The sequence below is a fragment of the Loxodonta africana genome, chromosome 2 (assembly GCF_030014295.1).
Source record: "Loxodonta africana isolate mLoxAfr1 chromosome 2, mLoxAfr1.hap2, whole genome shotgun sequence".
NCBI classification, from domain to species: domain Eukaryota; kingdom Metazoa; phylum Chordata; class Mammalia; order Proboscidea; family Elephantidae; genus Loxodonta; species Loxodonta africana.
The window spans coordinates 207,199,589-207,271,677 of NC_087343.1; the positions used below are offsets into that span (position 1 = coordinate 207,199,589).

At 37.2% G+C, this 72,089-nt stretch overlaps 2 protein-coding genes across 2 annotated transcripts; one reads left to right on the plus strand and one right to left on the minus strand.

The window, feature by feature from the left end:
• Positions 1 to 7,240: 7,240 nt before the first annotated feature.
• On the plus strand, positions 7,241 to 8,963 carry LOC100657038 (olfactory receptor 2M3-like). Its single transcript, XM_003423379.3, has one exon. The coding sequence runs from the start codon at positions 7,784 to 7,786 to the stop codon at positions 8,798 to 8,800; it is 1,017 nt and encodes a 338-aa protein (XP_003423427.3). The 5' UTR covers positions 7,241 to 7,783; the 3' UTR covers positions 8,801 to 8,963.
• A 27,418-nt stretch (positions 8,964 to 36,381) lies between these two features.
• Positions 36,382 to 38,138, minus strand: LOC100657328 (olfactory receptor 14C36-like). The gene has a single exon (XM_003423380.3). It carries the CDS (start codon positions 37,771 to 37,773, stop codon positions 36,793 to 36,795), a length of 981 nt encoding a protein of 326 aa, XP_003423428.3. The 5' UTR covers positions 37,774 to 38,138; the 3' UTR covers positions 36,382 to 36,792.
• Positions 38,139 to 72,089: the final 33,951 nt, after the last annotated feature.

Below are 72,089 nucleotides of genomic sequence, written 5' to 3' on the forward strand. Positions count from 1 at the left end.
TAATATGTTCTAAAACCTGGTAGTATGAGGCCTCCAACTTTGTTCTTTTTTGGTAATGCTTTACTTACCCGGAGCCTCTTAGTTTTCCATATGAAGTTGGTGATTTGTTTCTCCATCTCATTAAAAAATTTCACTGGCATTTGGATCAGGATTGCATAGTATTTATAGATTGCTTTGGGTACAATGGACATGTTTACAATGTTGAGTCTTCATATCCACAAGAAAGGAATATTTTTCCATTTATGTAGGTCTCTTTTGGTTTCTGCGGTACTGTCTTGTAGTTTCTTTGAATGGGTCTTTTATATCTCTGTTAAGATTTATTCCTAAGCGTTTTATCTTCTTGGGGACTATTGTAAATGGTATTGATTTGGTGATTTCCTCTTTGATATTCTCTTTGTTGGTGTAGAGGAATCCAACTGATTTTTGTGTCCTCATACTCTGCTAAACTCTTCTATTAGTTTCAGTAGTTTTCTTGAGGATTCTTAGGGTTTTCTCTGTATAAGATCATGTCATCTGCAAATAGAGATAATTTTTCTTCTTCTTTGCCAATTTGGGTGCCCTTTTATTTCTTTATCTAGTCTAATTGCTCTGCATAGGGCCTCCAGCACAATGTTGAATAAGAGTGGTGATAAACGGCATCCTTGTCTGGTTCCAGTTCTCAAGGGGAATGCTTTCAGACTCTCTCCATTTAGGATGATGTTAGCTGTTGGCTTTGTGTAAGTGCCCTTTATTATGTTGAGGAATTTTCCTTCTGTTCCTATTTTGCTGAGAATTTTTACTATAAATGGGTGTTGGTCTTTGTGAAATGCCTTTTCTGCATCTATTAATGAGATAATGTGGTTCTTGTCTTTTGTTTTATTTATGTGATGGATTACATTGATTGTTTTTCTAGTGTTGAACCATCTCTGCATATCTGATATAAATCCCACTTGGTCATGGTGAATTAATTTTTTGATATATTGTTGAATTCTGCTAGCTGGAATTTTGCTGAGGATTTTTGCATCTAAGTTCATGAGGGATACTTAATTTAGGTAGGTAGTGTGCTTCCAAAAATTTGTCCATTTTCTTTAGGTTTTCAAATTTGTTAGAATACAATTTTTCATAGCATTCTGTTATGATTTTTAATTTCAGATGGGTCTATTGTGATATTGCCCATCTATTTCTTATTTGGGTTTTTTGCTTTGTCTTCTGTTTTTCTTTTATCTGTCTGGCCAATGGTTTATCGAGTTTGTTAATCTTTTCCAAGAATGCAGCTTTTGGTCTTGTTAACTCTTTCAATTGTTTTTCTGTTAACTCTTTCAATTGTTTTTCTGTTCTCTATTTTATTTAATTGTGCTCTAATTTTTATAATTTGCTTTCTTCTTGTACCTGAGGGTTTCTTTTGTTGCTCTGTTTCTATTTGTTCAAGTTGTAGGGATAATTCTTTGATTTTGGCCCTTTCTTCTTTTTGGATGTGTGCATTTATTGCTATAAATTGACCTCTGAGTGGTGGTTTAGCTGTGTCCCAAAGGCTCTGATAGGAAGTGTTTTCATTCTCTTTGGATTCTATTAATTTCTTTATTCCATCCTTAATTTCCTTTTAATCCAATTGTTTTTGAGCAAGGTGTTGTTCAGTTTCCAAGAGTTTGAATTCTTTTTCCTGTTTTTTTTTTTTTTCTGTTATTGATTTCTAGTTTTATGGCTTTATGGTCAAAGCAGATGCTTTGTAATATTTTGATGTTTTAGATTCTTTTAAGGCTTGTTTGTGACCTAATATGTGGTCTATTCTAGAGAATGTTCCATGTGGTTTGGAAAAGAAAGTGTACTTGTCTGCTGTTGGGTGGAGTGCTCTGATATGTCTGTGAGGTCAAGTTGGTTGATTACAGCATTTAGATTTTCCATGTCTTTATTGAGCTTCTTTCTGGATGTCCTATTCTTCACTGAAAATGGTATTTTGAAGTCTCCTACTATTATTGTGGAGCTATCTTTCTCACTTTTCAATGCTGTTAGTTTCTTTTATGTATTTTGAAGCCCTGTCATTGGGTGCATAAGTATTTAATATGGTAACATTCTCCTATTGTCCCTTTAATCATTATATAGTGTCCTTCCTTATCTTTTGTGGTGGGTATTACTTTAAAATCTGTTTTGTGAAAGATTATTGTTGCCCCTCCTGTTCTTTTTTGATTGTTCTTTGCTTAATATATTTTTTTCTATCCCTTGAGTTTTAGTTTGTTTATATGCTTAAGTCTAAGGTGTGTCTCTCGTAGGCAGCATATAGATGGATTTTTTTTTTTTTAATCCACTCTGCAACTCTCTGTCTCTTTATTGGTGCTTTTAGTTCATTTACATTCAGTGTTGTTATGGATAGTTATGAGGTTAGTGCTGTCATTTTGATGTCTCTTTTTGTGTGTTGTTGACAGTTTCTTTTCTTCCACTTAATTATTTGTGCTGAGTAGTTTTTCTTTATAAATTGTTGTTGATTTAGTTTTTGCTAAGTCTTTATGTTTTTCTTGTATTTTATTTTGATGTGTAGGATTGTTGGTCTTGCAAAGGACTCTTAACGAAAGAAATCCCTGGGATGAGGCCAGGGATGTACACTCCCCCCAAAAGCAACAGAACTATACTAAGACCCTTTGTAATTAAATTGACAAGGCTGCATGGGGAGCGTGAAGGCTATTAGAGACATTAGGCAGCCTAGTAACACCTACATTTTTGGCTTTTGGCCATATAAGTTAACAATTTGTTCCTCATTGCTGCAACATAAAGCTTAGCCTTTCAACCATGTATAGACCTCTGAAGTCATCCTTCTGATTCTCAGGAGCAGGCTAGAACAAAAAAGTACAACATCTGAGCCACAGAATACAAAATAACAGGAATTTCGTATAATAAACACGCTTTGATTCAACAATCTACTGAATACTACTCATTACCTCTCTACCTCTGTGGTACTTACATCCTAATTAAGAGAGACAAACAAACAAACAGATAAATTAGTAGAGTTGTTATTACTGTTAGTTGCCATTGAATGAGCTCCAACTCATGGCAACCTTAAATAAGTTGTTGTTAGTTTCCACTGTGTTGATTTTGACTCCTGACAACCGCAAGTGTGTAGAGAACTGCTCCTTTGTGTTTTTCAAATCTGTGACCTTTCAGAAGCAGATGGACAGGCCTGTCTCCTAATGTGCCACTGAGTAGGTTTGAACCTCAACTTTTTGTGCCACTCAGGGTCAAATAATGTTGTCCAGTCTTACACCATCTTCATGATCATTGGTATGTTTAAGTCCTTTGCTGCATCTATTGTGTAGTGACTTCCAACCTATGGGGGTCATCTTCTATCACTATATGGAACAATATTCTTTTGTGATCCATAGGGTTTTCATTGGCTAATTTCAGAAGTAAACCACCAAGCCTTTCTTTCTAGTCTATCCTAGTCTAGGAACTCTGCTGAAATCTGCCCAACATGCATGGGGGTGGGTTAACCAGTAAGTTTGGCATGACCTAGCTTATAGTAAGCAAGGAACTGCTGTAGAAAAGAAATTCCCTCAGTCCTTAAAATAAGGTTAAGAGCATTTATTCAGCAAAATTATTTAAAAAATACATTTGAATGTGGAGGGACAACAGTTCACACAACTGAAAACTAATGATACCAGCAAGAGCTTCTAACAGGAACAAATATAGTTCAAGGAACAAAGGAATTATAATAAAATCAATTGGTTGGCTAGCCTTTGGTTGAGATCACAAGAAGCATTGATTAGAAAGTGGGGAGTGGGCTTGCATTGGAAAATGGGGTATGGGGGAAGTTTACAGTGTTGGGTTTAAGAAGTAATTACTGAGGTCTTCAATCATAGTCACAAAGCTTACATTGCATATTCTTCAGGAGGGGGAATTTAAAAAATCACAGATTGAAGTAAAACAGTCCTAACCAGATGTCTCAAAAATTTATGAAAACCACTTGGTACCAAGGTTTCATTTTCCAGAAACAGTTTGTTAAAACAAAATCATTTTAAATTGTTTGGGAAACTTCAGATAAGACTTAACTTCATGGCCCTTTCAGATCAAATTTTATTACATCCCTGTCATAAAGAAAACATTTTTGGCCCACTTTAAACAAAAAACACCTGTGTAAAGATTCCTTTCCTTATATTATTTTTCTTTAACCTGCTGACTTTATGGGAGAGAGAGGAATGTTTCCTCAGTTACTACCAGTTAGCGGGACAAATGGGAGGCATTCATCAAGAAGTCTGAACTACCTCTATGGAAAAACAGCTAGGCAATTAAAGTGTTCCAGGCAGGAATGTAAAGGATGAGTTTAATCTAGGAAAAACTGAATTTCAAAACTTCATGAGCTTCTCTTATGCATGCAGTATTAATTTTTCCCTGACTTGATCCCAGAGAAAAGGTAAATATATATTTTTCCTTTATTCCCATGGTAGCTAACTCAGGGAGCTAAATGACACATAATTGTGAAAATTCTGAACTAGTGCCATAGACACAGCTGAGTTAAGTAATGGGCCCAAAGACACGTATCTACAAAGAACAACTTTAAACTGATCCTACTAAAAGAAATAGAGAAAAATGATTTCGCTTTTTGACATTTTACTCTGGTCAAAACGTTTACTGGAAATTTCTTTCCTACAGTAAGCATGGACTCAATTGTACTTACTTACTAATCTATAGAGCAGCATTTCTCCTGGGTTTCACCACCTGAAAAAAATCTTTGAGGTGGTGAAACCCAGGAGAAATTGTGTGCTACAGATTAGTATTTATGTGGTGAAACACAGGTGAAATTGTGCACTACAAATTAGTAAGTAAGCACAATTAAGCCCATGCCTACCTGGTTTACTTGACTATATGTGAGACTGGTGGTATCTGAAACACCAGTGGCATAGCTTCCAGTATCACAGCAATGTGCAATCCACTACAGTACAACAAAGTGAGAGATGAGTGGTGAAGTAAGTGTTAGGTGGGAATAAATGCTATAGAGGAAAAATGGGGAAGATTGTAGAGAGGGTGATGTTTGTAGGGAACATTTTTAGAAAGTGATGAAAGCTTCGTGAAGCAGGAAGAATTTTAATAAAAAGCCCAGTGGAGTTGAGGAACTTGCTGTAAGGAATAACTAGAGAAAGATCAGAGGTAACAGCTAGTTCAAATATCCTAGATGACAGTATTCCAAGTGTCTTCCACATTCAAGGAGATCTGTGTGGTCTGAGCTTAGCAGGTGAGATAGTAGGCACTTGGGATGAGGCCAGGGATGTGACGACTTGCATTTCAGTGCACACAAAAGTATGCACACTGTATGATTCATGTGCAGTTCAAAGACAGGCAAAATGTAAGCCTCAGAAACATGTGAGACTAATGATTACCTCTGGGGAAGTGGTGACTGGGTATGAAGGAGAATGAAAGAACTCTGGAAAATTCCATATTTTTGTCTGGGTGACAGTTATATGTGTTTAGATATTTATCAAACTACATTCCATGATGTGCTTAAGATGATTGCCCTCAACACACTTTGCTACATAATTGTTTTATTTCCATGAAAAGCAAAAAAAGAAAAAAAATTACAAAAAGAGAAGGTGAAATATCAGGTGACAATTATATAATTTTGCCAAATTAGACATATGCCTTTCAAATTGAATAAATAAGTGTATTCACCAATTTTTTTAAAGATAGGAAGTAATTAAATATAAAATAATACTTTTTAACCCCATTGATATTTTGTTAATTTCTAAACATATTTATATAATTTCTCCACATGTAAAACTTACACCAGCCACCAAAACTTTTGTTTTAGGTGTTGTGTCAGCCTAAATACTTAATACGCATTCAGAATCACAGAATGGGTCTTAATAAGCTTTATAAAAAATAAAATTCAGCCCATGTTAGAGAATATAATACACAGTGGATGAAATAATATTGCATGTTTAAAAATCACAGATCTTATTTTTACTTTTTCATACCTATTTGCAAGATAATTTTTAAAGCATGTTTATTGTTTAGCTACTTTTAATTCTAATATTGTGAGATGTTTTAAGTAGTATTAAATTAACAATAGCATTTGCTAGAGGTATTAGTACAAAATAGACAAAACAAGGCATAGTAAAATTGTGCTTTAAATCTGAGTTTTTGTCAAAAAAGACATAGAAATTCAGTAAATTAGGCTGAGCCATGTGGAAGTATTCTTTTCCAAAGCCTAGAACCAAATACCAGCTGCATTTCTCTCAGAATTCAGCCTGCGTATAAGGAAAACCCTTGCAAAGAGGGAAGTAGGAGAAAGGAGAAAGATGGAAAACAACACGGAGCATTAAAAAGATTTTACTGTTGACACAAAGAAATCCTCTTAAAGGTGTGTTTTTATAGGAAACAATAGGTTAAATGAACTAGAATAGTCTAGAGATTAATTATGAATAGTCTCTCTTCTGTCCAATAGTTTTCATTTATTTAAAAATACTTATACAATGCTAACTGTATTCTAGGTAATGTTTGAATATGTTGTAAATATTACCTCTTTTAGTCTTCATAACATCCTCTAGATTAAAAAAAAAAAAACTCATTGCAGTCAGGTTGATTTCAACTCATAGTGGCTCTATAGGACAGAATAGAACTGCCCCATAGGGTCTCCAAGGAGCACCTGGTTTATTCACATTGCTGACCTGGCCGTAGCTCTTAACCACTGGGCCTCCAGTGTTCCACAACCCAAACAAAACCAAATCCAATGCAATCGAGTCAATTCCGACTCATAGCGACCCTATAGGACAGAGTAGAACTGCCCCATAGAGTTTCCAAGGAGCACCTGGTGGATTTGAACTGCTGACCTGTTGGTTAGCAGCTGCAGCACTTAACCCCTATGCCACCAGGGTTCCATAGGTATTTTAAATAGCCATATTTACTGGTATTGAAAATAAGACTTAAAAAAGTTAGTAACTTGCCCAAGTTCACAAAGCTAAAATATTCTAGAGCAGGTGTTTAACTATGTTTTGCTCCAGTCTGCTTCTCCAGTAAAATGGTCCTGACTGCTTCATGGACAGACGTCATTTTTAAAGATATAATGAGGGAAAAACCATCTTCCACTGCAATTCATCATTATTAGAAATAAGTATCAATCAGATGGACTTCTGTTGATTTCTCAGTTTCTTCTGCTTACTTAGCATTTGACTCTATGTTAATAAACAACAATGAAATTTTCTCATTGCCACAGATCAGCACTTCAGTGTACACTTTGATAAACAAAATGTGTATGAGTCTTACAGAATGGTACGTTGAGTTACTGGGTGTCACAAATGGTTGAGTGCTCAACTACTAGCTGAAAAGTTGACAGTTGGAACCTACCCATGGGCACATTGGAAGACAGGACTGACAACTTGCTTCCAAAAAGTCAGCCTTGAAAACCCTAAGGTGCAGTTTCACTCTGCACAAATGGGGTTGCCATGAGTCAGGATTGACTTGACAGCAGGCATCTAACAATAATAACAACACACTGAGTTCAGTGGAAGAACGTAATGAAAAATATTTTTGGTTTCCCAGTGATTCATGAATCCTCATATGTCTCTTAGAGCGACTGTTAAGGAATGAGTCACTCAACATGCTTGAGTGGAATTGTCACTTAAACTAGATTACATCTGTCTTGAGAAAACTCCTATGTTCTTACTACGAACTAATAAGTCTGTTAGCTACGACTTTACATTTAAAAATCACATCAAGCTTAAAAATAAGACTCATTTTCCCTAGTCTACAAATGAGAAAATCAATGCCAGGAGAAAAAATTTTTTTCCATACTTAGACAATTTTTAGGTGTTGTGATCTAGGCATGAAGTCCTTTATATTTCCATTATACAATCCTGGCCATTGTTCACATGCTGTATTCTCCACAGTGAATTTATTCATGATGGCATGGGAGAATCAGACCTTCAAGTCTGACTTCATCCTTCTGGGAATCTTCAATCACAGCCCCACCCACACCTTCCTTTTCTCTCTGGTCCTGGGCATTTTCACAGTGGCCTTCATGGGAAATACCGCCATGGTTTTCCTGATCTACTTGGACTCCCATCTCCACACCCCCATGTACTTCCTCCTCAGCCAGCTCTCTCTCATGGACCTCATGGTTATCTGTGCTACAGTACCTAAGATGGCCCTCAACTACTTGTCTGGCAGGAAATCCATCTCTGTGTCAGGTTGTGGAACCCAGATATTTTTCTATGCGTCTCTGCTTGGGGCTGAATGTTTCCTGTTGGCTGTCATGGCCTATGACCGCTATGTTGCCATTTGTCATCCATTAAGATACCCAATTCTCATGAGCCAGAAAATCTGTGGCCTCATGGCTGCCTCTTCCTGGATTCTTGGCTCTTTTGATGGTATAATTGACGTTGCAGTTGTCTTGTCCTTCTCATATTGTGGTGCTCGGAAAATACCCCACTTCTTCTGTGATGTTCCTGCCCTTCTCACTCTTTCATGCACTGACACCTCAACATTTGAAAGGATGATATTTATCTGCTGTGTAATCATGCTTCTCTTCCCTGTAGCAGTCATCATTGCTTCCTATACTCGTGTCCTTCTGGCTGTGATTAGCATGGAATCTGGTGAGGGTCGCCGCAAGGCTTTCACTACATGTTCCTCCCACCTCATGGTGGTGGGGATGTACTATGGAGCAGCCATGTTCATATACATGCGGTCCACTTCTGATCATTCCCCAACTCAGGACAAGATGGTATCAGCCTTCTATACCATTCTCACTCCTATGTTGAACCCCCTCATTTATAGCCTCCGCAACAAAGAAGTGACCAGAGCATTCATGAAGGTATTACGGAAGGGCAAGTCTGGACAGTAAGTTGCTTAATTATTCATGCCTAAATTTATGATTCAACTAATACAATTTAGTACACAATATTTACCTGTCTTTGTAATAAAAGATTTATAGGCAGACACGCAATTTAGAATCTAATAATCGTTTGCATACTAGTTTATTCGTATATTTCATATTTTTATGGCAAATTCAAATTATGAATACAAGTAAATCTTTGTTACAAGAGAAAATGCACAACTGTATACTTTAGTTTGCATACCATTTAACAAGTGAGATGCGTTCGCCCATCATAATATCACAGAATTTGATTGCACTGTTTAAAATTTTATATCTTTTACTGTGGAGTCGCCATGAGTCAGAAAAGACTACACAGCAAAAGGTTTGATTTGGCTTTGTCTTTTGACGTGTAGTAGATTTAATCATGGCTAAACAGAATTCTGAAAGAGCCTTGCTGGTGCATTTGTTAAGAGTTAGCAGTTCAAACTCGTGAAGATGCTCCGCTGGAGAAAAACCTGGCAATCTTCTCCCATAAAGATTAAAGCCTAGAAAACTCTGTGAAGCAGTTCTGCTCATCACATGAGGTCACTATGAGTTGAAACCAACCTACAGCACCCAACAACAACAACAAAAATAATTCTACTAAGTCCTATGCCATACTTTGAACTTATCCCTTTGTTGTAATATCTACAAAATTATAGATGTTCTTGTAAGATCATAATAAAAATCAATGTAACTTAACCAGATGGAGAAAAGGAGAGGTATTAGATTAGAGGAAGGTACAATAAGCATGTCTTATACAAACACTATCTTTTTATAGGATGGAGGATTGGCAAGTCCCCATTTATATTCTTGCGCAGACAGCAGTCACATACGTGGATATCGAAAAGTGAATTTGACTCCTTTCAGTCTTGAATTTCCATCATTAAATATCCTAATCTTTAAATGCATCATGTATTTCAATACTATGGAGATGTCTAGGGTTTCTGAAATCTGAATATTTTCATAAACTACATACGTGTCATCTCGAACATTTTAAAGATGATATTTACATGAATTTTAGTTCAACTCTGGAGATTCTTATATTTTTATGAGGAATACCTCTATATTCTAGTTTGAATATTAACTCTTCCATTAAACTTTGTTGTAACATCCCTACCATATTAGTTGCCTGGTACTACTTTTTAAAAATTACCACAAACATAGCAGCCTAAAGTAGCAATCATTTATTATCTCACAGATTTGGTGTTTCAGACGTCCAGGCAGAGCTTAGCAGGGTCTTCTGCTTAGCTTCTCAAAAGACTATAATTTAGTTGTTAGCTGGGGCTGCAGTTTTATCTGTGGCTTGGTGTCATCTTCCAAACTCATATAGTTGTTGAAAGAATTTCTTTCCTTACAGCTGTAGAACTCATGGCATCTTGCTTCTTCAAGGCTAGAAGGAGAGTTTCTCTAATCTCAGGGTAATTTCCGTTTTGATTGTGAATTAAATAATCAGTAAATCAAATGATCTGTGAGACAAATCTGCAAAATCATTTAACTTTTGCTGTATAACATAACCTAATCATGGGAGTAACACCAGGGGATGGAGATCATAAGGGTCATCTTAGAATTTTGCTGACTGCACTCACCCAGAAAACTTCAAGATGCATATCCATGAAACGCATCAAACACAATCACCTATAACATGGATTCACCTTAAAATTATTATTCTGAGTGAAATAACTCATTCATAAAATACAAATATTTTGTGATCCTGCTTATATAAAATAGGCAAATATATAGAGACCAAAGCATATGCATAGGGGCACTGAGTTTCTGTTAAAGGTGGTGGAAAAATTGGAAGAGGATAGTGACAATAGTTGCACAGCATGATGAACACATTCAGTCACTGAAGTGTACTTAGGGAAATTTGGATTTGGCAAATGTTTTGTTTTATATATATATATTTTACCACAATAAAAAATGCAATTATAATAACTTATCTTGAAGAGTATGTGAGAAACTATTAATAATGTTTAAACTCTTGCCTGATTTATGTCATCTTTTTAAAAAAATTCAATAAATTTTGTGACAGTTCTGTTTAATGGGTCAGCATATAATACATGGAATTTGATTACACTGTTCTAATTTGCCCATGGCTCATCTATTGTGTACACAAATATAACATCCAACATAGTGAAGAGGACAGGTGTATCATGCTGATCCCATAAACAAAAAAAGATGATTGCTTAACCCCATATTCTCCATTTTCAGCTCCACAAGATGACTAAAATAAAACTGACCCTCAGGGATACTTCCCCCAGGCAGAGAACAAATGGCTGAGTTCAATGAAATAATATTCGTAATTTTTTTTGTTACATTTTGTTTTTTACTTTGTTAAAAATGACTCTGCCCTTGAACTGAAATTTCTCCCTCCTATTAATGTTTGAAACTTTTTGTAGAAAGTTGGCTTAATTATAGGCTACACAAGTGATTTTCACACTTGGATCAAAGGAAATAAACATAGCAATAAATTCTATTTTATCTTATCTAGGAGGCCTGGTGGGATTACGGAGGTAAAAGCTCAGATGCTAATCAAAAGTTCAGCATTTCAAATCCACCAGCTGCTCCTTGAAAACTCTATGGGCAGTTCTACCCTCTCCTATAGGGTCACTGTGAGTCAGAATTGACGGCAAAGGTTTGGTTTTTTGGTATTATCTAAATCAATATTAATACCTAGGCTGTTGGTGTTGTTACACGCTGTCAAGTCAGTTCTGACTAATGGCGACCTCATGCGTGCAGCATAGAATTCCTCAGTAAGGTCTTCAAGGCTATGATGTTTCGGAAGCAGATTGTCAGACATCTCTGTGGTGTCTCTGTGTGGGTTCAAAGAGCCGAACTTTTGGCTAGTAGCCTAGAGCTTAACCATTGTATCACTGAGGGACTCTACTAGCTAGGAAGGAGAGAATATTTGTGTGTTTGTATTGAAATGTAATCATAAGAAATGTGATTGACTGATAATCTCACTAAAAATGTGTGGACTGTGAAAATTTTTGTGAAATGGGCACCTGTGAGTCTCCATTGTCTACTTACTTCTTAGAAGTATTAGCATGATTTACCCTTACTAAGTCCTTTCAGTCGTAACAGAAACCAGCTATCAGTTCATGTTGGGAAGTAACAAGGCATTGGTCTTAGCAACCATTTACAGAGACTCTACATATACTCTTACTTCTGGATGTTCAACACAATTTCCTTGATTGCATATGAACTGGGCCCTAGTCTGTAACCATCTAGAGATATTCATCTTACTGAATGTGCTCTTGGGCCACTGGCTAATGTTTAATTTTAAGAATTTAGGGCTGTTTATTGTAGCTTTATGGTTCCTGGTTGCACAGCTTCTTTCCGTTGGGGTAGCTATGTTACTGAAAAATGTAAAGAATCTCAGGTGACCGTATGAAAAATGGGTAATGACTGTGCTTTATGTTGTTGCATAGCATTAGGTACACTATATTTGAAATGTGTGGAGCCATGCCTGCCTCTTGGCATGTCTTTTGTAAAACAGTGATGACTTTAATATTAAGCTAATAATTTTTAAGGTTGAGAAAATCAATCCCTACTTCCAATGAAAGCCCAGAGTGGAATTATTATAATGTTAAAGGTCTATGCTGATGATTAATATTAAGAAGTATATTTCATCTCCATATAAATAAGGGAAACTCTGGTGGAATAGTGGCTAAGAGCTACAGCTCCTAACCAAAATGTCAGTGGTTTGAATGCACCAGATGCTCCTTGGAAACCTTATAGGGAATTTCTACTCTGTCGTATAGGGTCGCTATGAGTTGGAATCAACTCAACAGCAATGGGTTTTATATAAATAAGACCTAGGCTTTCAACACTCTTGAAATAAATAATGAACATTGATAGAGAATTTGTAGTCATAAATTGGTTAAAAACCCTCATTAAATTATGAATAGAGAACTGTATGAAAGATGGAGTTTTCCCTCCCAGAATGTTTCATTTTAAAAGGAGAATTGATACATGCACTTACTCACAATACATCAGAAAGTGTGTTTAATTTTTATAAGAGAATTGTACAAAAATGATGTAGAAATATAAAGAAGGTAAAATGAAATCTCAAATCACCATGAATGAGTTGATTAAAAAAAAAGACTATATATTACCTAGATAGTAAACATGCAGAGAATTAGTATGTTTGTGAAAGAAGGTTAAACGTAATTTCAAAAAATTAAATAATAACGTGATTTTTGGGATTGGGAGGCCAGGTGGTACAGTAATTAAGATTCAGCTACTAACCAAAATGTCCGCAGTTCAAATCCATCAGTCACTCCTTGGAAACTCTAGGGAGAAGTTTGACTCTGTCATATACTTTTGCTCTGAGTCAGAATCAACTAGATGGCAATGGGTTTGTATGTTGGAATTGAAGCTGTAAGATTAGGATATGAGAAAAAATACAGAAAAAAGGCTTTGGAAGCAATTAGGAACTGGTTGTTTAAGGACAGAATGAGAGAAGAAATAAATGGTACACTAAAAAAGTATTGTCTAACGCGAATGGAGGCAGTCAAGGAAGAGCAAAGAAAACATGTTATGACACATATAAAAATTAAAAATCAGAACAGCAGAAGTAAATTCAACCATATCAAGCATTACATTAAATGTGAATGGACTACACACATAAATTAAAATGTAGAGACTGTCAAAATGGAGATAAACACAAAATAACACCTATGCTATCTATAAAAGACAGATTTATATTCAAAGAACCAAATAGATTGAAACAAAGATTATGGGAAAATGCAATCCAAATAAAAAATCCCAGCAAATTATTTTATGAACATAGACAAAGGTATTCTAAAGATTATACAGAAAGTGAAACAACCAGAACTCTAACACAATATCAAACAAGAACGAAGTGGGAGAACTTTGTACTCAAATTAAAGACTTATGATAAATCTATAGTGATTATGACAGTGAGATATTGGTAAAAGAATACAGAAATAGATCAATAGAATTGAAGATACAGCCCAGAAATAGGCTGATAAAAATACAATCAACTGATCTTTGACAAAGGAGAAAAGGCATTTCAATGGTTAAAGAACAGTATTTTCAGGTAACGGTGCTGAAACAACTGGACATGCAAAAAAAATGAGTTAGATACATAGCTTACATATTTCACAAAAACTAACTCAAAATATGTCACATATCTAAATGTTAAACACAAAACTCTGCAAATTCTATTATAGGAGAAAATCTAGGACACCTTGGGTTTGGCAATGAATTTTAGATACAACAGCAGAAGCATGATCCATGAAACAAACAAAAAACAAATTTGTTAAGTTGGAGTTCATTAAAATTAAAAATTGTGCTCCGTGAAATACACTGTCAAGAAAATAAAAAGACAAGCTACAGATTCAAGAAAACACAGATCTGATAGACGACCTGCAACAAATATATACAAAGACCTCTTAACACTCAACAATAAGAAATAAAAAAACTCAATTAAAAAATGGGCAAAAGGTCTCACCAGATATCTCACTGAAGAAGGTATATCACACAATATATGAAAAGATGCTCAACATCAAATGTCATTAAAAAAAAGAAAGTATTGCTGTGAAGTTGTTTATGACTCAAAGTGACTCTATAAGACAAAGTAGAACTGTCCTGTAGAGTTCCAAGAAGTGGCTGGTGGATTCGAACTGCCCACCTTTTGATTAGCAGCTGAGTTCTTAACCACTATACTACCAGAGCTCTGACTGTTCATACAGATATTCATATTTATATTAATACCTCTTGCCATATTTTCTTTCAGTTGTCTGCCTTTTTATTATTCTTTGTCATAATGGTTCTCTCTCTATACTGTATGAATATTTTCTCGCTTATAAATTTGGTAAATATATTATCTTTTTGTTAGATTTACATTTCCACCTATTCAAGGTGTCTTTGTATCAATGGGAACCTTTTTGGCACAGTGGAAATTCTATGCGGCAGTTCTACTCTGTTCTACAGGGGTGCTATGAGTCGAAATTGACTCGATGGCAATGGGTTTGGTTTTTTTATTTTTATCAATAGAAACTAATATAATTTACTCCAAATTTATCAATGTTTTCATTTTTTGTTAATATTTATTTCCCTTTACTCCTTGAGATATTTCCTTCATTACCCTCCAGAATGTTGTCATTTTACCAATGGAACTGATTAATTAAATTTGGTGTGAAAACAAGTCATACCTTATTTTTATCCAATTGGCCCCTCACTCAAACAAAAAATAAACCTGTTGCTGTTGAGTCAATTCTGATTGACCCCACAGTATCAGTTGAAAGGACTTTATTTTCCCCTGTACTGTACAGGGCCAAATTTTCATATATTAATTGTCAATATACACATCAGTTTGTTTCTAATTTTTCCACATCACCATCTCAACTGTTCTTTTTTTTTTTTTTTTCCCTCCCTCCCCCCCTCGTAACCACAAAAGTATGTGTTTTTCTCAGGTTTACTATTTCTCAAGGTCTTATAATAGTGGTCTTATACAATATTTGTCCTTTTGCCTCTGACTAATTTCGCTCAGCATAATGCCTTCCAGGTTCCTCCATGTTATGAAATGTTTCACAGATTCCTCACTGTTATTTATCGATGCATAGTATTCCATTGTGTGAATATACCACAATTTATTTAACCATTCATCCGTTGATGGACACCTTGGTTGCTTCCAGCTTTTTGCTATTGTAAACAGAGCTGCAATAAACATGGGTGTGCATATATCTGTTTGTGTGAAGGCTCTTGTATCTCTAGGGTATATTCCGAGGAGTGGGATTTCTGGGTTGTATGGTAGTTCTATTTCTAACTGTTTAAGATAACGCCAGATAGATTTCCAAAGTGGTTGTACCATTTTACATTCCCACCAGCAGTGTATGAGAGTTCCAATCTCTCCGCAGCCTCTCCAACATTTATTATTTTGTGTTTTTTGGATTAATGCCAGCCTTGCAGGTGTGAGATGGAATCTCATCGTAGTTTTAATTTGCATTTCTCTAATGGCTAATGATCCAGAGCATTTTCTCATGTATCTGTTGGCTGCCTGAATATCTTCTTTAGTGAAATGTGTGTTCATATCCTTTCTCCACTTCTTGATTGGGTTATTTGTCTTTTTGTGGTTGAGTTTTGACAGAATCATGTAGATTTTAGAGATCAGGCGCTGGTCGGAGATGTCATAGCTGAAAATTCTTTCCCAATCTGTAGGTGGTCTTTTTACTTTTTTGGAGAAGTCTTTAGATGAGCATAGGTGTTTGATTTTTAGGAGCTCCCAGTTATCGGGTTTCTCTTCGTCATTTTTGGTAATGTTTTGTATTCTGTTTATACCTTGTATTAGGGCTCCTAGGGTTGTCCCAATTTTTTCTTCCATGATCTTTATCGTTTTAGTCTTTATGTTTAGGTCTTTGATCCACTTGGAGTTAGTTTTTGTGCATGGTGTGAGGTATGGGTCCTGTTTCATTTTTTTGCAAATGGATATCCAGTTATGCCAGCACCATTTGTTAAAAAGGCTATCTTTTCCCCAGTTAATTGACCCTGGTCCTTTGTCAAATATCAGCTGCTCATACGTGGATGGATCTATGTCTGGGTTCTCAATTTTGTTCCATTGGTCTATGTGTCTGTTGTTGTACCAATACCAGGCTGTTTTGACTACTGTGGCTGTATAATAGGTTCTGAAGTCAGGTAAGGTGAGGCCTCCCACTTTCTTCTTCTTTTTCAGTAGTGCTTTGCTTATCCGGGGCTTCTTTCCCTTCCATATGAAATTGGTGATTTGTTTCTCTATCCCCTTAAAATATGACATTGGAATTTGGATCGGAAGTGCGTTAAATGTATAGATGGCTTTTGGTAGAATAGACATTTTTACTATGTTAAGTCTTCCTATCCATGAGCAGGGTATGTTTTTCCACTTAAGCATGTCCTTTTGAATTTCGTGTAGTAGAGCTTTGTAGTTTTCTTTGTATAGGTCTTTTACATCCTTGTAAGATTTATTCCTAAGTATCTTATCTTCTTGGGGGCTACTATGAATGGTATTGATTTGGTTATTTCCTTTTCGGTGTTCTTTTTGTTGATGTAGAGGAATCCAAGTGATTTTTGTATGTTTATCTTATAACCTGAGACTCTTCCAAACTCTTCTACTAGTTTCAGTAGTTTTCTGGAGGATTCCTTAGGGTTTTCTGTGTATATAATCATGTCATCTGCAAATAGTGATAACTTTACTTCTTCCTTGCCAATCCGATACCTTTTATTTCTTTGTCTAGCCTAATTGCCCTGGCTAAGACTTCCAACACGATGTTGAATAAGAGCGGTGATAAAGGGCATCCTTGTCTGGTTCCCGTTCTCAGGGGAAATGCTTTCAGGTTCTCTCCATTTAGAGTGATATTGGCTGTTGGCTTTGCATAGATGCCCTTTATTATGTTGAGGAATTTTCCTTCAATTCTTATTTTGGTAAGAGTTTTTATCATGAATGGGTGTTGGACTTTGTCAAATGCCTTTTCTGCATCTATTGATAAGATCATGTGGTTTTTGTCTTTTGTTTTATTTATGTGATGCATTACATTAATGGTTTTTCTGATATTAAACCAGCCTTGCATACCTGGTATAAATCCCACTTGATCAGGGTGAATTATTTTTTTGATGTGTTGTTGGATTCTATTGGCTAGAATTTTGTTGAGGATTTTTGCATCAATGTTCATGAGGGATATAGGTCTATAATTTTCTTTTTTTGTAATGTCTTTACCTGGTTTTGGTATCAGGGAGATGGTGGCTTCATAGAATGAGTTGGGTAGTATTCCGTCATTTTCTATGCTTTGGAATACCTTTAGTAGTAGTGGTGTTAACTCTTCTCTGAAAGTTTGGTAGAACTCTGCAGTGAAGCCGTCCGGGCCAGGGCTTTTTTTTGTTGGAAGTTTTTTGATTACCGTTTCAATCTCTTTTTTTGTTATGGGTCTATTTAGTTGTTCTACTTCTGAATGTGTTAGTTTAGGTAGGTAGTGTTTTTCCAGGAATTCATCCATTTCTTCTAGGTTTGCAAATTTGTTAGAGTACAATTTTTCATAATAATCTGAAATGATTCTTTTAATTTCATTTGGTTCTGTTGTGATGTGGTCCTTCTCATTTCTTATTTGGGTTATTTGTTTCCTTTCCTGTATTTCTTTAGTCAGTCTAGCCAATGGTTTATCAATTTTGTTAATTTTTTCAAAGAACCAGCTTTTGGCTTTGTTAATTCTTTCAATTGTTTTTCTGTTCTCTAATTCATTTAGTTCAGCTCTAATTTTTATTATTTGTTTTCTTCTGGTGCCTGATGGATTCTTTTGTTGCTCAGTTTCTATTTGTTCAAGTTGTAGGGACAGTTCTCTGATTTTGGCTCTTTCTTCTTTTTGTATGTGTGCATTTATTGATATAAATTGGCCTCTGAGCACTGCTTTTGCTGTGTCCCAGAGGTTTTGATAGGAAGGATTTTCATTCTCGTTGCTTTCTATGAATTTCCTTATTCCCTCCTTGATGTCTTCTATAACCCAGTCTTTTTTCAGGAGGGTATTGTTCATTTTCCAAGTATTTGATTTCTTTTCCCTAGTTTTTCTGTTATTGATCTCTAGTTTTATTGCCTTGTGGTCTGAGAAGATGCTTTGTAATATTTCGATGTTTTGGACTCTGCAAAGGTTTGTTTTGTGACCTAATATGTGGTCTATTCTAGAGAATGTTCCATGTGCGCTAGAAAAAAAAGTATATTTTGCAGCAGTTGGGTGGAGAGTTCTGTAGAAATCAATGAGGTCAAGTTGGTTGATTGTTGTAATTAGATCTTCCGTGTCTCTGTTGAGCTTCTTACTGGATGTCCTGTCCTTCTCCGAAAGTGGTGTGTTGAAGTCTCCTACTATAATTGTGGAGGTATCTATCTCGCTTTTCAATTCTGTTAAAATTTGATTTATGTATCTTGCAGCCCTGTCATTGGGTGCGTAAATATTTAATACGGTTATGTCTTCCTGATCAATTGTCCCTTTTATCATTATATAGTGTCCTTCTTTATCCTTTGTGGTGGATTTAAGTCTAAAGTCTATTTTGTCAGAAATTAATATTGCTACTCCTCTTCTTTTTTGCTTATTGTTTGCTTGATATACTTTTTTCCATCCTTTGAGTTTTAGTTTGTTTGTGTCTCTAAGTCTAAGGTGTGTCTCTTGTAGGCAGCATATAGATGGCTCGTGTTTCTTTATCCAGTCTGTGACTCTCTGTCTCTTTATTGGTGCATTTAGTCCATTTACATTCAGGGTAATTATAGATAAATAAGTTTTTAGTGCTGTCATTTTGATGCCTTTTTACGTGTGTTGTTGACAATTTCATTTTTCCACATACTTTTTTGTGCTGAGGCGTTTTTCTTAGTAAATTGTGAGATCCTCATTTTCATAGTGCTTGACTTTATGTTAGTTGAGTCGTTACGTTTTTCTTGGTTTTTATCTTGAGTTATAGAGTTGTTATACCTTTTTGTGGTTACCTTATTATTTACCCCTATTTTTCTAAGTAAAAACCTAACTTGTATTGTTCTATATTGCCTTGTATCACTCTCCATATGGCAGTTCAATGCCTCCTATATTTAGTCCCTCTTTTTGATTATTGTGATCTTTTACCTATTGACTTCCATGGTTCCCTGTTATGTGTATTTTTTTTTTTTAATTAATCTTAATTTGTTTGTTTTTGTGATTTCCCTATTTGAGTTGATATCAGGACGTTCTGTTTTGTGACCTTGTGTTGTGCTGGTATCTGATATTATTGGTTCTCTGACCAAACAATATCCTTTAGTATTTCTTGTAGCTTTGGTTTGGTTTTTGCAAATTCTCTAAACTTGTGTTTGTCTGTAAATATCTTAATTTTGCCTTCATATTTCAGAGAGAGTTTTGCTGGATATATGATCCTTGGCTGGCAGTTTTTCTCCTTCAGTGTTCTGTATATGTCGTCCCATTCTCTTCTTGCCTGCATGGTTTCTGCTGAGTAGTCAGAACATATTCTTATTGATTCTCCCTTGAAGGAAACCTTTCTTTTCTCCCTGGCTGCTTTTAAAATTTTCTGTTTATCTTTGGTTTTGGTGAGTTTGATGATAATATGTCTTGGTGTTTTTCTTTTTGGATCAGTCTTAAATGGGGTTCGATGAGCATCTTGGATAGATATCCTTTCATCTTTCATGATGTCAGGGAAGTTTTCTGTCAGGAGTTCTTCAACTATTTTCTCTGTGTTTTCTGTCTCCCCTCCCTGTTCTGGGACTCCAATCACTCGCAAGTTATCCTTCTTGATAGAGTCCCACATAATTCTTAGGGTTTCTTCATTTTTTTAAATTCTTTTATCTGATTTTTTGTCAGCTATGTTGGTGTCGATTCCCTGGTCCGCCAGATGTCCCAGTCTGCATTCTAATTGCTCGAGTCTGCTCCTCTGACTTCCTAGTGCGTTGTCTAATTCTGTAATTTTGTTGTTAATCTTTTGGATTTCTACATGTTGTCTCTCTATGGATTCTTGCAACTTATTAATTTTTCCAGTATGTTCTTGAATAATCTTTTTGAGTTCTTCAACAGTTTTATCAGTGTGTTCCTTGGCTTTTTCTGCAGTTATCCTAATTTCATTTGTGATATCATTAAGCATTCTGTAAATTAGTTTTTTATATTCTGTATCTGATAATTCCAAGATTGTATCTTCATTTGGGAAAGATTTTGATTCTTTTGTTTGGGGGGTTGTAGAAGCTGTCATGGTCTGCTTCTTTAAGTGGTTTGATATGGATTGTTGTCTCCGAGCCATCACTGGGAAACTAGTTTTTCCAGAAAATCCGCTAAAAAAAAAAATGCAGTCAGATCCCTATCAGAGTTCTCCCTCTGGCTCAGGCTATTCAGATGTTAATGAAGCTGCCTGGGGAGGGTGGGGGAGGGGACAGAGAGATAGGAGAGTAGCACCTCAGAATATAGCCAGAGTTGCTTGTCTTGCTTGGAATGACTATTATATCTGAGATTCCCGCGGGCGCGTCGCCTATGTGTGCTGGCTGTGTGGAGATTGCCCCCGGGGGGGTCTGGCCCGCTGAAGTCACGGTCAGATTCTCCGCTTCTAGCCCCACGCCCAGCGTCAAGGCTCCCCTACTGGGACGGTGCACTCTTGACTCCAAAATCAGTCGCTGCCTCCCGGGGACTTCTTGTCCCTCCAGCCACGTGGCCGTGCCGCCCCAGAGAACAAATTGGGCCTCCTCCCGGGGTTTGTTCAGATGGGTGGAGCAGCTCCTCGTGCTTGTGCCGTGACCGAGTGTCCCGGCTGGGACGCTGTTCTCCCTGCTCCAATACTAGTCGCTGCCTCCCAGGGACTTCTCCTACCGGCCGCGTCCCACGCCACCCGTGGAACCGGCTGTTCCTCTCCCGGGGTTAGTTCAGGGGGGTGGAGCAGCTCTCTGTGCTTGTGCCGTACCTGACTGGTGCGCTGGCTCCAGGCTCTGGAAACAATCGCTGCTTCCCCGTATTAGTTCGTTCTCCATCTCTAAATCTGTGTTTGTTGTTCAGGGTTCGTAGATTGTTATGTATGTGATCGATTCACTTGTTTTTCCGTGTCTTTGTTGTAAGAGGGATCCGAGGTAGCGTCTGCCTAGTCCGCCATCTTGGCTCCACCCCCCCCTCAACTATTCTTAATAAGGTTTCATAATAAGCCTTGATAATATGTACCACTCATACTCCCATCTTTAGTCTCTTCTTAGCTTTTGGGTTTAGCATGTAAATTTTTTAGATATACATTATTGGAGTTGGGCTAGAGGATGGCATAAGTAGATGCACCATAATGTCCACCAACAACAGTTGCACAAGAAACCAACTAAGAATCATCACAACCAGAGATCTTGGAACTCTAAAGAACATTTGAAAGGCTGGAGAAACAGACTGGATTCTGAGCTTTTAACCACTATGGCGCCAGGGCTCCACCACAGGAGAAATAAGTCTGGGAAAAATCTGGCAGATACCTGACAGCTGATTCAAGGTGTAACACAGATCACAATACCTGAACAGATGGCTCTGACACAGAGAAAGGAGGCTGAAACAATAGAGGCCCAGAACCTGAATAATCAGACTGGGGACAGTGCGGCCAGGTGAGCATAGTTTGGATGAAAGTTTCAGTGAGTCACAGGAACAAGCAACGAGGGAAACTAAAAATAAAAGAGTGAGTGCTGGGAATCCTGGACACAGAAACAATAGTGAAGAAATGATGACAAACATACTAAGACCAGGAGATCAGAGCAAAAACAGAGAAATAACTATGTAAAATAATACAATATAAAATAATAATAACTGTTATACAAAGGAAGGAGACTACCATATGACCCAGCAATTCCAATCCTAGGTATATACCCTGAGGAACTAAAAGTAGAGACAGAAACATACGTACAGCCATGTTCACTGTAGCACTAGCCACAATGGCAAAGAGTTGGAAACAAGTTAAGTGCCCATCAACAGACGGATGGATAAACACAATGTGACACATACATACAAAGGAATACTACTCAGCCATACAGGGAAATGAAGTCTCCATACATGCTGCAGCATGGATGAGCCTCAAGGACGTTATGCTGAGTAAAATAAGTCAGCCACAAAAGGACAAGTATTATATGGTATTATATGATCACATCTTTATGAAAGGACAAGAATAGAGATATAGAGACAAGAATAAAAATAGAGAGATCGATGACTATTAGTGTTTATTGGGGTGGGAAGGGAAAAGCAGGAATCATTCTGTAGGTAGCAGTGATGTTTTGTTTACGGTGACGGGAATAGTGGCTTCAAATATGTGTAAAGTTTACAAACTTGACTAAGGTAACTGATACCACTAAGCTGTACACATGGAAAAGGACAAACTGGCAAATGTTATGCTATACATAATTTTACAACAGCAGCAACAGCAGTCCCCACCTGCCCCCCCCCCAAATTAAAGAAAAGGGCTATAGCTGCTGATACAATTTAAACACAACCAAACACCTCACAGGATTATATTTCTTGGTTCAAAGATGTAGGGCCATGGTTTTGAGGGAGAATCCTGTCAATTAGTCTAATACTGTTTTTAGAGTTTCTGTTCTACCTCTTAGCTGGTGAGTAGTGCCTGGGGTCTTAAAAGCTTGCAAGTTGCCACCCAAGATACAACAATTGTTCCCTAATCACTGAAAGCAACAGATGAAAAAGGAGACCTAAGAATCAGAGAGGAAGCTGGACTATGGGACTAATTGCTTCCTCTGACATGAGAACAGAAGAATTGGATGGTGCCTAGCTACTATTGCCAGATATTTTGATCAGGGACACAATGGATGGATGCTAATCAAAAGCAGAAAAATGTGGAGATCAAATTCCTAAAGATTCCAGGCTTACCGGACCTACTGATATTGGAAGAACCCCTAAATCCATTGTCCAAGAATATTCTTTAAACCTTTAATTCAAACTATTCCCTGAAAACATCTTTAAACTAAACAATTTAGCTTAATTAATGACCAATGTATGCCTTGAGTATTACACTCCTTTTTTTTTTAACTTCAGTTGAAGGTTTATAGAACAAACTAGTTTCTCATCAAACAGTACACACATTCTTTTATGGCACTGGTTAACAACCCCACGACATGTGAACACTTTCCCTTCTCAACCCTTGGTTTCCTATTACCAGCATTCCTGTTTCCTCCTTCCTTTCAGACCCTTTCCCAGGGTCGGTGTGCCTCTTTAGCCTTGTTTTGTTCCATGGGCCTGTTAAATCTTTGGCTGAAAGGTGAACCTCAGGAGTGGCCTCATTACTGAGCTGAAAGGGTGTCCAGGGGCCATACTCTCAGGGTTTCTCAGTCTCTGTCAGGCCAACAAGTCTGGTCTTTCTTTCGGAGTCAGAATTTTCTATATTTTTCTCCAGCTCTGTCCAGGGCCCTCTATTGTGATCCCTGTCAGAGGAGTCAGTGTTTGCAGCTGGGCACCATCTAGTTGTATTGGACTCGGTCTGGTGGAGGCTGTGGTAGATTTGGTCCATTAGTCCCTTGGACTAATTTTTCCCTTATCTCTTTATTTTTTTTTTCCTTATTCCTTGCACCTGAATGGGTGAGACTGGTGGAGCATCATAGACGGCTGCTCACAGGCTTTTGAGACCCCAGGTGCTCCTCAGCAAAGTAGAATGTAGAACATAGAACATTTTCTTTATAAACTCTGTTATGCCAATTAAGCTAGATGTTCTCTGAGATTATGGCCTCACAGCCCTCCACCCAGCAATTCGGTCCCTGAGAGAGTTTGGATGCATCTATGGAGCTACCATGGCCTGGGGAACCCAGGTTGTGCTGGCTTCATCAGCATTGTACACTGTGTTACCCTTCATCAGAGTTACCAGTTATCTATTTTGTATTAAATGTTTTTCAATGCCCTCCCCTCCCCTTGCTGGTAACCATCAAATATTGTTTCTTTTTGTATATAAACCCTTTCATGAGTTTTTACAGTAGGGGTCTCATACAATATTTGTCTTTTTGTGATTGACTTATTTCACTCAGCATAATGCCCTCCAGATGTATCCAGGTTATGAGACAGTTCACAGATTCATCGTTGTTCTTTAGCATTGCATAATACTCCATTGTGTGTATGTACTACAGTTTGTTTATCCGTTTATCTGTTGATGGGCATCTAGGTTGTTTCCATCTTTTTGCTATTGTGAACAATGATGCAATGAACATGGGTGTACATATATCTATTAGTGTGAAGACTCTTATTTCTCTAGGATATATTCCTACCAGTGGGATTGCTGGGTCATATTGTATTTCCACTTCTAGCTTTCTAAGGAAGTGCCATATCATTTTCCAAAAAGGTTGTATTATTTTGCATTCCCACTAGCAGTGCATGAGAGTACAGATCTCCCTGCAGCCTCTCCAGCATTTGTTATTTTCTGTTTTACTGATTTGTCCCAGTAATGCCAGGGTGAAATAGTATCACACTGTGATTTTTATTTGCATTTCTCTGATGGCTAGAGATTGTGAGCATTTCCTCATTTGTCTGTTGGCCACTTGAACGTCTTCTTTGGGGAAGTGTCTGTTCATTTCCTTTGCCCATTTTTTAAGTGGATTGTTTGTCTTTTCATTGTACAGATGTTGGATTTTCTTGTAGATTTTAAAGGTTAGAACTTTGTCTGATTTTTAATAGCCAATTTTTTTTCCCCAGTCTGTAGGTTCTCTTTTTACTCTTTTGGTGAAGTCTTTTGATGAATGTAACCGTTTAATTTTTAGAAGATCCCAGTTATCTAGCTTATCCTCTGGAGCTTGTGTGTTGTTGGTTGTGATTTGTGTCCTGTTAATGCCATGTATTAGGGTCTCTAGCATTGATCCTATTTTTTTCTTCAATGAACTTCTTACTTTTTGGCTTTATATTTAGGTCTTTGTTTCATTTTGAGTTGGTTTTTGTGTATGGTGTGAGGTATGAGTCCTGTTTCATTTCTTTGCAGGTGGACATCCAGTTCTGCCAGCACTATTTGTTAAAACGACTGCCTTTTCCCCATTTGATGGACTTTGGGCCCTTGTTGAAGATCAGGTGACCATAGGTAGATGGTTCTCAATTCTGTTGCATTGATCAATGTATCTGTCATTGTACCAGTACCAGGCTCTTTTGACTACCATAGCTGTATAGTATGTTCAGAGGTCAGGTAGTGCAAGTCCTCCTACTTTCTTTTTCTTCTTCAGTAGTGCTTTACTTATCCGGGGCTTCTTCCCTTTCCATATAAAGTTAATGATAAGTTTTCCATTGCTTTAAAGAATGTTGTTGGTATTTAGATATGTATGGCAACGTATTTGTAAATCACTTTGGGCAGAATTGTCATTTTGCCAATGTTGAGTCTACTTATCCATGAGCATGGTATGTTCTTCCATTAATGTAGATCTCTTTTGGTTTCTTGCAGTAGTGTTTTGTAGTTTTCTTTGTATAGGTCTTTTACATCCCTAGTTAGATGTATTCTCAAGTATTTTAACTTTTTTAGGGGCTATTATAAATGTTCTTGTTTTCCTGATTCCGTTTTCATCATTCTCTTTATTGGCGTATAGGAATCCAACTGATATTTGTATGTTTATCTTGTATCCTGCTAGTCTGCTGAATCTTTCTATTAATTCCAGTAGTTTTCTTGTGGAATCTTTTGGATTTTCTAAGTATGGTATCATATCGTCTGCAAATAGGGACAGTTTAACTTCTCCATTACCAATTTGGGTGCCCTTTATTTCTGTTTCTTGCCTTATTGCTCTAGCTAAGACTTCCAACACAATTTTAAACAGGAGTGCTGATAAAGGGCATCCTTGTCTTGTTCCTGTTCTCAAAGGGAATCTTTTCAACCTCTCTCCATTGAGAAAGATGTCAGCAAGTTTTTTGCTTAGATGACCTTTACTACATTGAGAAATTTCCCTTCTCTACCTATTTTACTAAGAGTTTTTATCAGGAATGTGTGTTAGACTTTTTCAAATGCCTTTACTGCATCGATTCAGATGATCACGTGATTCTTTTCTTTCTTTTTATTTATGTGGTGGATTACATTGATTTTCTAATGTTGAACCTTCCTTGCATACCTGGTATGAATCCTACTTGGTCATGGTGTATTTTTTTTTTATATAATGCTGATTTCTATTAGCTAGAATTCTGTGGAAAATATTTGTGTCTATATTCATGAGAGATGTTGGCTTCATAGAATGAATTTGTAAGTATCACTTTCTTTTCTATATTCTGAAATAGTTTGAGTAGTACTGGCGTAAGCTCTTCTCTGAATGGTAGAATTCGCCAGTAAAACCACCTGGGCCAGGGCTTTTTTTGGCTGAGGTTTTATTATTACTATTATTAGTACTTTTTCAATCTCTTCTCTTGCTATGGTTCTATTCAGATTTTCAACATCATTTTGTGTTACTTTGGGTAGGTAGTGTGTTTCTAGAAATTTGTCCATTTCCTCTAGGTTTTCAATTTGTTGGAGCATAGTTTTTCATAATACTCTGTTATGATCCTTTTTATTTTAGTTGGGTCTGTTATAATGTCCACCATTTCATTCCTTATTTGGGTTATTTATGTTCTCTCCTATTTTTCTGTTGTCAATTTGGCCAATAGCTTGTCGATTTTGTTGGTCCTTTCAAAGAACCAATTTTTGTTTTGTTGATTCTTTCTGTTTTTGTCTTCTCTATTTCATTTATTTCTGCTCTGATCTTTATTATTTGCTTTCTTCAGATGGCTGTGGGCTTCTTTTGCTGTTCTCTTCCTATTTGTCCAAGTTGTGTAACTAATGTTTCGATTTTGTCCTTTTCTTCTTTTTTGATGTGTGCATCCAGTGCTATAAATGACTTCTGAGGACTGCCTTCACTTTGTCCCAAAGGTTTTGGTATGATGTGTTTTCATTCTTGTTTGATTCTAGGAACTTTTTGAGTCCATCTTTGATTTCTTCTATTACCCAATGGTTTTTAAGCAGGGTGTTATTCAATTTCCATGTAATTGGTTTTTTTTTTTTTTCCCTTACTCTTCCTGTTGTTAATTTCTACTTTGATGGCATTGTTGTCAGAGAAGATACTTTGTATTATCTCAGTGTTTTGGATTTTGTGGAGGGTTGCTCTGTGGCCTAAGATGTGGTCTATTCTGAAGAATGTTCCATGTGCATTGAAAAAGAATGTGTACTTTGCAGCTGTTGGGTGGAGCATTCTATATATGTCTATGAGATCAAGTTTGCTGATTGTGCTCTTTAGCTCTTCTGTACCTTTGTTGAGTTTCTTTCTAGATGTTCTGTCCTTTACTGAGAGTGATGTGTTGAAGTCTCCTACTATTACTGTGGAACTATCAATTTCTGTTTTCACTGTTGTTAGAGTTTGTTTTATGTATTTTGGAGCCCTGTCATTGGGTGCCTAGATGTTTATTATGGTTAAGTCTTCATGATGGATCATCCCTGTAATCATTATATAGTGACCTTCTTTGTCTTTTATGGAAGATTTTTGTTTTAAGGTCTATTTTATGTGAGATTAGTATTGCCACTCCTGCTCTTTATTGGTAATTACTTGCTTAATATAGTTTTTTCCATCCTTTGATTTTTTATAAATTTACTTCTTTGTTTCCAAGGTTTGTCTCTTGTAGACAGCATATTGATGGATACTGTTTTGTTTTGTTTTATCCATTCTGTCACTCTTTGTCTCCTTATGGGTGCATTTCAGCCATTTACATTCAGTGTAATTATTGATAGGTGTAAGTTTACTGCCGTCATTTTGTAGTGCTTTTTTTGTGCTGCTAATGTTTCCTTTGTTCCTCTTACTCTCATGTACTGAGTTCCTTTTGTTTGTGGATTTCTTTTTTCATTTCTTTTGTTTTTGTAGATTTTGTTTTTATTGAGACTTTTTTTTTCTTTATTTTGATTACGAGGTTGGTTAACTTTCTTTTTGGTTACCTTGAAATTTGTGCTTATCTTCCTAGGTTTGAACCAGTCTATTATTACTTGGTGTCCCCTTGCCTTCCTGTCCATTAGAAAGTTTTATACCACAGCATTTTAGTCCCTCTTGTATTGTTCTGATGTTGTTGTCATTTACAGGTTAATCTCTCTGGTTCCCTTTTCCAATTATTTTGGTTTTGGATAGTCCTTGAGAGTTCATTTCCTAGGTTGGTTTCTGGCTGGTACAATCTTGCATTCTAAATTTAGGCTGTGGTCTGATGTTGTTTGTTCTCAGACTGAAGGACTCCCTTCAATAATTCTTGTAGGTTTGGTTTGGTTTTTACATAGTCCCTTAACTTCTGTTTATCTGGAAATGTCCTAATTTCACCACCATATTTGAACAAAAGTTTTGCAGGATCTATTATTCTTGGTTTGCAATGTTTTTCTTTCAAGGTTTTATATATACCATCCCATTGTCTTCTTGCCTGCATGGTTTCTGCCAGATAATCAGAGTTTAGTCTTATTGTTTCTCCTCTGTATGTGACTTTTTGTTTTTCTCAAGCATCTCGCCAGGTTTTTTTCTTCATATTTGGTTTTGGTGAGTGTGATATTGATATTTCTTGGTGTTTTTCTTTTGGGGTCTATCCTATATGGGGTTCGTTGAGCTCCTTGGCTAGTCAGCTTTTCATCACTCATGATATTAGGGAGTTTTCTGTCAGCAATTCTTCGATAATCCTCTCTGTGTTTTCCTGTTTTCTCTCCCAGTTCTGGAACTCCGATTGCTTGCAAATTTTGTCTTTTGATTTTATCCCACATAATTCTCAGGGTTTCCTCATTTTTCTTCATCCTTATTTTTATTTTTCCTCAAACAGAGTTCTATCCAAGTGTTTGTCTTCATTTTCACTTCTCCTGTCTTGCATCATTTCATATCTACTCATCAGTCCTTCTATGACACCATCTATTTCTGAAATCTTGTTGTTTTCTATGGTTTGATTTCTAATTCTTTCTGAATGATTTCTGGCTATGAATTTAATTTGTCATTTTGTTCCTGTATTCTTTCCTGAATTCTTCCATCTTTTTGTCTGCAATTTCCATAAATGTGTCTATTTTTTCCTCATTTTTGTCTGATTTTTGCTTCAACTCTTGGATAACTCTGAATATTAGAGATTTGAATTCCTTGTCAGGTAGCTCTAGTTCCTTTTCTTTTACTGGAAACTCATCTGGTGTTTTATTTTGGATGCATACCGGAACCATCCTTTCCTGTTTTCTTATATGGTTTGATATTGTCTGCTGTCTTCGGTACATTCAGTATTTATTTTCTTTGTTTCTTGATGGTAGATTTGTTTGTTTCATCCTGGTTTTTTGTTTTATTTGATTATGTCTGAGTAGGCCAGTTGTGCGTTCTTTGTTGTTTGCTTATCTGTAGTCACGATACTTTTCACCTCCTTGTCCAATAAGCACGGCCAGTCACTAAGCTATGGTGCAGCAGGGCAGGTCCAGCTGAAGGGGAAGGACTGGGATGGGTTGTTTGTGGCACATACTAGGGCCAACAGGGCAGGCCAGGGATCAATGCTGGGCAGACTCTGGTCAGCTGTGCCTGTCCTGCTCCCAGTACCCAGTGCCCTCGAGTCGATTCTGACTCATTCTCGGAGGTGTGATATTCAGCGCACAGTGCAAGTAGCCAGCAAAGAGGGGGGAAGTTGTGTTGTATCGAGCTAGCATGGGTATGGGAAAAAGGAGATAGTAACAGGAGCCAAAAACAAACAAAGGAAAAAGAAAACATCCCCCCCCCCAAAAAAAAAAGAGTGTAAAGGGAGCTTACTTTTGGAGTGGAGAGGTGACAGCTGAGAAATGGAGAGACGCAAAAATGAAAAAAAAAAAAAAAAAAGGGAAAAAGAAAAAAATAACTAGATAAAAATTTGGGGAAAAAAGAAGAAAAGAAAAGCCCCCAAGGGGCCCCACCAGTGCAGGCCATGATAACTGGGGAAATTTCCTGGCTAGAGGGGGTACAGATGTTACAAAGCACCAGGTTATTCAGGAGACTGGAAAAGAAGGTAAGTTGTAGACAGATGAGAACTAAGAAAGAAAGAAAGGGAAAAAGAGAAGGAAAAAAGAAAGAAACGAAATGCCCCCATGGATCCCGCCTACGTGGCTGCGCAGATTTGAGGAGTGGCTAGGCCATGCAGTGCAGCCCAGCTAGAAGGGGCTCTCAAGTGCGAAAAGAGAAAGAAAACAAACAGATCAATGCAAAACAAAACAAGCAAAAAAAAAAAAAAGCTCCAGGGATCCCATCAGCGTGGTTTCATGGGCCAGAGGAGGGGATCCCCAGTTAAGCGGGGCTTCACAGGCTTTCAAGAAGAAGCAAAGCAGGCACACGGACCCAGGTATTCAAGAAAAAGTAGGGGGAGGTGATGGGAGGGACAGAGAAACCAAAAGAGAGAGAAAGAAGCTGCACCAGCTCAGGGAACTGGCCAGCGAGGCCGGGGCGAATCCATTCGGCCTGGGACTGAAGAAATTGCCTCTTGGCCAAGAGCCTGCAGCTGGCAGGAAGCAGAGGAGGCTGAATGGGGAGGGGAAGAAGAGTGGGGGTTAGGAAAGCATATATTGCTTGTTACCAGGTACTCAGTCTCCTGCTGGGAACTTCCTGAAGCTGCTTTCCCGTACTCCCTGTCCACCAATCTGCAATGTGGGTGGGGTGAATCCAAGCGGCATGGACCCTGCACTTCCCAGCCAGCCAAGTCACCGCGGCCAACCAGGAAGCTCGGAAGTAGAGAAGTAGGAAGAGGGTGGGGGGTGGGAAAGCGTGTATCATGGGTTACCAGTTGCTCTGTCTTCTGCTGAGAGCTCCATGAAGCTGCTTTCTTGTGCTCCCTGTCAGCCAATCTCCTACAGGAGACGGGGATGACGAATCTGTGCTGCGTTAGGTGATAAGAGACCTTGGCAAGTATCTCTCTTGGCTCTCAGTCCTTTGTCAGTTTCTTATTCCATTCAGTGTTTGGCTGAGTTCTTTATCTCTTCATTTGACAGTTTGGGTTCCAAGAATGATGTTTGTCTCTGTTTTACTTAGTTTTTCAGGTCTTTGCTGTGGAGGGATAGCATGGTACTTCTGTCTATGGTGCCATGTTGGCTGGAAATCTTAATTTTATGGGCTTTTAATTTTCTGGAGTTCTTCAAATATTTTAGGTATTACTGGTTTGATGCTTTCAGGTGTGGAATATAACTTCATTCAATCTGTATCAGTGTGTTAACTTTGGTCATGATGCCTTTACTAAATAAATATTCGTAATTTTCATATAATTATGTTATTAATCATTTGTTATTAAAGATATCTCTTTTCCTTTTTATAAGAAATAGATTATATAATGTTCAAATAATTCCATACTATAAGTCCAACTTATATATACATTTAAATAGAAATCCAATTTTGTTTTCCCCTATTTAACGAGCAAGGTTTTTCACTCCAGCTCATAGCATTTGTGGGTGTGTGTTTGACATGTAATTCCTCTTTTATTAGATACTAAGTTTCTGTACAGAGTAAGCTGGGTTTTGAGATCTCAATATAATTCCAATGGTCTATTTGTATTGGAACTGTGCAATAAAGGAGATGTCGGGTCTGTGCTCTTGACTCCTGGAAGATAACATCTAAGCACTTGGAATATCCTAACAGATAAGAGTGTCTTTATTTACCTGGGACCTTGGGCCACACCAGGCAGCCTTTGCTAAAAATGTGATTTATTGTGGGGAACTTTGGACCATGTGGTATCAGCTTGACCACTGGAGGGCCTGGAAACTAAGCTCAAGCACGTGAGTCCCAATAAAAACTTGAATACCATGGCTCCGGTGAGCTTCCTTTATTAGCAGTACTTCATGCCTGCTGCCATACATTGTTGCTGGAAGGATCACTGAGACAGGACAAGTGGAAGCTCATGTTGGGAACTCTCCTCATCCCTGCCCTTGTGTGCCTCTTCCTTTGGGTGATTGTTATCTGTATCCAACAGTAATGACAAGTATAATGTCTTCTGAGTTCTGTGAGCCCATCTAGAAAAACCTTACTCTCAAATGAAATTACATCCGCAGGTACAGGGATTAGAATTTCAGCACATATTTTTTGGTATTCAATTCAATCCATAATACTGCATTTCTACTTTGTTCTCTTGGGGATACTTTTTCTTCAATATTTCAGTTCTCATATAAACAGTAACTGCCCTGAGATCTCCATGCTGTGAAGAAGCACACTTAGCCACAGGCAGAGATTACACAGAGAGAAATTCACAGGCAGCCCCCAAGTGCTTCAGACCCTTGGTGTTCCCTTGGCAGCCATCATCTGACCACATGAGAGACTCTGAGCTAGAATCTCCCAGCAGAGCTATTCTTGATTGCATGAATCATAAAAATTATGAGAGATAATAAAATCATGTATTGTTTAAAACCACTAAGTTTGGGGATGATTGTTATGCAGCAGTATATATTTTTAAGGGGAATATTTTCTCTTGGAACCCAGTATCTATGGATGACTCCCACAAGATTGTCTTTTATTGTTTATTTTCTGATTTCTTGTTGTATCTTATTTATTTATTTTTCCCTCTCCACCCCTCTACTCCCTTGTAACCATCAAAGATTGATTCTTTCTGTGAGTAAACCTTTTCATGAGTTTTTATAATAGTGGTCTCATACAATATTTGTCCCCTTGTGATTTTTGCTCTTAGAACTCAACATCCATGGATAACTCCCTAAAGATTGTCTTTTGTTGTTTATTTTCTAATTTCTTGTTGTATTTTATTTACAAATATTTTGATTCTTATTGTGTCATTTTTATTCACAGTTGAGAAAGCCAAATATCTTTATCTCCCATGGTGTCCTTGTGTAGTTCAGATATCAAAGTTTGTCTAGCCTAATAAAATTACTTGAAGAATATTGAGAATTATCTGTAGGTTTACCATGAGTCAGAATCAACAGCAATGGGGTGATGGGTGGTAGATACATCTCAGTCTGATTTTTTGTTTGTTTGTTTTTTTAGATTTTGATGACTGAAATAATTTATTTTGATGTTATGCTGTATGCTGTTATGGATTGAATTGAGTCCTCCCAAAATATGTGTCAACTTGCCTAGGCTATGATTCCCAATATTGTGTGGTTGTCATCTGTTTTGTGATCTGATATAATTACCCTATTTTTTGTAAATCCTAATCCCTATGATGTTAATGAGTCAGGATTACACAGTACATGAATGAGCCAGGACAGAATCTACTGGTTTAGTTTGTATCTTAAGTCAATCTCTTTTGAGATATAAAAGAAAGAAGTGAGCAGAGAAGAGAGGGACCTCATACCACCAAGAAAGAAGAGCCAGGAGCAGAATGCGTACTTTGTACAGAGAGTCCCTACTTTGAGAAACTCCTAGATCAAAGGGAAGATTGATGACAAGGACCTTCCCTCAAAGGTGACAGAAAGAGAAAACCTTCCCCTGGAGATGGCTCCCTGAATTCAGACATCTAGCCTCCTAGACTGTGAGAGAATAAATTTCTTTTTCTTAACCCATCCACATTTTATAGCAGTAATAGATAACTAAGATATATGTATATCCATTTCACATATTTTTATCCATTTTTGAGTTAGTTTTGTAACTATACCATTTTATCTAAGGTTTTTATAATGTGTTAGTAAGATTTTTTTACAGTATGCTTTTTTGAAAAAATTTGTTTACTGCATCTTTTATTACATCCCCTTTTTGTCTCAGTATACCATTGAGCTTAATCAATTTATTTAATGGAATTTGCCATGTGCTTGTTGTAGTATCTACATATCATTTTTTCCCCCTTTGGCCAAACCTGTGACATATTTCATTGCATGAGCCACACAGCAGTTAATCTCCAACTTTAAAAAAAAAAAAAAAATTCCACAGATATCATGAAAGGAAATGCTATACTGGCTGTTTTTTTTTTTAGAAGAATTAGGAGAGATTCCTTAAAGCAACCTCGAAAAAATTCTATTCACAATATATGGGAGGAAAATGATGTGCAGATCTGCAGTGCATAATAAAAAGTTATGGACACCCATGGTATGCTTTCCCAATGGATATCTTGTGTCTCTGAGTGTTGTCTAGCACCCATTTCCCCATCTTGGCATAACCACTTCCACAGCCAAAACTGATTTTTTTAAACCCACTCAACCTTTTTTTTTTTTTTTAATATTTCTGACAATAGTTTCTTTTTTAATGTGGTAAAATTCATATAATATATAATATTCCATTTTACCTACTTTTAAGTGTACACTTCAGCAGCATCTACTACATTCACAGCATCGTGCACCTATAACAACTATTTATTGCCAAAGTTTATTGTTGATTATGTTTATTAAATACAAGTCATTAATCCAGAAGTGACAATCAGTTCATTGAAAGTAAGGACTCTTGCACTTCCCTGCATCCTTAACACTTTACTTTAAATATCATGTAGTGAAATGAGGTTTATGGTTTTAACATTTATCTGGCACTGATGGGGTTCATACCAGAATTATTGGCATAAGTAAAATATAAAAGCTATTAGGTTCAATGGAATCTTCCAAAATCTCTGTGGTGCAATAGATGATGGCTGAAATCCAAAATAAGTCTATTTCCCGAGTGCCCTTGACAAACTTGTGTGATATTTCAAACCAAGACACTCATCTGTAAAATCAGGGAATGTTATTATCAGCTATATGCTGTTGTTGAAATGTTAAATGAGATAAATAATTTTAACAAACTTTGTACAATTCTTGCCACAAAATGTTATGGTTATTATGGATTGAAAATTTTTATTATGATATAAGGATAAAGGATATGTGCATTGTATCATAATGCTAACAATAACTGCATGGGAAACAAAATATTCAAAGTCTGACAGTTTATCCTTTAATCAAGGAAATGTTGATCATTCCTAGTGTTCATTGGCATTAATGTTCTTCTCCCTTTCAGCATTTGGTGGAATATTGCCCACCTAACATTCCTTGACAGTAGGTATGACCAAGGACTTATTAGGCCAATGATATGTGAGCAGAAATGAAAAGTAGACACATAAAGAATCAGTGTACACTCCTTTGTATTCTCTTTGTTTAAGTGACAGGTGCTTGAATAGGGAAATTTACACTTTTATACTCAAAATGATTTTATGTTAAATGTTCTAACATAAGTGATCTTATGTTAAATGTCATGAGTCCCTTTCTTTTCAAATGTACATCAGAGCTACTTTTCACATAGATGCTTCGTATTTTTTATTGTGACTCTTCTGATGTCACAATGTATATTAGAATCTCTTTTCCAGTATATATTTTACATTGTTTAGTCTTAACCTCAGTTTTGAAAATATGTCCCTGGATTGCAGCTCGTAGTTTTGCACTGCTGACCTTTTAGTTAGTAGCTGAGTGCTTAACTCCTGTCCCACCAGGCCTTCTTTGGATCTATGGATACCCATTGCCTTGGAGTCAATTCTGACTCATAGTGACCCTACAGGACATAGTAGAATTGCCCCATAGGGTTTCCAAGGAGCAGTTGGTGGATTCAAAGTGCCAACCTCAGGGTTAGCAGCCATAGCTCTTAACCACTATGCCACCAGTGTTTCCAGATAGGTGCATGATAATAACTGGAAATGAAAAATTGGTATTAGCTTAATTAACCTAGAAAATAATATTTAAAGCATGTAAACACAGAAATGTATCCCCAAACCACTTGACCTTATCATTTTTTATTGTGTATATATATATAGAGAGAGAGTGTATATATAGAGAGAGAGTGTATATATATAGAGAGGGAGAGTCCTGGTGGTGCAATGGTTAAGTGTTCAGCTGCTAACCAAAAGGTCAGCAGCTGGAATCTACCAGCTGCTCCTTGGGAACCACATTGTCCTATAGGGTTGCTATGCGTCGGAATCAACTTGGAGTCAGTAGGTAATAAATGGGTTTATATATATATATATATATAACATTTTACATTTAAACTTTTTGCATTAAATTTCCACAAAGTAAATTTTGGTTTGATTATAAGTATAACTTATCTATGTATTTTCCCTAAGATATAAGGGAAGTGGTGTAAAGTGTTTTGGATCCCCTCATGCACAACTACTTCTTCGACCAAACCCAACTCCCTTTTCACAGGATACCTTTTAGTGATATTTTTATGGTCCTCAAAAGCACATGTATTTTCATAATTATTTTGAGAATGAATAAATGACGCAATATTTTCATTTCTTCTATAAAATATAAAATATGGCAATTCAAAATAAATTGACACTTTATTCTTTCTAGGTTTATCAATATTTTAAGGATGGAAAAGTACATAAAATAAAGTTTAACATAAAATATTCCTAAGGATAACATTTTAAACTTTTTAAATGGAAATACTTGGGGGGAGCTTTTAATTTGCCAAACACTTATGACTAGGGCTTGCTTATTCGTAACACCAGATCTCTTACCCATTTGCCAATTCAAATCATTCAAAACCCTCAGAAAGGAAAGATTTCGATAAATGATATATGCGAATGAGTTTGTATATTATATTTACGTAAAGTATATTCATATAATTCCAATTAATAATCTCAATTTATTGCTGAAGACATAAATTTCACCTATAAATTAGGGTGAGCATAAGCAATTTCCTAATTGAAATTTTTTTTCATGATTTTCCTGATGGCACATTTGATTTGTTCATTCCTAAGAGTATAGATAATTGGGTTGAAGAAGGGGGGAATTACAGAATAGAACAGAGAAAGGACCACATCTTGGATGGTTGCAGAGATTGTAGATGGCCTTAGGTACACATAGAAGCTTGAGCTAAGGAAGACAGACACCACAAGGATATGAGGGATGCAGGTGGAAAAGGTCTTTGCTCTGTCAGTTCCACTTGGGAACTTGAGCACAGTAGAAAATATGTAAATGTAAGACCTGATGATGAAGATGAAAGAGCCTCCACCAATCACCAGACCAGAGGCAAGGCTTATGATCTCATTGCTGAAGGTGTCAGAACAGGAGAGCTTCAGCAGAGAGGGAATGTCACAGAAAAACTGATGAATAATGTTGGACTGACAAAATGGCAGCCTGAAAGTGATGCCTGTGTGGAATCCTGAGTAGACCAGACCACTGAGGATGGAAGCCAGTGTCATCTGGACACAGGCTTGAGGGTTCATGATCGCAGGGTAGTGGAGAGGCTGGCAGATGGCCACATAGCGGTCACGGGCCATGATGGTGAGGAATAACAGCTCTGTATATACAAAGAAAACCACTAGTAAGACCTGAGTTACACAACCTGCCTTTGAAATGGCACTACTGTTAAGCAGGTTGTTGACGCATGAATTAGGGACTGTTACAGAAATGTAGCATGCATCCAAGATGGACAGATTCCTGAGGAAGAAGTACATGGGGGTGTGAAGGCTCTTGTCCAAGGTGGTGACAAAAACAATGAGAAAATTCCCAATGAGAGTCACCAAATACATCAGAGAGAAGGATACAGCAAGCAAAACCTGTAGTTCCCAAACATCAGAAAATCCCATCAGGAGAAATTCCATCACTATGGTGTAATTGGGCATCTTTTGATGAGGTAGCTCACACCTGGGAGGCAATGAGAGAAGCCCTGAACACATGAAGAATTAAATTATGACAAGATGGCTTTCAATTATTTTTCTCTTGCCCTCTTCTGATTCTAACCCCTATTGATATTCCTAATATTTTAGAAGTTAGATTATGTAGTGCTTCAATAGCTTCCATAAAATTCCTATTTCAGTAGCTTCCATAATATTCCTATTTCTACTTCAGGAATGAACTGAAAATCACAACCAATTTCTTAGAAATAAGACAGATATAAGTGTTTAATATATATTTTTGTGGTGCTAATGTTTTTTAATGTTTCCTTTGTTCCTCTTACTCTCATGTGCTGAGTTCCTTTTGTTTGTGGATTTCTTTTTCATTTCTTTTTTTTTTTTTTTGTAGATTTTGTTTTTATTGAGACTTTATTTTTTTTCTTTATTTTGAATACAAGGTTGGTTAACTTTCTTTTTGGTTACCTTGAAATTTACGCTTATCTTTCTAGGTTTGAACCAGTCTATTATTACTTGGTATTGCCTTGCCTTCCTGTCCATTAGAAAGTTCTATACCTACACCACTTAGTCCCTCTTGTATTGTTCTGATGTTGTTGTCATTTACGGATTAACTTCTCTGGTTCCTTTTTGCAATTATTATTTTTTTCTTTTTTTTACTGAAGCACTACATAATCTAACATCCAAAATAGCTTCCATAATATTTCTACTTCAGGAATGAACTGAAAATCACAACAATTTTCTTAGAAATGACACATATGGGAACATATAATTTTCTAATGATAAAATAGTTAAAATATAGATGGAGTCCCTGGGTGGTACGAATGTTGATAACCAAAAGGTTCAATGTTTGAATCAACCCAGGGTGTCTCAGAAAAAAGGCCTGGTGATTTGTTTCTAAAAAATTAACCACTGAAAATCCCATGGAGCACAGTTCTAATCTAACACACATGGCAACTTTTATTTATTTTTTTTAATATATAGATTATATAGTTGGCTTTTTAAGGAACTTTGAAGATAATGTAATAATTTTGGATAACTGGAATAAAATCTTTTAGGTGTTTTTCCAGTCTTACATTCTCATTTTCAGGCTATAGACAATAATGGGGAAAATAATCTCCCTTCTAGAAGTAGCACTGTATGCATAATAATGTCAAAGTTGTCTTATATTCTACCGCTATGACATACAATACTGAAATCATTTGGAACTTTACTTCCTACAATAGCTCAAGCTGATCAAAACCTCCTTCCCTCATGCATTTACCCCACACTGAATCTGCTTGTCATTTTCTGTTAATTTCTTATCCTTTGAATTATTTTTCTCATCCCTTGTCTATCTTTTAAAGAGAGGTACATTCCTTCCATCAACAGTGTTCCTGCTTTCAGTTCTTAGAGTCTCTTAAACTTTGCCCTAATATTGCATCATTATCATCTTCAGTTTTCCAACTTTTTCAGCTTTCTTTTATTCCACTTTCTGAAAAGCAAAACATCGATAAATTGCGGCATGATATCTTGCAGTACTAATTTAGCTTTTTCCTTCTTTCATCTTAGATTACTAATGTTGCTTTTCCCCTCCTTTATCTTTAACCTTTTCAACAAAATCTCTGAAAGTTCATCACCCATGTCTACTTCACTAATAACATTGTTGGTTGTTGCCACCATATCCTTATCCTAGACTAATTGCTTATTTATTTTATCCTTTGTTTGATGTACTCATCAATAAACATATTCACCATCTTTTCCCCTTGACTTACCTGTGGTACCTGTATTTTTCTGAACCTCCTCAACCTTTTTTTTTTTTTTTGCAACACTCTCTTCTCCTTCTCATAATAAGAATAATAGTAGTAAGAGCAACAGCAGCAATAATAACAATAACTATGGTATTTGGAACCACAAGCAAATAACCTATCCATGGCTAAAATGATTGTACTTCAAACATCTTTATTTGGTATTAAACATCTTCCAAATTCTTCTGTAATCTTTACAATGTCTTTTGTCCTATCTCCTCTGTGGTGAATTTATCAAACATCTTGTGTATGAATTCTTCGTGGACAGCCAGAGCAAAGACTATGATGTCTTTTTACTGGTCTCATGAAATATTTCACAAATTGCTTTACATTGATGGGATATTGAGCAGTTGCTTTGTCTTATCTGTCTTTATGTTCCTTATAAGCTCCTCAAGGATTGTATTTTGTGTAACTTCAAGCCCTCCCAGCATCAAGTAAACTTCTTTTCATGTACTTGATGCTTCATAAAGATTATAAAAAATAAATAAATATCCATTTCATCAAAATATTATCACTACTTATTTACCTATATTGGGGAAATTTCTTACCCCCATTATCGAGATATTATGTCTATATGTTTAAACAACTGAACAGACAGATCATATTCCAGATAGTTGTTTGAGGCTGGTTGAATAGAGGGGGAAAAACATAATACTTTGTAGTTAGTAAGAGCTCTGATTTCAGCTTATCTGGGTCAGAATAATGGTTGAATCACTATGTGAAATTAGCATTTTAACTATATGTTCAATATTTTTATCAAGCTGCAAAGAATAGTCCCTCTTCCATAGCATGTAGTCAGGATTAGATGTGACAGTGTGTCTTGCAAATTTAGGGAAGTGCTCAGGACATCATAAACAATCTTTAATAGGTCCTTTGTTATCTTTAGAAACACTGCTGTTATTATTGTTTTGAACCATTACTTTTAGAGCATTTACTATTGTCAGATACTTTAGGGTACATGTAATATGTTGTTAGTTGTAAATGAGTCGGCTCCAAAGCATGGCAACATATGTATAAAAAATGAAGCTTTGCCCAGTCCTGTGTCATATCATTTCCAAATCTCTCAGTGATCCTGAAAGGTAGTTTTTATCCTCTTTTAATGAGCACAAAAAACCTGCCCAAGTTTAACAGGTGCTATTTCTCTCACCAAACCAGCTACTTCCTTTCTTATGATCTTCACACACTTGCTACATTCAACAGACAAATGGTTATCGAGAACCTCTGCCCAATTCAATAGTTCTTTCATTTTTCAAAGAATGTCTTCAAATTTTCATGAAGATGAACTAATCACAATCTGCTTTCAAATAAGTATTATGTCTTAGACACATACAGCATATGTCTCAAACATTCTTAAGTAGGACACATTTTCCTGCAGATAAGTTGCCAGAACCTTGGCTGAAGAATAAAGGGAGACAATGTTTGGGTCCTATCACCACCACAGTTAACAACAAGCTTCACCCAAAACAGTTTTCATTCATCTGTAAAATGAGATAATAGTCTTTACTCTTGTAGTCAATTTAAATAATATATACTCATTCCTTAATTGATTCATTGATACAACAAATGTGTATGTAGTGCTGCTACAGGCTAGGAGTACATCTGAGTAGTAAACAAGAAAATCCTTAATTTCATGAAACTTGTATCTTATTAAAAAGAGTTGTAGACTGAACAGTCAATTATTTGGCGAAAATTAAATTTTTTCAGATAGTTTTAAGTGCTTTGAAGAAAATTCAAATGGGTGATATGAGAGAGGACAGGATGGATGTGACTATGGGGGATGGGGGTTATCAGGTAACTGAAAGTGCTTTTTCAACAAACTGCTATGGAAGTGAAGACAAATGTTTTTACTTTTCCTCACCAAATTAAGGTTTTCTCTTTTGCCTTGGGTAAAAAAAACCCAGCATGTATCTTTTGAATTGATTGAATAAGTTAGAGTAACACTTTATTTTCCAGTCCCAATAATCGTTTGGAAATTTCCTTCCCTGATTGATTTCCCCACAAATTGGTTGAGTGAGAGACTGAACTCTGGAGCTTAAATCCTCATGCTTCTAGGGACTTAAAAACAGATTTGATGGTAACAATCTAATGCTGACAGAAAAACTAAGATGCTCCTAACAAACATTTAAATGTGTATATTTGTCTGAGTCTTCAGCTATAATTACATTTTTTGAAACATTTTCTCATTGTTAGTAAATGTCTGAGTGAACTAATCTGAAGATTTTTGCTCTACAAAAATAGAAAATTATTATTTAGTTAGGCAGAGTTTGAAATAAAACAATTTTTATTACATTGTATCATATTTTTTGAACATCTAGAAAAAGCTCTCTGGGATATATTAAGTGTAAGGAAAAGATGGAAAATCATGTGTGTATTATATCTTTTCTTTTAATAAAATAGCAAAAATAACTAGAAAAGTATGGATGGAAACCAAAATAAGTGGAAATAGATAAAGAATATAAATATGAAAAATGGAGAATCGTTTAGGGATTCTTTACTGCTAAAATAAGGAATGTGAGAAAGGGGCTTATATTTTCATTCTACTGTGTTATTTACCACTTACTACATAAAAAAAAAAATATACATTTTTAAATTTAAAACATTCTATTTTTTTACATAGACATTTTTAAATTTAAAAGATACTATAATAGCAAAAATTTTTTTTTATAATAGTTAACTGAGTAATGAGGCTTTTATTATCATACTTCTTTTTATTAAAAATTAAATGTAAAAAGTAATATTTTTAAAAAATTGTTAAAGTAATCCCCTTAGTCATATCAGGATACTTTAAAGTGTTGACATTCTGACAATGTTTTCTAAGTTTCAACTGGAATACTTTCTAATGAAGCTTCAATTCTTCTTTTTTTTTTTGAAATAACATGACCATTATCCTTGTCCTTTTACATTCGAAGAATATAACCTATGCTCCTTTGTTTAGGGAATAAAAAATTACTATGGTGGTACTTCAGATTAAAAGGCAAGGTTGAGGAACTGATGATATCCAGTGGGTGCAACTGATGATTAGAGAAGAAATTCTGCAGTATATAGAATTCAATTCCTTTTATTAACAAAATTAAATAGCAAGGTTGATGGACTGATGATATCCAGTGGGTGCAACTCATGATTAGAGAAGAAAATCTGCAGTATATAGAATTCAGTTCCTGTTATTTACAATGCTTTTTTGTTTACATATATTAAACATTTTGTATCTCTCTTTTGAATAAATTTCATTTTATCCCATACAAATCATTCTTATGTAACCAACTTAAGTGACCAAAATTTCTTCTCCTGAAGCGAAGAATTTCTTGATAATTAGTCAAATTCTGGAAATTAAAATGTTGTGTTTACACAAGCAAGACACATCAGGGTTTTTCATCATTAGCTAGTTATTCACCTTTATTAAACAGCGTATTTATTGATAACTTACCTGAAAGAATTACCTGCTAAATTTTATGAAAATAGATCAACCTCCCTATAAAAATCAATGCTGCCTGTTTCTTTGCTAGTATATTTAGACGTTTGGAGGCTTCTGAAAAAAGAGTTATGGTTTCTGCAAGAGCATCACCACAAAATTTTATTACTATATTAAATTAGGTAAAAAGTTTTAGACCGCCATAAATTGAAAGCATTATACATTTGAAATATACAGTGATTATTCTAATTTTATATTATCCAACAAACTCTTTTATATCTGACTTTCTACCTAGTAAATTAACACACTTCCAAGAACAGAAGCTTCTGGATTATAAAATCTGGTTCATCTCTTGCCTCCAACAATTAACTACTCTCAATTATCTTAATCATAAGACATGGTAAGAATGTGTGTCTTCTATGCTTATTGTATGGCAACATTTTCAAAAGTAGCAGACACTAAAAAAGTAGACATTTTAAAGGAAGTTCTTTGAATTGAAACGTATTTTCTAGGTAAGTACATTTGCTCCCCTATACAACTTTTAGTTCTTTTTTTTTCGAAAAGAAGTAACAATTTGATCCCTTTTTCTAATTGGAAACTGTCAAAGGAATATTCTCCACAGCATCATTGGTTGGACTGCATATTCTTAAAGAGAAAGTAAATAAACATTGCATAATCTGTTGTGTAGCCGTATGAAGATCATATAACTTGTAGGACTAAAAGAATGTACTGATTAATGATTTAATTGAATTTTTCATAGAATCATCCATTTAATTATGTATTCACTTGTTGATCTGGTCATCTAAGAAATTATTACTGATAATCTAGCATTTCTCAGCACTTGGTTAGAAATTAACCCGTGTTCATCAATTCCCATTCATAGTGACCCTATAGGACAGAGTAGAACTACCCCACAGAGTTTCTAAGGCTGTAATCTTTATGGAAGTAGAATGCCGCATCTAGCTATGATGGACCAGTTGGTGGGTTGGAACCACTGACCTTTTGGTTAACAGCCAAGTGCTTAACTACCAGGGCTCCTTTGATCAGAGATTTTTACCTACTTTTAATATGGTATTTAAATTCTGCAGATGTTTACATACAATGTAGGATATTTTAATTTTTTTTAAATAGTTAAATAATATACTTTATGTTATATTTATGTACTTTTATCTCCCTGCATTATAATTTTGCTTTTTGGAGCAGTCTGAGGCACATTCCACTCCCAACATTACTAAAAGATTTGCATAGACTTATTAAATGATTTTTTTTTTTGGATTTTCAATTGGCAGTTACTATAAAGAACACTAGAACACTACTTTTTTTTTTATTAGAACCCTTTTACTCACCTGAACTTTCACAGTCCTAGACACAATGGAAATGGTGATAGCATATTGCTCATTGGTTCACTGCTTTGTTTTGGCTTATGACTACCAGCTGACATTTTCAGTTATTTTGAACGAATCATTCAGTGTTATGAAATATTTGGTTTGACTTATATTTCACTGAAATGTTAAGGTAGGTGTGTTATGCCAGTACCTACACACAGTTTTGTTTTCAATTCCAATTCATAATGTTTTTGAAACAAGACAGGAAGGGAGTGGAAAGTAGTTAGGGGAAGCATCAATGTGGAAGCAAGAAAAGGTGTCAAAATATTAATAATCATAAAAAAATACTAGGTTGTAACCTGAATAGAAGAACACTTTTATAATGGTAGTTTCTCCCAAAGAGGCAGTCAACTGTAGCTTATCCAAATGTGCAAAGTACTGGCTAAAACATCAGTTTTATTGACTACAGTAGGAATATTGTAGTCTAAGCATGGCCATGTGGTTCCCACTTACATAAATATGGCAATTACCAGGCCAGCACAATCAAGGCTTTTGGGATCTCAGCCTGAACATGTAGTCATCCCCAGAGTCTTGGGTAGAGCTCAAGAGATCACTAATAAATACAGATCTCAAAAAATACCTTTAAGATAAATGGCCTTTTACCAGTCTAGTATTTTAGTGTATGAAAACCATGGAAATCTTGATTATCTCACCACTCAGAAAGTTTATAAGGACAAAATTTACACATTATGAAGGCTTTGTGGTAAACTGTAGCAAAACTACATCTGCTGCAAATTGGAAAAAATCTAATCTCTTAATCTTTTCTTCTAGAAGCCCAGATTATGCAGAAAAGAGACAGTGAAATGTGTGTATGCTTTTGTTTCTTTCTCTTCTTTATCCCTCCCACGTAGCTCCATAACTCATTTTAGGCCACAAAGGAACCCTCAATAAAATTCAAAATATCGCAATAATACAAAGCATTCTCTCTGATCACATTGCCATAAAAGTAAAAATTAACAACAAGAAAAACAAAGAAAAAAATCAAATACATGGAAACTGAATAACACCTTCCTTTAAAATCACTGGGTATTAGAAGAAATCAAAGATGGAGTAAAAAAATTCCTAGAGGTGGAGCCAACATAATGCTATAGACAGAAGCAACAATTCATCCTTCCACAGCAAAGACCCAAAAAGTTAAGTAAAACAGGGACATACGCTGGAGCCGTAAGTGTCAAATAAAGGGATAAAGAACTGAACCAAGCACCGAATGGAATAAGAAACTGACAGAGAAGAGTGAATGAGGAGAGCTATAGAGTGGAGGTCCCCATCAGCTAATGTGGCATGGATTTGCAATCTTGGGCCCCTCAGCCTCCAAGAACTGTGGACAGGGAGTAGGGACAGGCAGCTTTATGGAGCTCCCAGCAGGGTAACCAGCAATACACTTTCCCACACCTCACTCTTCTTCCCCCTGCTTGGCCTTTGCTGCTTTCCAGTGGGCCACAGTCGCTAGGCAAAGGAGACGCCAACTGCTTCCCACTTGGATTTGCCCCATTCACACTGGCCAGTTCATTCGGTGCCATCTTTTGTTGCTGTTTTTGCTTCCCCCCCTTATTTTGATTTCTTCTCTCTCTCACCTCCTTCCTTTCTTCTCTAGAACACCTGGGTCTGTGTGCCATCTCCACTCCTTTTTCACAGGCTGTGCAGTGCTGCTCGACTGGGGAACCACTTCCTTGTTCTGCACCACCAAGCCAGAGGGCTCCTTGGGGCATTTTTTTTTTTCCTTTTCTTGTTTCATTGTCTCTCCCTATCTCCCTTCCTTTCCTTTCTCATGGACACCTGGTGCCATATACCATCTTCACTCCTTCTTGAGCTGTGCAGTGCTGCTTGGCTAGGGAGCCCCTTCTCCAGTCCATGCCACCATGCCATTGGGCTCCCTTCAGGCATTTTTGTTTGTTTCCTCTTCTAGGTTTCTCGTCTCTCTCTACCCACCTTCCTTACTCTTCTCCCGAACACCTGGAGTCGTGTGCCATCTCTGCTCCTTCTTGATGGGTTGTGCAGTGCCACTCAGCTGGGGACCTCCTTCTGGTGGGCTCCATTGGGCCATTTTTTCTTAGTTTCTTATCTTTATCTTTCTTCCTTCCTTTCTTTCCTCCCAACTACTTGTCCTCTTTTTTTTTTTTTTCTCAGTTTCTTGTCTCTCTCTCCCTTCCTTCCTTTCCTTTCTCCCACCACATAACTGCAGGTGCCATATCTGTCCCTTCTTGACTGGCTGTGCCACTCTTTCTGGCTAGAAAGCCATCAGCACACAGCTTCTCCAGGTCTATTCCACTCCAACAGCAGACTCCCTCAGCACTTTTTTTTTGGCCTTCTGTTTCTCTCTCTTTCTCTTCTTTCCCACAACCACTTAGCTTGACACATCACATACCTACCCTCCCCCACCACCTATGGGTACTGTGTGCTAAGCATCACATCCCCAAGCAGCACAGGCATGGTCTACTGGAAACAGCCTTGCACTTCTCTCTGGCCCAACCCTGTCAGCCCCAATGTGCACTGAAAAAAAAAAAAAAAACCCATCACAACCCTTTCCCCTCTGCTGGACTTGCACTGCTGCACCATACCTGAGCAACTGACCGTGCCTATTGGACAAGTTGATGAGAAGTATTGTGCCCACAGACTAGCAAACAACAAAGAATGCCCAGGCTGCCTACTCAGACAACCAAATTAAACAAAAAAGTAGCCCCCCCAAAATACAAATCTGCAATCAAAAAGTGAAGAAAGTAATTACTGAATGTCCTGAAGACAGCAGATAGTATCCAAACATATATATGAAAAAGCAGGACAGGATGGTTCCAGGAAGTGTCCAAAATAAAACATCAGATGACATTTCAGTAGAAGAACAGGCATTGAAACTACCTGTTATGGAATTCAAATCTCTAATATTCAGGGCTATCCAAGAGATGAAGGAAAAAGCAGACAAAAAAGAGGAAAAAAATACACAAAATCATGGAAAAGACAGACGAAGTCATGAAAAAGAGAGACAAAATGATGGAAGAATTCAGGAAAATAACACAGGAACAAAATGTGAAAATAAACTCAGTACTAGAAATCTATGACAACAGCAATTAGACATTCAAAATGTAAACAACAAAACTTCAGAAATGGACAATGTCATAGAAGGTTTGAGGAGCAGATTTGAAAAATGGAAGAAAAAATCAGCTAAACTGAAGACAAATCTTTGGATATCGCATTGTTTGAGGGAAACTCAGTGAAAAGAATGAAAAATAATGAAGACACCTTAGAATGATGTGGGATACAATCCAAAGCAAAAACTTGTGAGTGATTGAAGTTCCAGAAAAAGGGAGAAAACAGGAAATGCAGAGAGTATCATTAAAGAATTGCTGACAGAAAAACTCCCAAGTGTTATGAAAGATGAAAAGCTCACCATCCAAGACGCTCAACAAACTCCATATAGGATAGACCCAAAAAGAAAATCACCAAGACATATCATAATTACACTCGCTAAAACCAAAGACAAAGAAAGAATCCTGAGAGCAGCTTGAGAAAAACAAAAAGTCACATACAGAGGGGAAACAATACCAGGAAGCTCTGATTACTCAGCAGAAACCATGCAGGCAAGAAAGCAATGTGAGGACATATACAAAACCTTGAAAGAGAAAAAAAATGTTAACGAAGAATAATATATCCTGCAAAACGTTTGCTCAAATATCATGGTGAATATTTGAGGACAGTTCCAGATAGACAGAAATAAAAGGAATACGTAAAAACCAAGTGAAACTTGTGAGGATTATTAAATGATGCCCTTTGGTTAGAGAACCAACAATATCAGACAACAACCTGAACCTAGAATGCAAGGCCACATCAGCCAAACTAACCTAGGTAATGAACTCTCAAGGATAAAACAATACTAAAAGATTTACAACAGGGAACCAGAGAGGTTAATCTGTAAAAAACAAAAATGTCAGACAATAAAAAAGGGAATAAATGGTGTAGGTATAGAACTTTCAAATGGGGAGGAAGTCAAGATGATATCAAGTAATAAAAGATTGGTTCAAATTTAGGAAGATAAGGGTAAATTTCAAGATAACCACAAAAATTAACATATCTACTCATCAAAATTAAAAAAAAATTTTTTTTTTTTTTACTCATCAAAATAGAGAGGAAAAACATAAAATCTCAGTAAACACAAAATCTACAAAAAAGAAAGAAATGAAAAAAATTCCCCAACAAAAGGAATTCAGCACAGGAGAGTAAAATGAACAAAGAAAAATGTCAGCAAGACAAAAAAAAAAAAAAAGAAACCTACAAAATGACAGCAATAAACTCACACCTATCAATAATTACACTGAAAGTAAATGGCCTAAATGAACCCACAAAGAGATAGTGACAGATGGATTAAAAAACAAGACCCATCAATATGCTGTCTACAAGAAACACACCTCAGAAACAGAGATATAAATTTATTATAAATCAAAAGATGGAAAAAATATATACCAAGCAAATAGCTATGTAAAAAGAGCGGGAGTGGCAATACTAACCTCAGATAAGACAGATTAAAAAAAAAAAAAGGAACTACCATAGAAGACAAAGAAGGGCATTATATAATGATTAAAAGGAGAATCCATCATGAAGACATAACCTCAGTAAATACCTACACATTCAATGACAGGGCTCCAAAATACATAAAGCAAACTCTAACAGCACTGAAAAGAGAAATTGACAGTTCCACAGTAATAGTAGGAGACTTTAATACACCACTCTCGGTAAAGGACAGAACATCTAGAAAGAAACTCAACAAAGGTACAGAAGATCTAAAGGCCACAATCAACCAACTTGATCTCACAGGTATATACAGAACACTCAACCCAACAGCTGCAAAGTACACATTCTCTTTCAACTCACATGGAACATTCTCCAGAATAGACCACATCTTAGGCCAGAAAGCAACCCTAAATAAAATCAAAAACATTGAGATAATGCAAAGTGTATTCTCTGATCACAATGGCATCAAAGTAGAAATTAACAATAAGAAGAGCAAGGGAAAAAAAAAAAATCAAATACATGGAAAATGAATGACACCTGCTTAAAAACACTGGGTAATAGAAAAAATCAAAGACAGAATTGAAAAATTCCTAGAATCAAACAAGAATGAAAACACATCATACCAAAATCTTTGAGACACAGCGAAGGCTGCACTTAGATATCAATTTATAACAATAGATGCACACATCAAAAAAGAAGAAAGGGACAAAATAAAAATATTAGCTACACAACTAGAACAAACTGAAATAGAACAAGCAAAAAAGCCCACAGTCACCAAAAGACAAGAAATAATAAAGGTCAGAGCAGAAATAAGTGAAATGGAGAATAGAAGAACAACAGAAAGAATCAACAAAACCAGAATTTGGTTCTTTGAAAAGATCAACAAAATGGACAAACTATTGGCTGCATTGACAAAAGAAAAACAGGAGAGGGCACAAATAACCCAAATAAGAAATGAAATGGGGGGCATTATGACAGACCCAACTGAAAAAAAAAAAAGAATCATAACAGTATTATGAAAAATTGTACTCCCAAATTTGAAAACCTAAAGGAAATGGAAATCCTGGTGACATAGTGGTTAAATGCTACAGCTGCTAACCAAAAGGTTGGCAGTTCAAATCCACCAGGCAATACTTAGAAACTCTATGGGGCGGTTCTACTCTGTCTTATAGGGATGTTATGAGTTAGAATTGACTCAATGGCAATGGATATTAAAGGAAATGGACAAATTTCTAGAAAAACACTATGTACCCAAACTAACACAACTTGATGTTGAAAATCTGAACAGACCCTTAAAAACAACAAAAAACCCTGGCCCAGACGGCTTCGCTGGAGAATCCTACTGAACATTCAGAGAAAAGTTTGTATCAGTGCTACGCAAATATTTCAGAACATAGAAAATAGATACTTCCTAATTCATTTTATGAAGCCAGTATAACCCTGGTATCAAAACCAGGCAAAGACACCACAGAAAAAGAAAATCACAGACTAATCTCTCTCATGAATATACAACAAAATTCTAGCCAATAGATTTTGGCATCATGGCAAAAAATAATACAACCAAATGAGATGCACACCAGGTATGCAAGGATGATTCAACATTAGAAAATCAATCAATATAATCCCCCACATAAATAAAAGAATCACATGACCATCTCAGTTGATGTAGAAAAAGCATTAAACAAAGTTCAACACTGTTTTCTGATGAAAACCCTCAATGAAATAGCTATAAAAGGGAAGTTCCTCAACATAATAAAGGGCTTCTATCCAAAACCAAAGGCCAATGTCATTCTTAATGAAGAGAAGCTGAAAATATTCCCCTTGAGAATAGGAGCAAGACAAGGATGCCCTTTATCATCACTCCTGTTTAACATTGTGCTAGAAGTCCTACCTACAGCAATAAGGCAAGAAAAAGAAGTAAAGGGAATCCAAATTGGTAAGTAAGAAGTAAAACTGTCCCTATTTGTGGAAGATACAGTACCAAACATAAATAACCCAAAGGACTTCACAAGAAAACTTCTGGAACTAATAGAAAGATTCAGCAGATTAGCAGGATACAGGATAAACATACAAAAATCTGTTGGATTTCTAAACATCAATAAAAAGAACTACAAAAGGAAATCAGGACAGCAATACCATCTTTAATAGTCCCTAAAAAATAATATGCTTAGGAATAAATAACCAGAGACATAAAAGACTTATACAAAGGAAAGTATAAAAAAACTGCAAGAAACCAAACAAAACCTAAGTAAATGGAAAAAAAAAATCATGCTCATGAATACGTAGATTCAACAACGAGAAAATGTCAATTCTGCCAAAAGTGATCTACAAATACAATGCAATCCCAATCCAAATACCAGCAGCATTCCCTAAAGAGGTGGAAAAATTAATCTTTAACTTTATATGGAAAGGAAAGAGGCCAGGATAAATAAAGCACTACTGAAGAAGAATAAAGTAGGAGAACTCACACTACCTGATCTCAGAACCTACTATACAGCTACGGTAGCCGAAACAGCCTGGGACTGGCTAAACAGCAGGCACACTGACCCGGAATTGAGAACCCAGATTTAAATCCATCTAACCTGACCTTTGACACAACCTGACCTTTGACAGAGGCTCAAAGTCCATTAAATGGGGAAAAGACTTTTTTTTAAACAAATAGTGCTGGCAAAACTGGATGTCCATCTGTAAAAAATTGTAACAGGACCCATACCTTACACCATACACAGACACTAATGCAAAATGGATCAAAGACCTAAACATAAAACCCAAAACTAGAAAGATCATAGAAGAAAAAATAGGATCAAAGCCAGAGGCCCTAATACACTGAATAAATAGAATACAAACCATAACTAACAATACAAACTCCAGAAGATAAACTAGATAACTGGGATCTTCTAAAAATTAAATACTTATCAAAAGACTTCACCAAAAGAGTAAAAAGAGAACTTAAAGGCTGGGAAAAACTTTTGGCTATGACAAATCTGACAAAGATCTAATCTCCAAAATTTACAAGAAAATCCAACACCTCTACAACAAAAAGGCAAATAATTCTATTAAAAAAATGGGCAAAGTTCATGAATAGACACTTCACCAAAGATACTCAGGCAGCTAAACAGACACCTGAGGAAATGCTCGCTGTAATTAACCATTAGAGAAATGCAAATCAAACCCAAAGTGAGATACCATCTCACCCCGACATTGTGGGGTGAATCAAAAAAACAGAAAATAGCTGAAGTTGGAGAGGCTGAGGGAAGATTGGATCTCTTATGCTCTGCTGGAGGGAATGTAAAATGATACAACTAATTTGAAAAAGGATATGGCACTTCCTTAAAAAGCTAGAAATAGAAATGCCATAAAATCCAGGTTCAGCAATCCCACTCCCAGGACTACATCCTAGGGAAATAAGAGCCATCAAGTGAATAGACATATGCACACCCATGTTCATTGCAGCACTATTCACAATAACAAAAAGATGAAAACAACCTAAATCCCATCGACAGATGAATGGATAAACAAACTATGCTACGTACACACAAGGGAATACTATGCAACCATAAAGAACAATGATGAATCTGTGAAACATCTCAGAACATGGATGAATCTGGAGGACATTATGCTAAGTGAAATCAGTCAATCACCAAAGAACAAATAGTGTATGAGACCACTATTATAAAAACTCATGAAAAGGTTTACACACAGAAAGAAACAATCTTTAATGGTTATGAGGGAGGCGAGGAGAAGGAAAAACACAAACTACACAATAGAAAAGTGGTAACTTTGGCGAAGGGTAAGTCAATACACAATACTGGGGAAGTCAGCACAATTTAACCAATGCGAGGTCATGTACGCTTTATAGACACATCCAGACTCCCTGAGGGACTGAATTATTGGTCGCTGGGGACATCTAGCTCAATTTGCTTAATATAGTTTATAAAGAAAATGTTCTACATTCTACTTTGGTGAGTAGCATCTGGGGTCTTAAAAGTTTGTGAGCAGCCATGTAGAATACTCCGCTGGTCCCGCTCCATCTGGAGTAAGGAGGAGAATGAAAAAAAGCAAAGACACAAAGGGCTAATAGAACATGATTGTCGCAGTCTCCACTAGACTGAGTCCAGTCCAACTAGATGGTGCCCAGCTAACACCAGTGACTGCTCTGAAAGGGATCTCAATAGAGGTCCTGGACAGAGCTGGATAAAAACACACAACAAAATTCTAACTTACAAAAAAGATCCGACTTATAGGTCTGACAGAGACTGGAGAAACTTCAAGAATATGGCCTCTGCACAGCCTTTTAACTCAGCACTAAAATCACTCCTGAGGATTACCCTCTAGCCAAAGATTAGGCAGACACATAAAACAAAACACGACTAAACAGACATACCAGCCTGGGGGCAGGGACAAGAAGGCAAGAGGAAACAGGAAAGCTAGTAATGTGAAACTCAAGGTTGAGAAGGGGAGAGTGTTGACATATCATGGGGTTGGCAACCAATGTCACATAATTAATTGTTTAATAAGAAACTAATTTATTCTGTAAACCTTCATGTAAAGCAAAATAAAAAGAATTAATGTTCCAAAAAAAAAAAAAATCAAACCATGCATTGCATTTTGCAAATTTGCTGGAAAAGATCACTTTAAAGTATTAAAAAAGCAAAGATGTCACTTTAAGGACTAATGTGGGCCTGACCCAAGCCATGGTGTTTTCAATCGCCTTATATGCATGTGAAAGCCGGGCAATGAATAAGGAAGACCAAAGAAGAACAGATGCCCTTGAATTATGCTGTAGGTGGAGAATATTGGATACACTATGGACTGCCAAAAGAACAAACAAATGTGTCTTAAAAGAAGTACAGCTGGAATGCTCCTGAGAAGTGAGGATGGCAAGACTTGGTCTCACATACTTTTGACAGGTTGTCAGCTTGGATCAGTCCCTGGAGAACATCATGCTTGGTAGACGGCCAGTGAAAAAGAAGATGATCAATGAGATGAGTTGACACAGTGGCTGCAACAACAGGCTCAAGCATAACAATGAGGATCGTGCAGGACCAGACAGTGTTTCATTCTGTTGAACAGAGGGTTGCTGGGAGCTGGAACCTACTCTACGGCACCTAACGACAATAACATGAATCGGGGTGACTTGATAGCAACTAACTACGATAATGACAATAATACTACTAATATATCTGTTTGTTTTTCTTTCTCTTTTCATTATCATTTAAGTTCCACAGAGGCAGAGATGTAATGAGTAGTATTCAATAGATTCTTTTTGAATCGAGGCTGTTTATTATAGTGAATTCCTGTGTTTTTTTTATTTTGTTGCTCAGATTTCATACTTTCTGCCCTAGCCTCCTCCTGAAAAGCAGAAGGCTGACTTAAGAGCTCTGTACTTGAATGACAGGCTAAGCTTTATGTTGTGGTAATGAGGAGCCAGTTGTTACCTGGTAAGGCCAAGATTCAAAAGATGTAGATTTCAGCACTATTGCCAATTGTTCTTTTTTGAAAAATTGCCATTATGGTTACTCATTTTTGTTCTACTACTAGTTGTCTTGTTACTCATCCTCAAATACTATATACTGTGTTAGTTTTCTGTCCATGAAATTAATTTTTCTCTCAATATATTTAGATGTGGCTTTGTCTTTCTATTTGACACATACTTATGATCACTGCATTTGTATATTTTCACTCAATACTTGTTTTTATGAATCTCAGATGCTACCAAATGCCTACCATTTACATATACATTGATACTCCTTCTTCACCTCATATTCCCTGTGCTCAATTTTTAACCCATTATCGCCCACTGAAGGTCACTGTTAGGTGACCTTGAGTCGTTTCTGACTCAGAGGACCCTGCGTATTACAGACAGAAACATTGCCTGGTCCTGTGCCATTCTTACCCTAATTGTTATGTTTGAGCCCATTGTTCAGTCACTATGTCAGTCCATCTTGTTGAGGATCTCCCTCTTTTTTGCTGACCCTCTACTTTACCAAGCATGATGTCCTCCTTCAGAGATTGGTCCTTCCTGAGCACATGTCCAAAGTACATGAGATGAAGTCTTGCCATCCTTGCTGTGCTTATTCCAAGACAGATTTTTTTCATTCTTCTGGCAGTCCATGGTATATTCAGCATTCTTCACTAACGTCATAATTCAAAACTGTCAATTCTTCTTTGGTCTTCTGTCATGGATTGAATTGTGCCCCCCCAAAAAATATGTGTCAACTTGGTTTAGGCCATGATTCCCAGTATTGTGTGGTTGTGCTCCATTTTGTGATATTAATTTTATGTTGAGAGGATTAGGGTGGGTTTGTAATACCACCCTTCCTCAGGTCACCTCCCTGATCCAAGGTAAAGGGAGTTTCCTTGAGGTGTGGTCTGCACCACCTTTTATCTTTCAAGAAAGCAGCACTAGGAGGTGAGCACATCCTTTGGGCCTGGGTTTCCTGTGCTTGAGGAGCTCCTTGACGAGGGGAAGATTGAAGACAAGGAATCCTCCTATAGAGCTGACAGAGAGAGAAAGCCTTTGCCTGGAGCCGACACCTTTAATTTGGACTTGTAACCTACTAGACTGTGAGAGAATAAATTTCTCTTTCTTAAAGCCATCCACTTGTGGTATTTCTGTTATAGCAGTACCAGATATCCAAGACAGAATTTGGTGCCAAGAGAGTGGGGTGCTGCTCTAACAGATACCTAAAATGTGAAAGTGGTTTTGAAACTCTGAATGGATAGATGACTCAGAAGGGAGAGATGAGAACTTTTAACACCAGAGAAGGCACAGATGGTGAGAAAGAGCAGCAGAAGACCAACGACAGCAGCAGTGAACCAGTAGCAGCAGAACCAGGAGACCAGTGCCAGACAGCACTGGAGCCAACCTACAGAGTAAGAGACTGAGTGCCTGTGCTCAGGAGGCTTCCTGGCAGAGCAGAGTGCCTCTGGGCACTTATTGGTGAAGCTACTGAGCTTTAGAATACTTGGCCCAGGAGGGCAGGTGTGGGTGTGAGGTCCGAGGAGTCCAGAAGCTAAGAAACCAGGAAACAGAAGCTGAAGAGACAAGGAACACCAGAAGCTGAGCTGCCTCAGTCTCAAAAGGCAGGGCCATGGTCTCAGGGGTTTCAAAGGGTGGAGTCATGGCCTCTGGTGTTTCTAAGGGTGGAGTGGCCACTCAGATGGACCAGAAGAATGGTGCACCTAAAGCCAAGGGGGCAGAGTTGCTGCCCCAGTGGGCCTGGAAGGTGGAGCTGAAGCCCAGGGCCAAGGGGCCCCACTCAGAATCCAGAGAGTATGGCCAATACCTAGAGGCTGGAGGGTAGAGTTGTTTTGTAAGACTTTTGCTATGATATGATGGGGTGAATATGTTTTGCATGTTACAAGGATGTGATTTTGGGGGGGCCAAAGGGTGGAAGGTCATGGATTGAACTGTGTCCCCCCAAAATATGTGTTAACTTGGTTAGGTCATGATTCCCAGTATTATGTGGTTATCCTCCATTTTGTGATTGTAATTTTATGTTGAGAGGGTTTAGGGTGGGATTGTCACACCACCCTTACTCAGGTCACCTCCCTGATCCAAAGTAAAGGGACTTTCCCTGAGGTGTGGTCTGCACCACCTTTTATCTCTCAAGAGATAAAAGGAAAAGGAAGCAAGCAGAGAGGTGGGGACCTCATACCACCAAGAAAGCAGCACCAGGAGGAGAGTGCATCCTTTGGACCTGAGGTTCCTGTGCCTGAGGAGCTCCTTGAACAGGGGAAGATTGATGACAAGGAATCTTCCTCTAGAGCTGACAGAGAGAGAAAGCCTTTGCCTGGAGGTGACACCCTGAATTCGGACTTGTAACCTTCTAGACTGTGAGAGAATAAGTTTCTCTTTGTTAAAGCTATCCACTTATGGTATTTCAGATGCAGCAGCACTACATAACTCAGACATCTTCCTTATTCACTGTCCAACTTTCACATGCATATGAGGCAACTGAAAATATTACAGCTAGAGTCAGACTTACCTTAGTCCCCAAAGCAACATATTTGCTTTTTAACACTTTAAAGGGGTCCTTTTTTTTGTAGCAGATTTGTCCAATACAATATGTTGTTTGATTTCTTGACTACTGCTTCCATGGGCACTGATTGTAGATTCAAGTAAAATGAAATCCTTGGCAACTTCAGTCTTTTCTCTGTTTATCATGACATTGCTTATTGGTCCATTTCAGGGGATTTTTGGGTTTTTTTATGCTGAAGAGTAATCCATACTGAAAGCTGTAGTCTTTGGTCTTCATCAGTAAGTTTTTCAAGTCCTTCTCACTTTCAGCAAGCTAGGTTATGTCATCTGCATATCACAGGTTGTTAATGAGCCTTCCTCTAGTCCTTATGCTTCATTCTTCTTCATATAGTCCACTTGCTCAGATAATATGCTCAGCATGCAGATTGGATATGTATGGTGAAAGGATACAACCCTGACAAACACCTTTCCACCAAATCTACTGGTTCTTTAATATCTATTTCTGCTTTTAAGTAACTCTCCATCTTGTTAATGATGCTTCCCGTTTAGGCCTTAGGAAGGAAAATGGCTGGGATTCAAAATTACTTCATAATTGCATGCAAGAATGGTTTTGCTATTTTACATTCTCACTAGGTATGTAAACAGAGAGAGAAATTTCTCTTATCATATTTGAAAAAGCAGTTATTACTGATTTGGTTTTTTTTCTTTCAAATTTTTGAGCTTAATAAGAATATTCTTTACTAGGTTTCCAAGATAAAATGAAAGCTTCAAAGGATAGCGAAGCAGGGGCTGGGGTCTGGGGAACTTGGTTTGAGAGGACTTCTAAATCAATGGGCAAAACAATTCTATTATGAAAACACTCTGCATCCCACTTTGAATTGTGGCACCTGGGGTCCTAAATGCCAACAAGCAGCCATCTAAAATACATTAATTGGTCTCAACCAACCGGGAGCAAAGGCAAAGGAAGAACACCAAGGTCACACGACAACTAAGAACCCAAGAGACAGAAAGGGCCACTTGAACCAGAGACCTACAATATCCTGAGACCAGAAGAACTAGTTGGTGCCCAGCCACAATCGATGTCTGCCCTGTCAGGGAACACAACAGACAACTCCTGAGGGAGCAGGAGACCAATGGGATGCAGACCCCAAATTCTCATTAAAAGACCACACCTAATGGTATGATTGCGACTAGAGGAATCCCAGAGACAATGCTCCCCAGAACTTCTGATGGCACAGGACAGGAACCATCCCCGAAGACAAATCATTAGGCATGAAAAGGACTGGTCAGTGGGGGGGAGAGAGATACTGATGAAGAGTGAGCTAATTAAATCAGGTGGACACAGGAGAGTGTGTTGGCAACTCTTGACTGGAGGGGGGATGGGAAGATAGAGAGAGAGGGAAGAAGGTAAAATTGGCACGAAACGAGAGACTGTAAGGGCTGACTCAATAGGGGGAGAGCAAGTGGGAGAAGGGAGTAAGATGTATGTAAACCTACATGTGACAGACTGATTGGAATGGTAAATGTTCACTTGAAGCTTAATAAAAATTTTAAAAAAAAAAAAAAGAATATTCTTTACTGATTTTGGGAGCTGTCTCATGTACATATTTGCTGTTCAGATCCCCCTTCAATTAATTTCATTAAAAAATAAGCCATTATCAATTTATAGTTTTTGAAAACAAAGATGAAGTAATATTGTTTCTTAGTTTTTCCATTTTACTGGTACCATCTCATGGGTCAGACTCTCCTACCACGATTTATAAGGTCTTCTAATACTATTTAGCAGATTGCTATATATGATTTTTTATATATATATATATGAAAGTATCTGTTTCAGGATTCCTTAAATCAATTCATGTATTTATTACAGTAATGCCTTTTGTTTTTCTTTCCATGTCTTAAAAATAAATCATGGGGCAGGTGGGGCCAAGTTGGCGGAGTAGTCAGATGCTTCTGGTGAAGCCTATTACAACAAAGACCACCCCCCAAAGTGAAACAATTACATTTATGACAAGCTAGAAGGCCTGAACATCAAAGGCAAAGTTAGAAAATGGACTGAGTGGCGGGGGAAGGAGAGACAGTTCAGAAGCAGAGAGGAGTTGCTGTACTTAAGTCCCTGGGAACCCTCAGGATGCAGTGGGCTGGTGGGAGTGTTCAGCTGCAGTTTCCTCAGGGAGATACATCCAGCTGCATAGCCTACTCACACCTCCAGAAGCAGAGAAGAATGGCACTCTCAGCAAAAGCTAAGTGTTTGCGTATATTTTACTGCATCCCGAGCCCTCAAGTCAGCTTCGGAAGCTGTCAATTTCCCTGGGCTCAGATAGGTCCTTTTGCATGCCCTGAGCCATTCTACTGGACTGGGAGAAGGAATAAATTCACTACTGGGGAGAAGATAATCTGCCAGCTCCACTAAACTGAGGACCTCAGGACAGAAGCGGCCCCTGTCCAGGCATAAGCAGTCCATGGACTTTGAATACCTTTCCCCCTGCATGGACCTGCATGAGCCTATTTCAGGAGAATAGGCCCTTGTTGGCAGACTGCAACCGTTTCAGCTGTGCAGTGGAGAGATGGGTGTTTGATGTCTGAAACCTCTTTGCCTATCATGAGCTTATGGATCAGTGGCTCCACTCAGGTCACCCAGCCACCTGTGGCAGGGGTCCAAGGATAACTGGCACCTCCCAGTCCTTACAACCAAAAGCATTGGGAAACCAAGTTCCACCTGCAGAAACCACCCACCTGTGTGCTCTAGGGAACAGGGACATGCTTTCCTCACAGATACTTGGGGTACAGCTGTCAGACCCCTGCCTTGTTCAGAGCATGACCCCCTGCTGAAACCAGATACTGGTACCTACAACAATCATCTCTGCCCCTCTAAGACTGTAGGACAGAACCTGTACCACACACTTGATGACCAATTACCTGGACACCTGAGTTGAATCTATACAAGAAAAGTGAATGGACTCCTAGGCTGATAAACCTGATAACAGCTCTACCCATCTGGTTACAGGATGTTAGAGCTTCCAAGGTGAAAATAATAAAGCTAGCTCACTCAAGCAACTTGTTTGGCCATATCAAAACAAAACAAAGCAAGAAGCTAGGATGTAGTAAGCAGACACAAAATAAACTAATACAAAACTTATAGATGACTTGGAAACCCTGGTGGCGTAGTAGTTAAGTGCTACAGCTGCTAACCAAGGGGTTGGCAGTTTGAATCCACCAAGCGCTCCTTGGAAACTCTATGGGGCAGTTCTACTCTGTCCTATAGAGTTGCTATGAGTCAGAATCGACTTGATGGCACTGGGTTTGGTTTGTTTTTTTGGTTTATAGATGGCTTGAAGACAACAGTCAATATCAAATCACAAGAAGAAGCAGACCATGATAGCTTCAACAAGCTCTCAGAACAAATAGTCAGGAGATCTTCTGGATGAAGGTGCCTTCCCGGAATTACTGGATGCAGAATACAAAAGATTAATATACAGAACCCTTCAAGATATCAGGAAGGAGATCAGGCAATACACAGAACAAGCCAAGGAACACACAGACAAAGCAGTTGAAGAAATTAAAAAAGTTATTCAAGAACATAATTAAAAATTTAATAAGCTGCAACAATCCAAAGAGAGACAGCAATCAGAAATTCAGAAGACAAACAATAAAATTACAGAATTAGACAACTCAATAGAAAGTCAGAGAAGCAGAATTGAGAAAATGAAGACAGAATTGGTGAGATTGAAGATAATGCACTTAGCACTAATATATTCAAAGAAAAATCAGAAAAAGAATTTAAAAAACATGAAGAAACCTTAAGAATCATGTGAGACTCTCTCAAGAGAAATAACCTACAACTGATTGGAATACCAGAACAGGGAGGGATAACAGAAAATACAGAGAGAACTTTTGAAAATTTCTTGGAAGAAAACTTCTCTGATATTCTGAAGGATGAGAAGGTATCTATCCAAGGTGCTCAGGGAATGCCACATAAGGTAGATCTTAAAAGAAAGTCACCAAGACATGTTATTGTCAAACTTGCCAAAACCAAAGTTAAAGAGAATTTTAAGAGCAGCTAGGGAGAAACAAAAAGGCACCTACGAAGGAGTCAACAAGAATAAGCTCAGACTACTCAGCAGAAACCATGCAGGCAAAAAGGCAGTGAGGTGGCTTATATAAAGCATTGACAGAAAAAAATTGCCAGCCAAGAATCATATATCCAGCAAAACTGCCTCTCAAATATGAAGGCGAAATTTGAATATTTTCAGATAAACAGAAGGCTAGGGAATTCATAAAAACCAAATCAAAACTACAAAAAATGCTAAAGCGAGTTCTCTGGTTAGAAAATCAATAATATCAGATAGCAGCCCAAGAACAGAACACTGGACAGAGCAATCACATGTCAACACAGATAGGGAAATCACAAAAGTAAAACAAGATAAAACAAAACAAAACAAAGCCATTATGTAAAAGAAGACAATATTAAAAGAATAAAGAGAGACTAAGAAATGTAGTCATAGAACTTTCATATGGAGAGGAAAACAAGGTGATATAAAGAAATAAAAGTTAGTCTGAAACTTAGAAAAATAGGGGTAAATGTGAAGGTAACCACAAAGGAGACTAACAATCTTGCACATCAAGATAAAATACAAGAAAAAAAAAAACACTCAGCAGAAACAAAATAAACAACAATGAATAAGAGGAAAAGACAATATATAAACTACTCAGCACAAAAAATTAAGCAGGAAAATGAAACTGTCAACAACACACACAAAAAGATATCAAAATGACAGCACTAAACTCATACCTATCCATAACTAAGTTGAATTTAAATGGACTAAATGCACCAACCCCTACAAGTCTGTCAGTTTGTCGTACTCTGGGGGCTTGCCTGTTCCTGTGATGCTGGAAGCTATGCCACCGGTATTCAGATACCAGCAGGATCACCCATGGTGGCTAGGTTTCAGCTGAGTTTCCAGACTAAGACAGACCAGGAAGAAGGACCCGGCAGACTACTGGGGAAAAGCATTAGCCAGTGAAAACCTTATGAATAGCAGTGGAACGCTGTCTGATATAGTGCTGGAAGATGAGCCCCCCAGGTTGGAAGACACTCAAAAGATGACTGGAAAAGAGCTGCCTCCTCAAATTAGAGTCGACCTTAATGACATGGATGGAGTAAAGCTTTTAGGATCTCCATTTGCTGATGTAGAATGAGTCCAAATGAGAAGAAATAGTTGCAAACATCCATTAATAATCGGAACCTGGAATGTACGAAGTATGAATCTAGGAAAATTGGAAATTGTCGAAAATGAACTGGTATTGGCCATTTTGAATCAGACAATCATATAGTCTACTATGCTGGGAATGACAACTCAAAGAGGAATGGTGTTGCGTTTATCATCAAAAAGAACCTTTCAAGATGTATCCTGAATTACAACGCTGTCAGTGATAGGATAATATCCATATGCCTACACGGAAGACCAGTTAATACGACTATTATTCAAATTTACGTAAAACCACTAGGGCCAAAAATGAAGAAATAGAAGATTTTGATCAGCTGCTGCAGTCTGAAATCCATTGAACATGCAATCAAGATGCATTGATAGTTACTGGCGATTGGAATGCAAACGTTGGAAACAAGGAAGAAAGATTGGTAGTTGGAAAACATGGCCTTGGTGACAGAAAAATGCCAGAGATCAAATGAAAGAATTTTACAAGACCAATGACTTCTTCTTTTCAAACACCTTCTTTCACCAACATAAATGGCGACTCTACACATGGACCTCGTCAGGTGGAACAGACAGAAATCAAATTGACTACATCTATGGAAAGAGAAGATGGAAAAGCTCGATATCATCTGTCAGAAAAAGGCCAGGGGCAAACTGTGGAACAGACCATCAATTGCTCATATGCAAGTTCAAACTGAAACTGAAGAAAATCAGAGCAAGTCCACAAGAGCCAAAATATGACCTTAAATATATCCCACCTGAATTCAGGACCATCTAAATAATAGATTTGAAGCATTGAACTCTAGTGACCGAAGACCAGACGAGTTATGGAATGACATCAAGGACATTATACAAGATGAAAGCAAAAGGTCATTGAAAAGACAGGAAAGAAAGAAAAGAACAAGATGGATGTCAGAGGAAACTCTGAAACTTGCTCTTGAACGTCGAGCAGCTAAAGCAAAAGGAAGAATTGATGAAGTAAAAGAACAGAACAGAACATTTCAAAGGGTATATTGAGAAGACAAAGTATTACAATGACATGTGCAAAGAGCGGGAGATGAAAAACCAAAAGGGAAGAACACGCTTGGCGTTTCACAAGCTGAAAGAACTGAAGAAAAAATTCGAGCCTCGAATTGCAATACTGAAGGATTCCATAGGGAAAATATTAAGCGACGTAGGATGCATCAAAAGAAGATGGAAGGAATACACAGAGTCATTATACCAAAAAGAATTAGTCAATGTTCAACCAGTTCAAGAGGTGGCATATGATCAGGAACTGATGGTACTGAAGGAAGAACTCTAAGCTGCTCTGAAGGCATTGGAAAAAAAAACAAGGCTCCAGGAATTGATGGAATATCAACTGAGATATTTCAACAAACACATGAAGCACTGGAGGTACTTACTCGTCTATGCGAAGAAATACGGAAGACAACTTCCTGGCCAACTGACTGGAAGATATCCATATTTATGCCTGTTCCCAAGAAAGGTGATCCAACCGAATTTGGAAATTATAGAACAATATCATTAATATCACATGCAAGCAAAATTTTGCTGAAGGTCATTCAAAAATGGCAGCAGCAAGTATATGAACAGGGAACTTCCAGAAATTCAGGCCAGTTTCTGAAGAGTACGGGGAACCAGGGATATCAGTGCTGATGTCAGATGGATCCTGGCTGAAAGCACAGAATACCAGCAGGATGTTTACCTGTGTTTTATTGACTATGAAAAGGCATTTGACTGTGTGGATCATAACAAACTATGGATAACATTGCAAAGAATGGGATTTCCAGAACGCTTAATTATGCTCATAAGGAACCTTTACATAGATCAAGAGGCAGTTCTTTGGACAGAACAAGGGGATACTGATTGGATTAAAGTCAGGAAAGGTGTGTGTCAGGGTTGTATTCTTTCACCATACCTATTCAATCTGTATGCTGAGCAAATAATCTGAGAAGCTGGACTACATGAAGAAGAACAGGACATCAGGATTGGAGGAAGACTCATTAACAACCTGTGTTATGCAGATGACACAACCTTTCTTGCTGAAAGTGAAGAGGACTTGAAGCACTTACTAACGAAGATCAAAGACCACAGCCTTCAGTATGGATTGTACCTCAATATAAAGAAAACAAAAATCCTCACAACTGGACTAACGAGCAACATCATGATAAACGCAGAAAAGACTGAAGTTGTCAAGGATTTCATTTTACTTGGATCCACAGTCAACAGCCATGGAAGCAGCAGTCAAGGAATCAAAAGACACATCACATTGGGTAAATCTGCTGCAAGGGACCGCTTTAAAGTGTAGAAGAGCAAAGACGCCACCTTGAGTACGAAGGTGCTCATGACCCAAGCCATAGTATTTTCAATCACATCAGATGCATGTGAAAGCTGGACAGTGAATAAGGAAGACTGAAGAAGAACTGACACCTTTGAATTGTGGTGTTGGCAAAGAATATTTGATATACAATGGACTGCCAAAAGAACGAACAAGTCTGTCTTAGAGAAAGTACAGCTAGAATGATTCTTAGAGGCAAGGATGGCAAAATTGCGTCTTACATACTTTGGACATGTTGTCAGGAGGGATCAATCCCTGGAGAAGGACATCATGCTTGGCAGAGTACAGGGTCAGTGGAAAAGAGGAAGACCCTCAACAAGGTAGATTGACACAGCTGCTGGAACAATGAGCTCAAGCATAACAATGATTGTAAGGATGACTCAGGACTGGGCAGTGCTTTGTTCTGTTGTGCATAGGGTCAGTATGTGACAGAACTGACTTGACAGCACCTAACAACAATGACGACAAATGCACCAATAAAAGACAGAGAGTGACACAATGGATAAAAAAAGATCTGTCTATATGCTGCCTACAAGAGACACACCTTAGACTTAAAGGCACAAATAAACTAAAACTCAAGGGATGGAAAAAATACATACCAAGCAAACAACAATCAAAAAAGAGCAGGAGTGGCAATGTTAATTTCTGACAAAATAGACTTCAAAGTTAAATCTACCACAAAGGATAAGGAAGGACACTATAGAATGATTAAAGGAACAATATATCAGGAGGATATAACCATCTTAAATACTTAGGTTCCCAATGACAGGGCTGCAAGATATATAAAACAAACTCTAACAGAATTGAAAAGGGAGATAACACCAGAATTATATAGTAGGAGACTTCAACATACCACTTTCGGTGAAGGACAGGACATCCAGAAAGAAGCTCAATAAAAACACGGAAGATCTAAATGCTGCAATCAACCAACTTGACTTCATAGACATAGACAGGACACTCCACCCAACAGCAGCCAGGTATACTTTGTTTTACAGAGTGTATGGAACATTCTCTAGAATATACCACATAATAGGTCATAAAGCAAGCCTTAGCAGAATCCAAAAAGTTGAAATATTACAAAGTATCTTCTCTAACCCTAAGACCATACAAGCAGAAATTGTTAACAGAAAAAGCAAGAAAAGAAACCAGAAACTGATCAATCCCCTGCTCAAAAATGACTGGATTATAGAGGACATCAAGGATGGATTCAAGAAATTCATAGACTCCAATGAGAATGTAAACACCTCCTATCAGAACCTTTGGGACACAGCGAAAGCAGTGCTCAGAGGTCAATTTATATCAATAAATGCACACATCCAAAAAGAAGAAAGGACTAAAATCAAAGAATTATCCCTACAACTTGAACAAATAGAAAGGCAGCAACAAAAGAAACCGTCAGGCACCACAAGAAAGCAAATAACAAAAATTAGAGCAGAATTAAAAGAAATAGTGTCAGAAAAACAATTGAAACAGTTAACCAAGATCAAAAGCTGGTTGTTTGAAAAAATTAACAAAATTGATAAACCACTGGCGAAACTGGCAACAGAAAAACAGGAGAGGAAGCAAATAATCTGAATAAGAAATGAGATGGGCAATATTACAACAGACCCAACTGAAGTTGAAAGAATCAGATCAGATTCCTACAAAAAACTGTACTCTAACAAATTTGAAAACCTAGAAGAAATGGATGAATTCCTAGAATCACACTATCTACCTAAACTAACACAAACAGAGGTAGAACAACTAAATAAAGCCATAACAAAACAAGAGATTGAAAAGGTAACTTAAAAACTTTCCCCTAAAAAAGCCCTGGCCAGGATGGCTCTACTGAGGGGTTCTACCAAACTTTCCGAGAAGAGGTAACACTGCTACTACTAAAGGTATTTCAGAGCATAGAAAAGGACAGAATACTCCCAAACTCATTCTATGAAGCCAGCATATGCCTGATACCAAAACACCACAAAAAAAGAAAATTATAGACCTATATTCATCATGGCCTTAGATGCAAAAATCCTCAACAAAATTCTAGCCAATAGAATTCAACAACATATCAAAAAAATAATTTACTGTGACCAACTGGGATTTATACCAGATATGCAAATCAAAACTACAATGAGATTCCATCTCACTCCAACAAGGCTGGCATTAATCCAAAAAGCACAAAATAATAAATGTTGGAATGGTATGGAGAGACTGGAACACTTATACACTGCTGGCAGGAATGTAAAATGATACAACAAATTTGGAAATCGATTTGGCACTTTCTTAAAAAGCTAGAAACAGAACTACCGTACAATCCAGCAATCCCACTCCTTGGAATATATCCTAGAGAAAGAAGATCCTTTACACAAACAGATACATGCACACCCGTGTTTGTTGCAGCATTGTTTACGATAGCAAAAAGATAGAAGCAATCAATGTGCCCGTCAATGGATGAATGGATAAATAAATTATGGTATATTCATTCAATGAATATGATGTATTGATAAAGAACAATGATGAATCCGTGAGACATTTCGTAATATGGAGAAATCTGGAAGGCATTATTCTGAGTGAAATTAGTCAGTTGCAAAAGGAAAATTATTTCGTGAGACCACTATTATAAGAACTCGAAAAATAATTTAAACATAGAAGAAAATATTCTTTGATAGTTATGATGGGGGGAGGGACAGAGAGAGGGAAAGGGATTTACACTAATTAGGCAGTAGACAAGAACTATTTTAGGTGAAAGGAAAGACAAAACACAATACAGGCGAGGTCAGCGCAACCGGTCTAAACCAAAAGCAAAGAAGTTTCCTGAGTAAACTGAACTCTTTGAAGGCCAGCATAGCAGGCATGTGGGTTTGGGGACCATGGTTTCAGGGGACATCTATGTCAATTGGCATAACAAAATCTACTAGGAAAACATTCTGCACCCCACTTTGGAGAGTGGTGTCTGGCGTCTTAAATGCTAGGAAGCGGCCATCTAAGATGCATCAATGGGTCTCAACCCACCTTGAGCAAAGGAGAATGAAGAACACCGAAGACAAAAGGTGATTATGAGCCTGAGAGACAGAAAGGGCCACATAAACCAGAGACTACATCAGCCTGAGACCAGAAGAACTAGAAGGTGCCTGGCTACAACTGATGACTGCCCTGATGGGGAACACAATAGAAAATCCCTGAGGGATCAGGAGATCAGTGGGATGCAGACCTCAAATTCTCATAAAAAGACCAGACTTAATGTTCTGACTAAGACTAGAGGGACCCCAGAGGTCATGTTCCCCAGACCTTCTGTTAGCCTAAGACAGGAACCATTCCCAAAGCCAACTCTTCAGACAGAGATTGGAGTGGACTTCAGGATAGAAAATGATACTGGTGAAGAGTGAGCTTCTTGGATCAAGTAGACACATGAGACTATGTGGGCAGCTCCTGTGTGGAGAAAAGATGTGAAGGCGGTGGCGGGGGTGGGGTGGTCAGAAGCTGGCTGAATGGACATGAAAACAGAGACTGGAGGGAAGGAGTGTGCTGTCTCATTAGAGGGAGAGCAACTAGGAGTATATAGCAGGATTTGGAAACCCTGGTGGCTTAGTGGTGAAGTGCTACAGCTGCTAACCAAAATGTCAGCAGTTCGAATCCACCAGGCACTCCTTGGAAACTGTATGGGGCAGTTCTACTCTGTCCTATAGGGTTGCTATGAGTCTATGAGTCGGAATCGACTCAAGGGCAACGGGTTTGGTTTGGTTTGGATATAAGTTTTTGTATGAGAGGCTGACTTGATTTTAAACTTTCACTTAGAGCACAATGAAAATTTAAGAAAGAAAGCTTAATGTCAATGAAGATGTTAACTCTTGTTTTTATAGTTTTTTTTTTAAATATTTATTAAGCATTCCTTATACATTATTTTCCATTAAAATTTTGGAATTAGTTTTCCAATTTTTTAAAAGTCTGTTGTGATTTATATTGTAATTGCAGCATGTCTGATTCTCTGAGGACTTTGAGTGCCATGTTATTTCCAAGCTGCTTAAACTCAGGATTATTTTTTTCACATGTAAACCTGAATAATTTTGTGATGAAGTCACATATTTTAGAGAACTTGTTATTCATAACTAAAAACAATTTCTAAATCAGCTAGAGTTTTTTTCTAATTTTGGATATTTGTGAGAAATTCTTTAGGATAAATAGCCAGGAGCAGAATTCCTGAGTCCTAATTTATATGCAAATGTAAATTAAGGGGATACCATCGAATGGGCCACTGGGATGTCCAAATAAGTCCATATCCCCAAATGCATTTCTGAGAAGTTTCACCTACCCACATTCTTGTCACCACTTAATATTGTCTAGCCTCTGATGTTTTGCTACTTTATTTGGTGCAAAGTAATATTTTATTGTTGTTTTATTGCCATTTCATTGAAAATGAAACTGAGCATCTCTTCAAATTATTAAAAAAAATACCTTGCTTAATTTTATGAGCTTTGATGTGCATGAGTTCTTTGAATATTTTAGATATAATTGATTTAATGGTTTTAGTCATCCAATATAACTTCATTCAATCTGTATCAGTGTGTTAGCTTTGGCCACGTTTCCCTTCACTAGTCTTAATTTTCATATAATTTAATTATACATTATTAATCTTTTATTATTAAACTATCCTCTTTTTATCAGAAATAGATTATTTTACATAATCTTCAAGAAATTCTGTAAGTCCAACGTACATGTACATTTAAATAAAAGTCAGATTTTGATTTTCTCTGAGTAACGAGCAAGTTTTTCCACACCAGCCCATAGAAGTTTTTTGTGAATTTGACATGTAATTCCTCCATTATTAGATACTAAGTTTCTGTATAGACTAAGTTGGATTTTGAGTTATCAGTACTGTTCCAGTGGTCTATTTGTGTTGGAACTGTGTGGTAAAGAATTAACCTGTGCAAATAGAGGTTGGCCTACACTTTTGACTCCTGGAAGGTAACCTCTAAGTGCTTGGAACCTACCTAACAAACGCTTACCTAATAAAAGTGTTTTTGTTTTACCTGGGACCTTAGGTCACACACAGTCTATGCTAAAAATCTGATTTATAGTGGGGGTTTGGGGCCATGTGGCATCAGCCTGACCACTGGAGGGACTGGGAACTAAGCTTGACCACATGAGTACCCACAAAAACTCTGGACAGCATGGCTCCAGTGAGCTTCCCCGGCTGGCAGTACTCCATGGGTTCTGCCACACATCGTTGGTGGAAGAAGCATGACTCTGCTGAGACAGGACAACCGGAGAAGCTCCTGCTGGGAACTCTGCTGAGCCCTGCTTTGATGTGCTTCTTCCCTGGGCGATTTTCATCTGTATCTTTACTCTGTAATAAACAGTGACAATAAGTATAATGACTTTTCTGAATTGTGAGTACTTCAAGTAAAACCCTATTCTCAAATGAGACTATATTCACAGGTAGAGGGGTTAGGATAGCAACACACATTTTTTGGTTACACGTTTCAACCCATAACATTGTGCATTTCTGCTTTGTTCTCTTGGGAATACTTGTTCTTCAATATTTAAGCTACATATAAACAGTTACTGCCTTGAGGTTTCCATGCTGTGAGGAAGCACACCTAGCCACCTGCAGAGATTATGTGGAGAGAGAGAGAGATTCCCAGGCAGCCCCCAACTGCTTCAGAGCCTTGCTATTCCAGCGGCAGCCATCATCTGATCACACAAGGGACTCTGAGCTAGAAACTCCTTGCTGAGCTCTTCTTGAATTTGTGAATCAGAAAAATTATGAGAGATAATAAAATTTTTGTACTGTTTAAAACCACTACATTTGGGGATGATTGTTAATGCAGCTATACACAATTTTAAGAGGACTATGTGCTTTTGGAACCCAGCATCCACAGATGACTCCCATAAAGATTGTCTTTTATTGTTTGTTTATTTTCTAGTTATATTTTATTTAAAAATATTTTGGTTAATATTTTGTCATTTTTAGTCACAATTGAGAAAGCCAAATATCTCCCAAAATGTTTTCATGTAGTTTAGATATAAAAATGTGTCTAGCCTAATAAAGTTACTTGAAGACTATTACCTTTTTAATATTATTTGAAATATTGAGATTATCTGTAGAGTAACTGAGTCTGAATCAACAGCAATGAAGTAGGGGGTGATAGACACATCTTAGCCTGATTTTCTTTTTTTTGTAGCAGATTTTGATGAGCGAATTAATTTATTTCAATGTTATGTGTTGTTATGGATTGAATTGTATCCCCCCAAAATGAGTGTCATTTTAGCTAGGCTATATAATTCCCAGTATTGTGTGGTTGTCCTCCATTTTGTGACCTGATGTAATTACCCTATTTGTTGTAAATCCTAACCTCTAAGATGTTAATGAGTCAGAATTAGAGGCAATATGTTAACAAAGCAGGACATAATCTACAGGATTAATTAATATCTTAAATCAACTTCTTTTGCGATATAAAAGAGAAAAGTGAGTAGAAAGGAGAGGTACATCATACCACCAAGAAAGAAGAACGAGGAGTAGTGCGTATCCTTTGAACCTCAGTTTCTTACACTGAGAAACTCCTAGACCCAAGGGAAGATTGAGGACAAGGACCTTGCATCAGAGCTGCCAGAAAGAGAAAGCCATTCCCTGGAGCTGGCTCCCTGAATTGGGACTTCTAGTTTTCTAGACTGTAAGAGAATAAATTTCCATTTGTTAAAGCCATCTACTTGTGGTATTTTTGTCATACCAGCACTAGATACTTAAGATATATATGTATATACATAAATTTCAAACATTTTTATGTATTTTTTGTAACGAAACCATTTTATCTAAGATTTCAAAATGTCTTAATAAGACATTTTTTATGATATACTATTTACAATATACTGTTTCTTTTATTATATTGCATTTTCATTTCAGTATACCATTGGGCTTATTCAGTTTATTTAATGGCATTTACCATGTGTTTGTATTATCTGCATACCTTTTTTTCCTCCTTTGGCCAAGACTGTGACATATTTTATTGCTTGGGATCCACAGCAGTTCATCCAAAACTTAAAAAATAAAAGTGTTTCCACACTTGTCACGAGAGGAAAAACAATACTCGCTTTTTTTTTTTTAGAAGAATAAGAAGGAGTTTCATAAAGCAACCTAAAAAAATCTCTATTAACAAAGTGTTGGATGAAAATAACATGCAGATCTGGAGACTATAATATAAAATTATGGACACCAATGATGTGTGTCCCAATGCATAGCCTATCTCCCTGAGTGTTGCCTAACCCATTTCCCCATGGTTTTACTTCTTGGCATAACCACTTCCACAGCCAAAACTGTCTTTTTCAACTGATTCAACTTCTTTTTTTTTTAACTTCTGACAATAGTGGACACTTCTTTATATACTCTTCCTCTAAGTGACAGACCCTTGACTAGTGAAATCTACATTTTTATACTCAAAATGATTTTTTGTTAAGTTTTCTATGACTTCTTTTCTTATATACTTCAGAGCTTCTTTTCACATGGGTGATTTGTATTTTTTGTGACTCTTCTTGATGTCACAATGTATACTTTGAATCTCTTTTCCAATATGTATTTTACACTGTTTATTGTTAACACTGGTTTTCAAAATATGAACTTGGATTGTGGTTTGTAGGTTCAAACTGCTGAACATTTAGTTAAAAAAAAAAAATCGCAGCCCCAAAATTAACCCCTGCTCTCCTTCAGATCTATGGATTAAAAAAAAAAAAAAAAAAAAACATGGATAGGCATGTGATAATAACTGGGAATA

What these genes read in the sequence shown, in the direction of transcription:
- LOC100657038 (XM_003423379.3), top strand. Translation starts at nt 7,784, where the DNA reads ATGAAGTCCTTTATATTTCCATTATACAATCCTGGCCATTGTTCACAT.
- LOC100657328 (XM_003423380.3), bottom strand. Translation starts at nt 37,773, where the DNA reads ATGTGTTCAGGGCTTCTCTCATTGCCTCCCAGGTGTGAGCTACCTCAT.